Genomic DNA, 70,092 nt, shown 5'->3' on the forward strand with positions numbered 1-70,092 from the left:
CATCCGCACACACCACGTTTCCGGCTGTATGTTAGTTTGCATGATTTAATTGATCTTTATTTGCCTAATTACATTTGTTGAGATGTCGTAAGTTGGTTGGTTTGGTCGTAGTAAGGGGGATCGCTGCATTTCATATAGATTGCATTCATGCATGTTTTTATTTGTTTTTGAGTCTGTGACGCTTGAGGACAAGCATCGATTTAAGTTTGGGGGTGTGATAAGTGGCATTTTATACCACTTAGAACGTCTTATAATAGCTTAAATTGGTGTCTTGAAATCAAGTATTTTGTGTATTTGATGCGTTTTTCTAGTGTTTGTGCATTTCAGGGTATTACTTGCATTTGTGGAGAGATTTCAACAAGAATAAGCCTTGGCATGTGTTTGGCATTGCACATGGAAAGATAGGAGCAGAATGCAACAAAGAACGGGAGCAGAAACAGAACATTTTCCAGAAGGGGTCTGAGCGCCCGCTCAGGAAGCTGAGCGCCCACTCAGGAATGCTAAGCGGCCGCTCAGGGACGGAAAATTAAAATAATTATTTTAGACTCCTAATTATGTTGAGCTTCCAACTTCTGAGCTGGGTTTTGTGGGACTCCTATATAAGTAGTTTTCAGAGACGTTTCACGTGTGTTGAATCGTAGTACTAATCGAGGAGCAAGGAGATAAGGAAGAAGACCGTTTTAGCACATCGCAACGAAGAGGAAGCATATTTTCTTGTGATTCTTTATTTCGTTGTTACGTTGGATGGTTTTCTTTGCTTTGAACCTATTTACTCTTGTGACGTACTCTGGTTTAATATAAGTAGTTTTAGTTATTATTCTCGTGTGTTATTATCATGTTTTCATATGAACCCATGGTGACGATGAGTTCAATCATGGGCTAATCGTGATCATGGGGTCGTAACGGATTTGCTATGGAATTCTTTAGTTAGTTGTTTAATACCTTAGTATGTGATGATTGTATGACATCTAGTATTGGTTGTGCTTATTCGTCTTATGTGCGTCGCGAACATATAAGATAGGGTGTTAATCTCTTGTGAAGCGACGGTGGATCTTGAGGTTTAGAACTTGCCATGCTAGCATAGGTTCGTGTATGTGTATGCATGATTAGTGGGTATCTCTAACCGTTTTACTTACCCTGTGTAATCATAAGGAATAACTTGTGCTTAAATCGTTATGTTGTCAAATTTCGTAGACATATAGGGTCTCAACATAATTGATGCCTATTCAACTTCTGTCTTAATTGTGGATGCTTGGTAGAATGGTATTAGTACAATGAAAGTTGGCTTTTATCAGTTTTGTGTTCGATTAATATCATCATTGTAACATGCTAAGGGTAATAACAATAACTATTGAAGGAAGTAGTAATGAAGTTGTGATCTCATGTGTGTTTAATATTGTTAATTCAAGTGTCTATTAAGTGCTTAATTCTCGTAGTTAATTGTAGTTAATAATTAGTTAATCAAATCTAAGTGTAATTGTCTTAACATTGAGAAGTAATTATACATTGGTGAGTGAGTGTTAATTGAACATAATTAGTCTGAGTCTCTGTGGGAATGAACTAGAAAGTATTCTATATTACTTGCGAACGCGTATACTTGCGTGTGTTATTAGCGCGTGTTTTTGCCCTAACAAATAGGCCTGTCAATTAAGCAAAAATCCAATCCGACTCGATCCGATCCGAAGTCATTTTACCGGATATGGATCGACCTATTAAAAATCCGATTCGTAATTCGATCTGATAAGAAATATCCGATTATAAATGGAGCGGATATGGATTTAGGCCGATCTGATCCGTTAATAACCCAATCCGGTTATATATATATAATAATATTTTTTAATAATTCTAATTTTTAACGTATTATCCTCGAGTCAAGTTCCATTATCTATAATTTGTTCGTTCGGTCTCAAGCGGACGATCCATTTCTATAACCTCATTTGTATAACCCTAATTATTTTATCTTTCAGAGCCACATAACCCAAAGTCTCAATTCCTATAACACTTCCATTTCGCAACATCAATTTTTTCATAGTTAGCATTAAAACATTGTACAACTCGGTATGTTTATTTCAAAAAGCGAATTTTAGCTTGTAATTTATCTTTGAATTTTGTTATATTCAACTTGTATTTTAATATTATTCGAAATTATAAATTATAAATAAATTTTGTAATAAGTTAAGTTAATATATATATATATATAAATGGAGCGGATATCCGATCCGAAATCCGTGATCCGAACGGATCCAGATATTTATCGGCCTATAAAAAAATCTGAAGCCGATCCGATCCGAATTCAAAAAATAAATTGATATGAATATGGATTTAAGCCGATCTGATTCAAACCCGATCCATTAACATGCCTACAAGAGAAGCGTGTATCATTCCCTTCAATATTTTTCACTAAACCATGCCACGATTGATAGCTCTTTGCATACTTAACATATACTCTATATTTTAAGACTCTCCAAATTAATGCAATAATTGATCACTTTCTCTAATTTGCTTATGTTTTGAGTTTCACCATTTTAAATCTATCAAATTATAATACAGTGAATGAATTTGTAGTTTCACTGAATCATCCTCTTTAAAATTGTCTCAGTCACCTCTCTCTTTTCATAATATACAATATGTAATACGGAAGTTTGTTTCATGATTCGACTTCATTAACATTCAGCTCTTTATTAATTTAACGAACTAAACAATGATAATTAAAGATCACAAGTAGTAATAATAAATGTTTAAGAGAGAAAGTTTAATACAATAACGCATTTGATATTCCGATATATTTAAATATTACATTTTATCTTTTGTATGAATAAAAATTACATACTATATTTAATACCCTTTTTATATATTATTTTTTTAAAAAAAATCGTACTTCACATTTGTATCCTTGTTTGGATCATTTTTAATTTACTAATTCATAAATACATAAAGAACAACACCTAAATGTTGATTAATTGGACGACACGACCTGCTTAAGTTGATATGTACTTATAATCAGTGCACCCAATATACGATAAAAATAAATTTGGCAACTTGGCTAAACGTTATATTTTTCTACTTTATTGATAAATGTATGCTTATATTTTACATAAATATTTTAAAACATTTTTGTGATAGGTGTAACTTGTTATCAATCTTGTACGATAAAGACATTATTATATATATATTGAATATATAACTACTTCACAAGAACATTGCTAATTCTTAAATCACATAAATATATGAGAATTAACAATTAAATTAGGAGAAGGGTTTGAGAAAACAAACAGAGATTGGATTTAATCTCAAGTCCATAAAACTGTCTACTTAAAGCAGTTTTGCCCCGCACCATCCGTGTTTAGCGACCTGCTTCCCAGGATAAAACGAGATACTAGTATAATCGATAGATCGAATATACTCTCAGCGAACTTGAACTGAGCCCGAGAACTATCACCGGAATATTGGAAAAATTTAAGACTAAAGAGACCTTGAATGAAAGAGATGACTCTTATTTCCTCGACTTGATAAAACTGATGCCCTAAGACTCTATTTATAAAGAGAGGCTTGAAAGGACTTGTTTTTCTTTTCGATGTGGTACATGGTATTTATAAGAAAAACTAAGGAATAGGTTTGTGCTACTCTCGATGTGGTACAAAACCACTTTTCATATTAAAAGGTAAAACTTTGGAACATCAGTTCTCATTCACCTTTTACTCATTTTGAGCGTGTAAATATGCGTTAGAATCCTCTCGAAGAGGAGAATACGTTCCAATAAATACACACCACTAACACATAATGTGTGTCACTCATATAGAGTCTCAAAATGATTCACAACTTAGTCTAAAATACTAAGTTTGTCCAACAATCCCCCACAAATGAGATTGATGGTCCAGTAGCACGCACCACATAGACAGACAGATGCGGAGCTTGACTTGGTGATAGTTCCGGCGGTCAGATATAGCATACGATAGGTAGAAAATGCTCCTTGAACCTTCGCTCGAATAAGTATATTGACTTTACTGGTAGATAGTATGACGCGATGTCCTTGAACTGTTCGACCGTTTGTGTAAACGATGACATACTCATCACTATATCTTTCCTGACTCATTCAGTTCTCATGATTATGCCCATTTTGGCCCTGGAACATCATCCTGGTTCTGCAAGAGTTTCTAAAGAATTGTGCCTCACAATTCTCCTTTGAAGCAGCCATACTTCTCTCTTACATAGGTGATCTTTATCTTATAGAGTAACCCGCGTTTACTCAACCGAATATTATGTATTCAAACTTGAAATCCTTGTATTCGGCAAAGATCATTAAAAGCATAAAACTTAACCTCGTACCTTACGGGTCTCACTGTTTCATCATCATAGAAATAGGCCAGGGGTTACCCCCACAGTGATTTGATCATCATGATTTAGTTGTCCCATTAAACCAAGTTCTTGGGATCTCCAGTCAGCAAGGTTGGGTGTCCACCATGACGCCGTTAAGCAATGGGCAAGGCTCATTCCTCTCGATGATTTGACAACTATCTCTCGGTCTAACTAGATTCCCTTGGCTTAAACAGATTCGCTCAGTTTAACCATCTGGTTAGTGGATCCAAACATTATCATTTGACTTTACATAGTCAATCATGATAATTCTCGTTGAGAATAGTTGTTTAATGGTATTATGTCCTCATCATAGATGTGAGACATACCATTTCATACACAATAATGTGATCTCCCAATTTGCATATTGTTTACACGATATATGCATATTGAAGACACATTTTCCTTGTCATTTAGGAATATCCTTACAAAATGGCTATTCAGCCTTTTAACTGCATTTATTTTATGCACCAGACTCGTATTCCATCATGAATCGAGCTAAGTTTAGGATTTCCATGACACGGCTGCTAAGTGTGAAATGTATTCTCGAATGACTTTTAAGGTCTTAAAGTCAAATATCTAATTTACATACTATATTCACATAGTACAATTAGATATCTTTCGTATTGTAGTCCAAACTCACGAGCACATATCATACACCTTAAATCTCATTGCAATCACTTCCAAGTGACCAATTTCCATTGTACTCGTGCATCTACACAATTTACCAACTGTGTAGCCTATTTCTAATTTTGTACAATTTTAAAAAGTACAACAGACTTGCAATCCTTCTTGAGAGATCCTTGTTCATCTACGCTTGGATAAATATAAATCCATTCTAGCTATGACAACTTTAGCTTCGTTGATCTCTTCAAAATTCACATCACCAACATGTGACATGTATCATTTAAAAATTTTAAAAGTCATGAAGATTGTAATCTTCAAATCAAAACTTTTCAATCTCATCAAGATTTTCAGAGATGATCCTCTTGTCATTACTTCTCGTAATGATCAGATCACTCACATGCAATCAATTATGACTTGCATATCATGTGTAAATAACACATGCACACTTGTTAATTCTCTGATTTTAAATCAGTTTGACATCTCATATTACATATTTCACATTTATGAAATAACTTTACTAGTTATTACTTAAGGCTTCACTTGTTATTGATATTACCAACTTTTAGCGTCCCAAAAACCAGCAATTTCAGTTTGCATCATTACCGAGTTTAAGCGTCCTTAAACTGGAAATCCTTATTCACATAGCAACCAATTTTGAGCGTCCTCAAAATGGCAACCATGTCATTTATTTGAAGCCATTGCTTATCATAGCAATATCAAATTTAATATGCCATTATTTCGTGTCAATGTTGTTTCACTCAACATGATCACCGAAAATACAGATTTTCTACTCTTGTTTTATCTAGAGCAACCCTCGGGTTCACGTAAATAGATATTTCTCCAAATATCTATTTAGAAAGACCATCTCAATGTTCATTGATGCACTTTTAAATTTCACAATACGATAATTTTAGTATCATCTTAATGAACCTTATTCTCAAAACTCGAGAATATTTCATAAATTATATAAGGTCATCACTTTTGACTGTAATATTTTATTATCAGTCTGACCTTATACTTCCTTCAGACCCAGATATATTTTCCCAATTTGAAAATTCATTTGGGTCCTAATGCTTCTATCTCGTAAGAAGATCTATATATTTTTTAAACAAGATTCTATCAAACAGAACCACTCTCTCTATTTCTTAACATCCTTTCCCCCACAAAGGACATAGAGAGAACATGCACAATCCATTTTCTAGTACACGTGCTAGAAAATCTTGATTTATTGACTCTCAGTAATAGTCAAATTTTCTCTTGATATATTCACTTATCAAGGAATTATACGAGAAGTGCATTGCTTCTATTAAATTTACGAGTTCACCTTCAAGCAAATTATCAAGACATTCGGGACTAGCAATTATCCAAGTCTTTTGCTCTCTACAGGTCCATCCTCACACATTCATCCAATAACTCGTAAGTTCATTTACTTTTAATTACAGATCTACTAGGATCTACTAGCTTATCGCATAAGCATTCCTAAACTCTGTAATAGTATTCTTACGAATCTCAAAAATTAGATTCATATATCGAATATTATTAGACTCAACCATTGTCTATGTATCCATCCAAAATATCTCAATTGATTTTGGATCTCATGCTACCAACAAAGGTATTGGTATCAATTTTCGAGATACCCCCACATTTCAATTATTTTCAAGAATGTTTCATTACATTTCACTATTCATAGAAAATTCAATAATTTTCTATTTTAGATACCCCCACAATTTTAATATTTTACAGAATGTCAGAATACATTCCAAAACTAATAGAAAATTTAATTATTTCCTTCTGTGGTATCATGTTTAAGGAACGATTAGCCCTTCATAACTAATATCCTCAAATTCTGTGATAGTCTGAGCTGATCACAATCGTTTTGCATCTCTCTCAGAGCGCAACTCAAGACTGCATCTACTCCATTTATTTAATGCGAGTAAGGTGCAACGACCTCATGAATATTAACGTTGTAAACAGAATTTGCCCAGTGATTATTCATCATCAAATTTATTCACTACCATCTTAATTATCTGTATTAAGTTGGATTTACCCTTGAATTTATAGAGCACACATCTCTCTATTTAGCTTCAATATTGACTCGACTGCGAGTACGAATGACAAATGTTTTACTATCAAACCAGACAATAAACGCGTATCGTGTCACTACCTCTCATCCGAGCAGCTTTTACATCATTGTTAGGTCCCAATTTGTTTGTAGAAGGGGGGTTGAATGCAAACAATACCGTTTAATCGAATAAAATGCGGAATAAAATTGTGAAACAAAATTCAAGTTAAATAAAACTTTTATTAAACTTGAAAGGTGTTACAACTACGGTATCGGTTACAAGGGATTAATCTCAAATCAATTATTACAAATCTAGAATAAATTCGACATGAACTTTTTCTATTTTTGTAATTAAAAGATCAAATGCTAAATGCGATTTGAGATTAAGTTCTAGGGATTTTAATCCGCTAGATTGATACACAAGAACAAGATAAATATTTCTAGTTGATTGGATTTAACTTTACAATCTAGAAATTTAATCTTGAAGAAAAGCAGATGAAAAATAAAATGTTATGCTTTTGTTTTCTGCTCCTTTTTCTCTTGTGTGTTCTGTTTGATTGGATTCTGTAAGTGTTTTTCAATGAAGGTCTTCTGTTGCTTTTATCAAACACCGAACTGAAAAATGTACTAGCATGACAATCTCTTTGGCCAGCAAGACTTTCGGTATGACAATATTTACAACTAGCAAGACAATCAAAATGAACTAGCAAGACTTTCGGTATGACTATTGATTGTCATACCGATTGTCATATTAGTTCAAATAAATTGTCTTGCTGAATTAATAACAGATTTTAATCTAAACAGAAATTCTAATAAGACAATTAAATGTATTGACATGACTTTCGGTATGACTATCAATTGGCATACCGATTGTCATACTAGTTCAAATGAATTGTCTTGTTTTGAATTTAAGCAGATTTTAAACCAATTAAAATCTTGTAAATCCTCAATATTAATTCTAAATTAATTAATCAATTTAATTCAATTAATCAATAAATTAATCTTTGCAGATATAATTTATTTTCTTAATTAAATTATATGACTTAATTAATTAATAGAGAATTAATACTAACCCTGAGCAGCATCCATTCTTCTGACAATCTTCTGAAAATCACTGAGACTTATGAATCAATTCCGCCACTTCAATGCTGACACTCGATGTACTGTCTGGTTCATGAGTGACTAACTTCCGTGACGTTTCTTCATGTCTTGACTTTGATACTCTGATTAAATCCTTGTAATAAAATGATACCCTGACGAGATCTCTGTCACTTGATTAAATCCACGATCTTGATTTATATCACTGAGGCATGATCAAATTCTTGAACTTCTTCCAGTGAATCTTCAAGTCTGCAGATGAACAATGTTTCTTTATCCTTTGACAGATGTTACTTTGTGAGATCTCTCTGATGATAGATCCACTATTTACTTATTACATTCTTATTTGAGTTGAGTTAAATCCTCGAATAAACGAATAGGCTATGACATATGCCTTTCAATCTCCCCCTATTTGCTTGTTAGACAATAACAACAAATACCTAGAGGATAACTCAACTAACAAATAAGAAAAAGATATAAACAGTAATGCAAAGTAAATAGCAGAAAAGTTCTGGATTATATTTAACATTTTCCAGATTCCAAATGAAATTTACAAGTGAATACAAGATAGATGTTCCTCTAGCCTGAACATATAACTACATTAGACTATCTTGATTCATAAAGCTCTAATCATATTACATTGAGTTTTGAGCTAATTGACTTCAGTTGTCTTCTCTTCTGACTTCACCTTCTTCTAAATCTTGAAGCAATTCCTTGTCAAAGACACGATCCTTTTCTAAAGTGAAGCTTGCTGGTCTGACTGGTTGAACTCCAACTGACTTCAGCTTATTCTTGATCTGATTGTACCTTTTAATATTCTTTTCACAATAAGCTTGAATCAAATCAGCAGCTTGAGTCTTCAACATGGATGAATATCCAGCAGTTCTTAAATGATGTTCCATCCAGACCAGATGCTTAGCTGAGTAGTCTTTAAGAGATTGTACATCTAGCTGACAGATTTGAAGACAATCAGACTTAAAGAATCTCACCTGATGAGGATTGTTGACCACTTGAGGACTAGCCCTGCTGGCAAACTCTTTAAGCCTTTCTCGAAGAACTTCATTCAATTCTGAGCTTCTTTTAACCTTGTTGAGAAGAACCCAATTCTCTGACAAAGAACGATTCTCGAACAGATGAAGTGACACCTTGAAAGATCCTTCACTCTGACAATATACAAAAATGCTCATCTCATTTAGGGATCTATCAAAAGCAGCTGTGATCCTTGAGACTTCAGTCTTGATAGCATTCATGTACATGTCATTGTTAGGATTTGAGATTTCCAGCTTGTCAAGAAGATGTAGGAACTGCCTATCATTGTTAGTGCTCAGCTGAGGCATATCAAGTACTCTCCTAGCTTCATCCCATTTTTCACCAATCTTCAGTCTGACATCTCTTCTCCTTTCTTGAGCCTTAATGTCATGAAGACGTTGCTTTTGAAGAGTTTCTGTTCTTTGAATGTTTTTCCTCATGTCAATGATCTGAGAGACCTTCTTGAGTTCAGCTTCTTTTCTTTTCATCTCTGACTGCTCCTTCTGAAATTCTTTCTCAAACAGAGGATCCACTTGAGCTTCTTCTTCCCATTCTCCAAAATCACTTTCCTCTTCAGCTTTAAATAAACCATCTTTATCTTCCTGAACTGGTTCAGTGGGAATGTCAAAAATATCAAAGTCATCCTGTTCTCCACTGTAGTAGACATCATCAGCCTTTCCTTTGTCTCCAGCAGAGGTATCTTTTTCCTTCCCTTTGGCACTACTCCCTTTCTTCTCCCCCTTAGTTGAGGGATCCTCTTCTGACCTTCCTTTGGAACCTCCATCACCTCCAGAGCCTGATCCTCCACCAGACGGTCCTTCAAAATAAGCTCTTTGTTCTTCATTAGGGCAATGAGAATTCTTGATCATGAAATATAGGTGCTTCATCCCTTCATTGAGATGTTCCATGCCCGTCTCTATCTTTAGAAATCTTGAGGAGTCCAGTGAATGATTCATCTCAACGAGGTCTTCAAGAGAAGTCATTCTTGTGTGTAGAGAGCAGAAGTTGGATATGTCATCAGCTGATAAAGTTGGAGTGTCCTGAATGGAATTGAGCTTTGGTATTACAGTGGTCTTGAGATCTGAGATGTCATTCCTGATGATTGCCAGCTGATTGTTGACAGAGGTGGAAGAAGAAGACCGTTCAACCACTTGTGCTTTGAATGCTTGAGCTTCAGCTTGGCTTTTAGCAAGTTCTTCTTTTAGAGCAGCAATTTGAGCTAACAGGTTTTGAGTATCTGTGTCTGTGTGTGCTCTCACCTGAATTTCACTCGTGTTTGGTTCACTCACTTCACGTGCTTGTGTTTCTCTCAATATAATTGCTCGTGAGGAGTCTTCCTGTTGCTGTTCTTCTGTACCTGCAGTAAAAATCACCCTAGCCTCTTCAAGAGAGGTCAGTGGTGGTGCAATGGGAATTCGGGAGTCCCGATCCTCAGTCAAACCTATCATTTCATGTGAAATAGATGTCTGAATTGCTTCAGGGATAGATTGACCGAGTTGCCCTCCACTTTCTCCAGATAAATCTGCGAGTGGAGAATCCCGTGAGGGAGCCAGAGGTGTTTGATCTGGGAGGGGAGAAAATGACTCTATTAAGGATGGCGGAGAGTCAGATTTTCCCTCTGAAGCATGTGACTGCTCTTCTGCCGTAACTATGGCAGGCACTGTAACCGACTCTACGTGCACTCCTCGCTCTGTGTCCTGAGTATGATCTGGGGAAGTGTATAGTTCCATTGTGAGTAATGGAATTGTGCTTGACTCAGTACAAGATGCCATGGCCCTATGGCGAATTTCAATAGATGCATCCTGTTGAGAGAATGCCTCTAGTAACTGTTCATTGGCCATTTCAAAGTCCATGTCCTGTTGGGAGGACAAGGATGGGCTTTCAGATGCCTCGGAATATGTTCTTCTTTTCTTAGGAGGAGGCAGAGCTGAGGGTTCACTCATATTTAACAATGTACTACTTCCTAGTAATCTTCTGGGTAACATTTTAGACAGTGGGGGAGAGGTTGAGATAGAATGTGACTCTGTGTTTGGCTCTATGACCTGGGATTGAAGCTGTGGTTCTACAACTTCATGGTCAGCCCTATCAACCACCGGGGGGGCGAGTGTAAATCTTTTTGCTAACTGGAGGGGGTTCAGTTACTGCAGAGTTAGCAAAAAGGGCTTTGTGTTCAGGTGAGAGAAGATGATCTGCTATAAGCATGAGAAAACGAGCATAGTAACATGATACCCTACGATTTGCAGAATGATCACGTAAAGCAGAAGTTAGACGTCTCAAGAGAATGGGAAAAAGTAGTTTGCCAAAATTGATCCTTTGATTGAAAACAACCGCAAGACCAATATACTGCAGAGTGGAAGTGATGTTATGAAAATTGGATTTTGTGCAGTTGGCAAACACTTTGGAAAGTGTATCGAAGAAAATATCCCATTCAGACACCAAATTGGATTTAGAAAGTTTGGTTAAATTGATCACCCCCTGATAGTGAATAGCATGGAAAAAATTTGTGATATCATTTTCAGAGGGTAAATTACAGAAATTGTCTAGTGGAAAATTTAACGCACGATTGACGACTGTTTCATCAACTACATACTGTGTGTTTGCGACGGTGAATGAAAAAGATTTTGAATCATCGGCCACAGTAGAGGTTGTGCAAATCAGTCTAAGTAGATCGACATTTAAAATCACATTTGATTTAATAGCAGAGCTAACAATCGAATGGTCATTTAAAAATCTAATCCATGGCTTAAATTTTTCCACATCACATTTTTCTGGATTAAAATAACCAACCTGATTATGCGCGACAATTTGGAAATTGAGAGCCATTTAAAATAATAATAAGACACACACTTTCAGAATTTTAAGAATAATATTAAGAAAATTCGAATTAATTAAATTAATTTAATAATTCGAATTAAATTAATTATAATCGAAAAATTTAGACAGAAATGTATCTCGTTAAAATTCTTAACTCACAAACGCAGTTTTGAAAAGCCAAAAGACACAAAACAGAAATTGAAATTAAAATTAAAAATAACCAAAATAAATAAATAAAATAAAAAAACAGAAACTGATTTTGATTTGTTTTTGTTTTTTTTAACAAAAATCCAACAGCACCTCTGTATATATATACTTGTATGTATATATCACAAAGTGATGAATTTGTATGCTGAGTAAAAACTCGAGCAATTAAGATCAACAATGGCAGTTGGGGTTTGATTAAGATCGAGTAGAGAGAGAGGAGAGAAAACTGTTCGAATTTTTGAAAGAAAAGAAAACTGTTGTGATTTGAAGGAAAACTGAACTGTACGCCTTTATATTACAGCTGGTATGACAATCCTGGATTGTCATACCGATTGTCATACCAAGCAAAAGAAAGGAAAGGAAAAAAAATAGAAATAAAAGAAATAACAAAATAAACACTGAGTATATATAACTGGTATGACAATCTGATAGTCATACCGATTGTCATACCAGTATAAAATAAAAGAAAATATATATATATATATTGTTTATAACTGGCAAGACAATTGATAGTCATACCGATTGTCTTGCCAGTATAAACTATACTGAAAAACACTAATATGACAATTATATATCGAAATGACTTTCAGCAAGACAATTTCAATTGTCTTGCCGATTGTCATTCTGGAAATAAACCGATTTCATGAAAATAAGTATATATATATATATAAGTACTGAAATGACTTTCAGCAAGACAATTTCAATTGTCTTGCCGATTGTCATTTTAGTAGAAATACAATCAAATATGTACAGACTTATATAAATATATATATCTATGTACTGAAATTATATAACAAATTAGTAAAACTGAAATACAGACTTATAATATTTACAGAAACAAAGACAATATATCAGAATTTATTATTTTTATTCTAAAAATAGATTTCTATTGAATTTTAGCAAATAAAATTCATAGAAAAATATTTTTAGAGAAAATAAAATATTCTGAGATATTTTAAATTAACAAGTAGGGAAAATAAAAACAGATAAGATAATATAAATTACATAGAAATAAGCAAGAAATATGATAAAATGATAAAATAAATTTGCAAATGAATTTTTCATTTATGAAAAATTCATTTGTAAATTCATTCAAGAACAGATCCCAGATATTAACTAAATTAATCACTAAAACTATTCAACATGCCCAATTTACCAACTAATCTGATAAATGTGGATTCGTCAAGTGGTTTAGTGAAAATATCTGCTATTTGTTCTTCTGTTGGAACAAAAAATAGTTCAACAGTACCATTCATGACGTGCTCTCTAATAAAATGATACCTGATGTCAATGTGCTTTGTCCTCGAGTGCTGCACAGGGTTGTTGGTGATGGCTATTGCACTTGTATTGTCACATAAAATAGGAATTTTGTTCAATACAGAGCCATAGTCTCGTAGTTGGTTCCTAATCCACAAGATCTGAGCACAGCAGCTTCCAGCAGTAATATATTCAGCCTCGGCCGTTGAGTTGGAAACTGTTTGTTGTTTCTTGCTGTACCATGAGACTAGTCTGCTACCTAGGAATTGACAACTCCCTGAGGTGCTTTTCCTATCAATAACACTTCCTGCATAATCTGAATCTGTATATCCGACAAGGTTAAAACCAGATTTTTTAGGGTACCAAATACCTAGATTTGGTGTTCCCTTAAGATATCTTAAGATTCGTTTAACAGCAACGAGATGAATATCTCTAGGATCCGCTTGGAACCTTGCACATAAACATGTAGCATACATAATATCTGGTCTACTTGCAGTAAGATAGAGTAACGAGCCAATCATACCTCTGTAGCTTGTGACATCTACCTTAATGGAGTTTTCACATGGTCCAAGCTTGACAGCTGTAGTTGATGGAGTCCTTGCTGATGCAGAATCCTCTAGATTGTACTTTTTGAGGAGTTCCTTGAGATACTTGGATTGACAAATAAATATTCCATCTAACCTTTGATTTACTTGTAATCCAAGAAAGAACTTTAGCTCTCCCATCATGCTCATTTCAAACTTGCTGTGCATTAACTTAGCAAATCTCTTACAGAGATTATCATTAGTAGACCCAAATATTATATCATCCACATAGACTTGGACTAATATAGTATCATTCTTATGTTTTTTAGAAAAGAGAGTTTTGTCTATGACACCTCTAATAAAGCTATTTTCAATAAGAAATTCAGAGAGTGTGTCATACCATTTTCTTGGAGACTGTTTTAGCCCATAAATAGCCTTGAAAAGAAAGAAGACAAAATCCAAATGATCTGGATCTTCAAAACCAGGAGGTTGCTCTACATATACCTCTTCATCCAGCTTTCCATTCAGAAAGGCGCTCTTGACATCCATTTGATAAACTTTAAAGTTTGAGAATGCTGCGAATGCCAGAAATATCCTGATGGCCTCAAGTCTAGCCACTGGAGCATAGGTTTCATCATAATCAATGCCTTCAGCTTGAGAATACCCTTTTGCTACCAGTCTTGCCTTGTTTCTCGTAACCATACCATCTTCATCTAGTTTATTCCTGAATACCCACCTAGTACCAACAGCTTTCTTGTGTGTAGGTCTAGGTACTAGTTTCCAGACTTGTTGACTTTCAAACTGATTGAGCTCATCTTGCATAGCAATCACCCAATCTGGATCAGTTAGTGCTTCTTCAATCTTCTTAGGTTCCATCTCAGAAAGAAATCCTGAGAACAGACACTCATTTTGAGTAGCACGTCTAGTTCTGATTCCAACATCTGGATCACCAATAATCAACTCAAAAGGGTGAGCTTTATTCCAGACAGTCTGTCTTGGAAGATTTGATCTTGATGATTCGCCTTGAAATTCATTGTGATGTTGTGTCCTACTAGATGATCCTTCAGTATCTCCCCCTGAGTTGTTGCCATGTTGACTTGAAGATTCTCCGTCAGTAGCAGTGGTATCTTCATTGTTGCCAAAGTTTCCATCACTATTACCTTGAGTATCATCATGATTAACAGGTTCTTCACCAGCAACAACCTCAGGTTCTTGACCATGTTCTGATTCTGAATCTGACGTATCATCAAACTTCAGTTTCTCAGAAGGATCTTCAGTTTGGATACTAGGGAGTTTAGTGTCATCAAATGTAACATTGACACTTTCAGTTACTTTGTGTTGATCAATGATATACACTCTATATGATCTTCTTCCATATCCAACAAAAATACCCTCATATGCCTTTGCCTCGAACTTACCACGACGATCATCTCCATCCTTGAGCACGAAGCATCTGGCACCAAATACATGAAAGTATTTGATAGAAGGTTTCTGTTCATTCAAAATCTCATAAGGAGTTTTCATGAAGTCTTTGTTGATTAGAGTTCGATTCTGAGTATAACATGCAGTATTGACAGCTTCAGCCCAAAAGTACATTGGAAGACCTGATTCACTTAACATCGTTCTTGCAGCTTCAATCAATGTACGATTCTTCCTTTCTACCACTCCATTTTGCTGAGGGGTTCTAGGAGCTGAAAATTGTCTGGTAATCCCTTTGTCTGTACAGAATCCATTGAGAAGTGCATTCTTGAATTCTGTCCCATTATCTGACCTTATTGCTCTAACAGGGACGTTAGAATCTAACTCAATCATCTTGATATGATCAATCACAACTTGTGGTGTTTCATCCTTAGAGTGAAGAAATAAAACCCACGTATACTTGGAATAGTCATCAATTATCACAAGACAGTAACACTTCTTTGACATAGAAAGGATATTAACTGGACCAAATAAATCCATGTGCAATAATTGCAGAACACCAGTTATGGAAGATGTGTCAGTGCCTTTGTGACTTGCTTTCTTTGACTTTCCTTTCTGGCAAGCCTCACATAGTCCTTCTGGAGAGAATTCCAGCTGAGGCAGACCTCTTACCAATTCTCTTTTGACAAGAGAATTCATTGTTTTGAAATTGAGATGAGAAAGTCTCTTGTGCCATAGCCAACTCTCATCTGACGATGCCTTTGCATAGAAACAATTGACTTCAAGATTGCTTCCAGAGTTCATGTCAGCTACGAACAGATTTCCTTTCCGGATTTCCATTAAGGAGGGTTTTTCACTTTTCTTGTGCAGAATCTGACACTTCAGCTTGTCGAATAAAACATTGTAGCCGTTGTCACAGAACTGACTAATGCTAAGCAGATTGTGTTCAAGTCCTTGCACAACATATACATTTTTAATGATAACATTTCCAGCTAGCAAACAGCCATATCCCTCCGTTAAACCTTTGCTGTTATCTCCAAAGGTAACCACTGGGCCAGCTTTCTCAACCACATTTGATAGCAGGGCTCTATCTCCGGTCATATGTCTTGACGATCCGCTGTCAAGAATCCACACTACCGGTTGTACCTGTTTAATGCCCTGCAATACAAATGGATTAGACCTTCTTCGGAACCCAAGCTTGGCTGGGTCCGGCATACTTGTAAAATTGGCCTTTATCAGGCAAAACAACATTCTTAATTTTAATATTCTCAACGTTCTCAATGACTGAACATTTGACCTTGTGAACAGCCTTGACAAATTTCTGTTTAGGCTTAGGCACAAATGTCTCCTTTCTAGCTTTAGGAGGACTAGCAGTCTTACCCCTATCATGCTTTCTATTATTCACATGCTGACGAAAAGTAGTCTTATCATTAGAAACATGCTTACCATTAAAATAAGCAAACATCAGATTAAAAGCACAAGACATACAATCAGGAACACCACATGCTTTATGAGAAGGATTAACAATAGGCAACTTATGCATGGTAGACATGGCATTTGTGTTATCCAACTCATGTGTGTCTGAGTTAGTCTCAGTTGCTTTCACAACCTTGACTGGAACTTTTGACACACTTGACTTGGAGACAGCTTTCCCATTAGCATTATCTTCAGCACGGATTTCTTCTTGAATAATAAAAGAGGTCTCATCAAATGGTTCAGCAATTGATTCTTTATAGAGGGGTTCATCAACACCCTTAAGCACATGTGGTACTTCCCTGCCTTTAGCACAGACATGAGGAGGGGAGTTTATGCCTAATTTTCCAATAGCAGCATTGTAATCATAACCTATACCAGATGTTTGATTAACAGCTTGCTTATTGTAAAACTCTTTGGACTTCGAACAAGAATTAAAGTAAGCTTTAACCTTAGCCTCAAGACCAGTGATCTTGTCTTTAAGAATAGTTTCAAGTTTTCTATAACAGTCAACTCTATTCTCTAGAAAAGACACTTGATCTTTTAATTTATCTTGATTAATGTGTACAAGTCTTAATTCATTGACCTCTTTCTCAAGGTCTTTGATTTGTTGATTTAACAATTCATTATCACGACGAGCACAATCTAAGGAACCTCCTAGATGATAAACTAATTCAGCATCAGTAAATTTTACCTCTTTTCTTGACGATGAGGTGCTTGCATCACTAGCCATGAGAGCAAGATTCCCAACTTCTTCATCTTCACTGTCAGTATCATCCCAGCTTCTTCCCTTTGCCAGGTAAGCCCTTTCAGATTTACTCTTCTGATTAGAATCGTAAGAGTTCTTCCTAGCTTGTTTTGGCTTCCTGCATTCTGTGGCAAAGTGTCCCAACTCATTACAGTTGAAGCATCGAATGGTGCTTCGATCAACCATCCCTGTTTTATACCCACCACTGCTGGTGTTAGAGGATGAAGATCCACATTTCTGGAATCTGTTGTAGTTGGACTTGTACTTGAACTTGGGATTCCTTTTGAATCTGACATTTGAGAATCTCTTGACAATCAGGGCCATTGACTCATCCTCCAATTGCTCCAGTTCTTCCAAGGAATAATAATCATCTCCTGATTGATTTGTAGTAGGAGAATCAAATTCTGCTACTATCACATTATCTTCAATCTTGGACGACTGTACCATTCTTTCTGACTGTTGAGATTGTTGTTGATATTGTGGTTGTTGTTGTTGTTCATCAGCTACTAGAGCAGTAGACGTGCTGACCACTCTTCCTTTCCCGTAAACTTCCTTCTGCTGAATCTGCTCCAACTCATAAGTCTTTAACACACCATAGAGCCTTTCCAAAGAAATCTCACTCAGATCTCTTGCTTCTCTTATGGCAGTGATTCTATGTTCGAGATGAGTTGGCAGTGTTAAAAGGAACTTTTTGTTGACCTCCCTGATGGAATAGTATTTACCATTAATGTTCAGGTTGTTGATCAATGCATTGTACCTCTCAAACACTTCAGTGATTCCTTCCCCTGGATTGGATTTAAAGTATTCATACTCAGAGGTTAGGATTTCTAGTTTGTTCTCCCTAACTTCCTCTGTACCTTCATTAATAATCTCAATAGTTTCCCAGATATGTTTGGAATCTTTACAATTCATCACATGTCTATTCATCAGGGGATTAAGGGAATCTACTAAGATTAATTGAAGGCTAGCATCCAGGGAATCTTCTTCTATTTCAGCAGGAGAGAAGTCCTCAGGATCCTTCACATAAGTTCTCGCTTTGGTGATCACCACATCATTTTCTATTACCTCTGATTCAATAACCATAGGAATTTTTGGACCCTTCTTCAACACTTGCAAATATTTGGGATTAGCAACCTGTAAAAACAGTAGCATCTTCTTCTTCCACATAACATAATTTTCTTTATCGAAAAGTGGAATTTTAACGGTTCCAACTTTTTGTGTAGTTATTATGAATTATTTTTGAGTGAATAAAAAATTCAAGAAGTGAAAGAAACACAAAAGTCTAGGATCTAGATTTGTACGTTAATCAGAAGGCTCTGATACCAATTGTTAGGTCCCAATTTGTTTGTAGAAGGGGGGTTGAATGCAAACAATACCGTTTAATCGAATAAAATACGGAATAAAATTGTGAAACAAAATTCAAGTTAAATAAAACTTTTATTAAACTTGAAAGGTGTTACAACTACGGTATCGGTTACAAGGGATTAATCTCAAATCAATTATTACAAATCTAGAATAAATTCGACATGAACTTTTTCTATTTTTGTAATTAAAAGATCAAATGCTAAATGCGATTTGAGATTAAGTTCTAGGGATTTTAATCCGCTAGATTGATACACAAGAACAAGATAAATATTTCTAGTTGATTGGATTTAACTTTACAATCTAGAAATTTAATCTTGAAGAAAAGCAGATGAAAAATAAAATGTTATGCTTTTGTTTTCTGCTCCTTTTTCTCTTGTGTGTTCTGTTTGATTGGATTCTGTAAGTGTTTTTCAATAAAGGTCTTATGTTGCTTTTATCAAACACCGAACTGAAAAATGTACTGGCATGACAATCTCTTTGGCCAGCAAGACTTTCGGTATGACAATATTTACAACTAGCAAGACAATCAAAATGAACTAGCAAGACTTTCGGTATGACTATTGATTGTCATACCGATTGTCATATTAGTTCAAATAAATTGTCTTGCTGAATTAATAACAGATTTTAATCTAAACAGAAATTCTAATAAGACAATTAAATGTATTGGCATGACTTTCGGTATGACTATCAATTGTCATACCGATTGTCATACTAGTTCAAATGAATTGTCTTGTTTTGAATTTAAGCAGATTTTAAACCAATTAAAATCTTGTAAATCCTCAATATTAATTCTAAATTAATTAATCAATTTAATTCAATTAATCAATAAATTAATCTTTGCAGATATAATTTATTTTCTTAATTAAATTATATGACTTAATTAATTAATAGAGAATTAATACTAACCCTGAGCAGCATCCATTCTTCTGACAATCTTCTGAAAATCACTGAGACTTATGAATCAATTCCGCCACTTCAATGCTGACACTCGATGTACTGTCTGGTTCATGAGTGACTAACTTCCGTGACGTTTCTTCATGTCTTGACTTTGATACTCTGATTAAATCCTTGTAATAAAATGATACCCTGACGAGATCTCTATCACTTGATTAAATCCACGATCTTGATTTATATCACTGAGGCATGATCAAATTCTTGAACTTCTTCCAGTGAATCTTCAAGTCTGCAGATGAACAATGTTTCTTTATCCTTTGACAGATGTTACTTTGTGAGATCTCTCTGATGATAGATCCACTATTTACTTATTACATTCTTATTTGAGTTGAGTTAAATCCTCGAATAAACGAATAGGCTATGACATATGCCTTTCAATCATTCATTAAAACCTATAAGATTTTAATATCATGTTTAAAGAACTTCCCGTGGTTCTTATCATTAAAAATTCAATTACCGAAATTCTCTAAAATATTTACATGGTTCACACGAACCTACATTTCTGGCTCACCTATGGTACAACCAGAAAAAGCCAAAGGAAGAACATAAATCTTCAATAAACCCACATTCAGTGATCCTTGATCAACTGATGCGTTAGGGTTAACAACTTTTCGGTTTATCTCCGAAGTTCAGCATAAATACTGATATCAATATTCGCCGTATTAAGTGTCACATGGATATCTATAATAGGCTCGTGTGTCACTGCCGCAGCAGACCTACACCAACACGTGAAATTACTATTTAACTGGAGGAAAAAACCCAACCAGAAAAATATAATTTATGTGCCGACCCATAACCTGTACTCTAGGCCCATTAGGTTTTTAATGTGGAGAATCCTGAGCAATTGTAAATCTGATTCAATTCAACTGCACAACTCATCACATTGTTTAACAACAAACATATTACTACATTATATCCAGTGCAACACAAGTAAAAATACTAGAACAAATTTTTCAAGTCAAACTAATGTTAACTAACGAGACACGTTACATAATAAAGCAACCTATGCCTCCTTTAATGGATTTCCAAAGCCTCCATATAGACTATTAGCATTTTGTTAACAAATAAATCTATTAAAATAAGATGTTTAGAACTACATAGTTTGCATCACGTTTATTGTCACCAACCTATGTTTGTAATCTATTTTCTCCAATTAAATAGATGCGCGGTAAGGCCTCTATTTATCCAGTATTACAAGTTTGTGATATAACTTCATTATTAAAGATTAAACAATAATAATTGATGCCTTATCATCACTCAACAATGATTAAAAATTAATCACCAAATAATCAAGTTCCATCATGAAGGGTCACATTTATGTAGCCATATCATTTAATTGCATAGCAATATCATGTCATGAACTTGCAAACACGCATGTAAACTATAGCATATACGATTCTTGTATCAGTATAATAATAATTCCGAAATCAATTCAGAATTAAGAAACTCTAGCTCATAAATATTATCAATCTCCATGTTAATTAAACAAAATATAATAAGCTATCCATTAATAGCGAAAACATGGACAAATTATAAATTTGGGTTTAATCTACCAATTTATAATGATCAACCCGAGAGAGATGTCACCAAATATGTCCACTTGAATATGAGTTGATCATAAATCAATAACCATTAAAGCATCAATAGCCTTATAAGAAACCAATTATTTAACAACTTTGTGTTTATTTTTGCCTCGTACCTGTTATGCTCAAACAAAGCACCATTTAAAATCAAATTTATATTAATTTCAAGCACATGGCAACAAGTGATTAAAGAAATTAACGCACTAAATTTAATTTAATTAATGAGGCAAATAATGGCCACTCCTATACCCACAAATAAATCCAATTTAAACAATCAAATTGACTTTTGCGTCTACTCACAAGAAAGTATGAAAATTGAAGTAAACTGCTTTAAGATTGTTATCAATCTTGTACGATAAAGACATTATTATATATATATATATATTGCATATATAACTACTTCACAAGAACATTGCTAATTCTTAAATCACATAAGCATATGAGAATTAACAATTAAATTAGGAGAAGGGTTTGAGAAAACAAACAGAGATTGAATTTAATCTCGAGTCCAGAAAACTGTCTCCTTAAAGCAGTTTCGCCCCGCACCATCCGTGTTTGGAGACCTGCTTCCCAGGATAAAACGAGATACTAGTATAATCGATAGATCGAATATACTCTCAGCGAACTTGAACTGAGCCCGAGAACTATCACCGGAATATTGGAAAAATTTAAGACTAAAGAGACCGAGAATGAAAAAGATGACTCTTATTTCCTCGACTTGATAAAATTGATGCCCTAAGACTCTATTTATAAAGAGAGGCTTGAAAGGACTTATTTTTCTTTTCGATGTGGTACATGGTATTTATAAGAAAAACTAAGGAATAGGTTTGTGCTACTCTCGATGTGGTACAAAACCACTTTTCATATTAAAGGGTAAAACTTTGGAACATCAGTTCTCATTCACCTTTTACTCATTTTGAGCGTGTAAATATGCGTTGGAATCCCCTCGAAGAGGAGAATACGTTCCAATAAATACACACCACTAACACATAATGTGTCTCACTCATATAGAGTCTCAAAATGATTCACAACTTAGTCTAAAATACTAAGTTTGTCCAACATAACTTGTAGTATATTTCTTTTGGTATATTTATAAGATAATAAATATTATATATTATAAATACTTGTATATAACCCGGGTGATGCATTGTTATTTTTATTATTATATATTATAAATTTTAGTTTTTATATATTATCGGTGAAATTCAGTTTTCTTATCAATTTAATCTGACGGTTTTTAATTGAGTGACCGGATAATTAACAATCAAATTTTCAATGTTTAATATTTGATATAATAGCAGAGATAGTTAGATTGATAGATTATACACACATATTTTTAACTGTATTTTTTAATTATATTTATACGGGAGTATTTGTAATTTTATGCATATTCACATTCTTTTTGACATATTCTATAAGGCAAGTCAATAAAATTTTAAGATTAATTTATTGAGCTAAATTATCTTACTAAAATATATAATAATTAAAATATTGCAATGTTAAAAATATGTGTGTATAATATTTTAATTATTATATATTTTAGTAAGATAATTTAGCTCAATAAATTAATCTTAAAATTTTATTGACTTGCCTTATAGAATCTGTCAAAAAGTAGGGGTATTCACGGATTAGTTTGGTCCGAATTCTTATATTTTTCGAACTGAACCAGTAAAAACGGTTTTTTGAAAATCGAAACCAAACCAGACCAATTAAACGCCGAGAACAAACCAAACCAGACCATAAAATAATGGATTGGTTCGGTTTTGAACCACAGTTTGAACTTTATCATTTACTTTTGTTTCGTTTTTGTTAAACTTACATAGAAACGGTTATTTAAGTTAATATAATATAAAATTTATCATATATTAGTATTATATATTACATAGAAGTACTATGATATATATTTATAAATATTTAGTTTACATATGACCTTCATATACTTTAATTTAATTTAAATAATACTAAATTAATAAATTAGAGTATAAATCTCACATATTAACAGAAGTTTTTATTTAAAAGTAATTTGATATTTTTAATATAATATACACCCACACATAAACAAATTCATAATTTATAATATTAACTTGTAGGTATATAAGAAATTTTATAGATTATTATATAACGGTTTGGTTTGGTCTAAACGGTTTTAATTTATTGAAAAATATAACCAAACCATTTATGCGTGTGAACGGTCCGGTTAACCAAACCTTTGAAAACGGTTTTAGCTGTTTCGGTTTTTCTTTGTTCGGATTACCGTAGTCCGGTCCTATTCACGGTTTGATGGATTTTTTGAATATCCCCGTCAAAAAGAACGTGAATATGCATAAAATTACAAATACTCCTGTATAAATATGATTTAGAAAATACAAAAAGTTTAGAAATTATAAAAATATCTTTTGCGATCTTTGCATTTGATTTAATTAGTCGGGCTCAGATCTCGTATTCCATATGGCCTTCTAGATTTTGTATTCTTGGTCTAGCAGTAAAGACCAAATTCTGAAAGAAGTTTTCTGGTAGCTCCTCCGTAAATTACAAGATTTTCAAACAAAGACTATCTATAATTTTAATTCTATTAAATATCTAATCAAATCTTTAAATCTAATTTCTTTCTCTCTCTAGAAAAAGTCATCTTCTTACTTTTGTTACCCTTCTCTCTCTCTCCTCTGAACACTAGACATGAATTACTAAATTCTTCTCACAAGAATCAATAAACCCACCATTAAAAACCCTTTAATTTGATCAATCTCAATAGTTATAGTTTAATAAAAAAAGGGTTTATTTATATTGTAATAAAGATCAAATTTTTAATCTTCTTGGGTTAATTTTATATCAGATTATGTACAGATCTGGAGCTGTAATGGCTTGGAATGTATTTAAATTCTGTACAGCTTTAAGGGGTCTTGGCTCAATTATGATCTTGTTGGTTCTTGGAGTTGTGGGTGTTTCTTATTATGCTGTGGTTTTGTCTAATTATTTCCCAGCTTTGACAAATGGTGGCCTTGATTCTCTTGTTGCACTTGTTGTTTTGCTCTTGTTTCATGCTCTGGTAAGTCTTTTTCTTGTAAAGTTTCAATCTTTATGTTTCTTTAGTGAAAATAATTTGTGGGTTTATGACCTTTTAGGTTTTTATTCTTTTACTTGATCTTTACTGATTAATCAATTTTATGAATGCTGGTTTTCGAATGTAATTAAGTTAGATTATGGTCGGTTGCTATCTAGTGTAAGGTAAATTATGAATTTTTAGTTGCTGCTTCTTTGATCTTTCACCGGTGTGTGTATACTTTAGGAATATATATCGGCTTATGCTCGTATTGTTGTTAATATGAAAATCACAAACTCGTCGTAGTCCTCCGTTATTGATGATGCAATGGTTTTGTTGAATTGCAGTTGAATGACTAGTGGTTTGTAGAGTAGTGTTTTGCTGTACGTAGTGGTCATTTGGGTAGTTTTCATATTTTATCGGAATACTTACCTGTATGCACACATGCTTGTGACTTCTATGAATATATTGGACCAGGATGGCTTTTTGGTGTTGGTTTCGACTTTATTAGACATTTGTGTAGCTGGATTTGTTTGCTAGTTTTGTTTTTTTTTTTTTTAAAAAAAATAGACAGTTAGTTTGCCATTACAAGTTTTCAGTTAACCTTCGATATATATAATTTTTCAGTACCTATAAAGAAGCACAAATTTTTCCAACTTTCACAGTGTGAATAATAGACAGATGTATCAAAAAAAATTGGTGCTATTTGGGTGTAAGCTTGTATCTAAAATCTAATATTATGAGTTGATGAATAACTTCAAGCTAGATTTTATTAATACGGCTTTTTTTCAGTTGGTGATGCTATTATGGAGTTACTTTTCTGTTGTTTTTACGGATCCGGGTGGTGTGCCTCCGAATTGGAAGCCGGTTGTGGATGAGGAGAATGGTGATGCCGACTTATTGGCAGGGTCTGAATTTAATCAGTTAGCAGGTGAGCCGGCAAATTTGAGGATTCGATATTGTCGAAAGTGCAACCAATTAAAACCGCCTCGCTGCCATCACTGTTCTGTTTGTAAGTTTGGTTTGTTTGTTAAAATATTACTCGCTACGGAGCTATAGCTTCTTCCATTGTCTTTTAGGGGACTGATTTTCTTATTTTTTACAGGTGGTAGGTGTGTACTGAAGATGGATCACCATTGTGTTTGGGTTGTTAATTGTGTTGGAGCATTGAACTACAAGTATTTTCTTCTTTTCCTGGTATGCTTCTAAATCTGAATTATTTTTTTGTTGTAGGGGTAATGTATGTGGATTGCTAGTGTGTGTCCTTTTAAATTTCGCACAATTATGTAGTGGTCAACTTGAATTAATTCTGCAGCTTCTGTATACACCTTTTGGTTTATAATGTTATTTGTTTTACCGAGTTTTTCTTACACTCATGACACTAATCATTTAATCATTCCCCTATATTGAGGAGTAATCAATGGCTTACTTTCCAAAAGTTATCCCTAATTAAGTTACTCCCTCTTGTTTGATAGGAAATTTGGACCTGACCAAAAAAAAGGAAAATTGGAATTATATGCTATGATTATTGATTATCATAATGTATTTGTAATAGAAATAATAATTTTATATTAATTGTGTTGAGTTAATTATTATTGAACGGCATTATTGATCCGAAAGAGCAATGCAATTAAAACAGGGAATGCACTCACTAGAAAGAATACTATATAAGGCTGCAGATTTATGTCTCACTACAGTTGCTATATTGTTTATGCTTAACGAATTTCTGCTCCTAAATGCTTCCTGGTTTGTTGTAAAAGCTGTATATGCTGTGTGTGTATAGATATGCTTTTGCAATGCATAAGCACTAGTGTAGTGATAGTAACTAGGTATTTTTCTAGGGATAATATTCTGTAACTTTGTGCATCTTCCTCTCTCTGCTTTTCAGTCATTATCTTTAGCTGCTCCTACCTAGGGCCCAGTGTTAATAAATTTAAAGTGGAGCATAAGCGCAATGCGCATTCGCGAAGCGTAGAATATCGAAGACAAGTAAATATAATATATGCATGGTATATAATTTTAGAAAATATTAATTTATAGATTGTTAGACATTTATAACAAGACTCAGTTGTCATAAATGATAATACAACCGAATTCAGCACATAGATTTAAAGTCTAGAATAATTTAAAGTCAAAGTAACAAACAAATGCATAGCTAATCCACTATTCTTCATCAAGATTTACATTATCATCTTCTTCACTATCGTTATCAAATTCAGTGTGCCCCATTCCAATTCAATTGACATATTATTAGATAACTAGGAATTTACATAATATGTTTAATCAAATTCACATTGTCTATGTGCATTATGTTTAAACCGCTCCTAGTCCCATTTCTGTCAACGCTTCCCCCATTCCAAATCTTCATCTCTCGAAAAAATATTCCCTTTCCATTCTCTATCCATACCCCCAAAATTCTCTCACAATTAGAAATTTTAATTTGCATTTTACTAACCAATCTTAAATCTCTCATCCCGTCAATTTAAATCATGCTTAATTTTAGGAAGAAGAAAAACCCTCCATTCTTGAGCCAAAGAAGTCAACGAAAAGATTGTGTCTCATGTTATGTTGAATCGTCGCTGCAGATTCAAGAGGGTCTTAAGAAATTTCAAGTCTTTAGTCACCACTCTTCGAACTCCGAATCTGTGAAAAGTTCCAAATTTTTGGTGTTATTTATCAAGAACCCAAATCTGTTAATTTTTTCTACTCTACTTCAACTCCATGATCAGGTTTTTATTCAAACTTCAACAGATTTGGGTTCTTGAGAATTAACACCAAACATTTGGAACTTTTCACAAATTTGGAAGTCAAAGAGCGGTGACTAAATACTTGAAATTTCTTGAGACCTTCTTGAATCTGCAGCGAGGCTTTAACATTTTTTCGTTGACTTCTTGGCTCAGGAATGAAAGGTTTTTCTCCTTCCTATAATTAAGCATGATTTAAATTGATTGGTGGGGAGGGAGAATTGAGATTGGTTGTTTGAAATTATGATGAGCGAATTGCAAATTAAAATTTCTGACTGTAAGAGGATTTTGGGGATATGGAGAGGGAATGAAATTGGCGAAAGATGAAGATTTGAAATGAGTGATGCATTGATTGAAACTCTGAATGGTTTAAACATAATGCAGATATGTCATGTGAATTTAATTAAGCATAGCTAATTCTATGCCTTGGACTTCTGAGGCACGCCACGTATCATTATAAATAATATCAAATAAAGTGTTAAAGTGGGAGTGAAATTTTTAATGCGACCGGTTCCTTTCATGTTGACGCATCTGCACATGGTAAATGATTAAAGAATAGTTATCCGAAATATCTGCTTACAACTACATAACTTAGGACAGAATTTGGATGATCTGCTATATGGACACTTTACAAACAGTTGATGTTAGGATTTCTTCTTGTCACCATATCATAATCTTAGAGTTAAGATTTTTGTTATTTACCTTCGTAATTGTATGTTATTAACTTGGTAAAAATAGATCATACTAAACCAATAAATGGTAAAAGTAAATTCACGGTTTCGCTATGTACCTAATAATTTGACAAGTCCACTTGTGATAATTGTGTTCACAAAGATTATATTTTAGTTAATAGATTTATCATATGTAACATCATGTATATGTTTCGGTAAAATTTTTGTTGTATGCTGCTTGCCTGAACCCCTCCCAACCTTGTCGAACCGTTGTATCCTCATTCCTCGAATTCACACCCGCATCCCGTACTTCTTAGAAGGTAAAATTCCAGTCTCCATTTAGGGTAATTCTAGTGTATTCTTTAGACACTGGAACTCTTTGTGGGAACAACTAACGTCTTCATGTGGTATGAAAGAAAGTGATATGCTTTTTTTGAAATCTGTGTGTGTCTCTCCCCTCCTGGTCTAGGGCTATAATTTTCTGTAGTGCAAAGAAATTACTGGGATTGGCTCCCTCGGTAGACATAGACAATATGTATTTTCTGTAAGCCTGTAAATAATGACAGCCCTAGTTTCTTAGGGAAATTTGAGCATCTATTTGGATCTTTATTTACCGATAAGTGAACCTGGTCGCAGATAAGTCTGAACAGGTAGAGTGAGGTGATGAGGAATGGATGTGGTCGTTCATGATACCTACTAAGTTAAACAAATAGTTTGCTCGTAGTCATTATTCGTGAATGTCTTTGACATTTGTTCACCAGCAAGGAGCATATGGGTGCTTCCGAACCAAGGTGTCAAATATACTGCACTAAAATATATTGCTCTGTTGTCAGCTGCAGTTATTTTAATATTGTCTGAGAATCTTACTGGAGTTTGTGAGACAGGTTAGTTAAGTGCTTGACAGTCGTATAATTCACTTTATGGTGCTACCTTGAAGTGTACATTTTATCATTTCTTACATTGTATGCTCTGTACTTTAAACCTGCCTGATATCCTTATGATTTGCTACCTTTCTTTTAGGAGCATGCCATCATTCTCATGAATCCCCTTATATGCAACTATGTGTTTGGCATCCACAGTTATGACTTTTGAGCTTATTAAATCTAGTATAACTCTTCTGCTTGTTATTAGAGCCTTGAACTTAACAAACCACTGTTAAGAATAATATCAAATAGTGAAGCTGATCAATCTCTTTTGTTGTAATACAGTTCTACACATTTCTCGAGACCACTCTGGTGACCTTGTCATTGCTGCCACATTTTATTACATTCTTCAGTGATGGGGAGATACCTGGATCTCCAAGCACCCTAGCAACCACTTTTCTTGCATTTGGTAAATCTTCCACCTTTGTGTGTTGATGACTTGTATTGCTATTGCATTTTTTTGAATGTTGTCAGTGCCATTTCACCTTCAATAACACGCTTCTTTTAATTTGCTTGCAGTACTAAACTTAGCTTTTGCACTGAGTGTTATGGGATTCCTTATAATGCACATATCGTTGGTGGCTGGTAATACTACAACTATTGAGGTATAAATTTCATTTATCTTGTTACACCCATTAAGTCGAATTTTGTACATGGCCTTCTATTTCTGCATATCTTTAATTTTATCGTCTCAACATGTCATTTGTTTTTAATCATGCATGAGAGGGTTATCACTTAAGAAACAGTTAATGATGCATAAAGATACAAACCTTGTTAGTTACTAGTTAGGGTTTCCTGCTGCGGACTCACCAAGCTTGTTCTACTTACCAACTGAAATGTGGTACATGGCCTTCTATTTCCACATTTGTATATTTTTTATTGTCTCAGTGTGTCCTTTGTCTTTAAGCATGTATGATAGTATGAGAGGGTTAATATCAGTCTGGAAACAATTAATAATGGACAAAGATACGAACCTTTGTTGGTTACTACTAGTTAGGGTTTGCTGCTGCTTGCTCACCGAGTCCCCCCCCCTTTTCTTAAAGCTTCCCTTCACTTTTTCCTCCCTGTCTCCTTTTTCTAATTCAGTGAATGTGATTATATTGTCTAATGACTTTGTTCATCTTTGCTCAGGCATATGAGAAGAAGACCTCTCCAAAATGGCGCTATGACCTTGGTCGGAAGAGGAATTTCGAACAGGTGGGTTTATTTTACTATCTTATAGCAATTGTATATTGGCGCCAAGTAACCTTTTTATAGCAATTGCATGTATATGTCGGGCCACTTCTAAGGAATACTTTTTGTGATTGCTTGTCAGGTGTTTGGAACAGACAAATATTACTGGTTCATCCCAACTTACTCCGAAGAAGATATAAGAAGGATGCCCGCCCTTCAGGGTCTTGAATATCCGTCAAAACCTGAATTAGACGGCCAAGAGTTTTAGATATCTCTGATAGCCATCCTTATACCCGTAGCAGTTCAGGAGACTAGAGTTTTTATCAAGCATCAAGTGATCCAGAAAAGATAGTTAACCCCATTCTAAACCATCAAATCCAAGATAACATTTAGCTAACAATGGTTTATCAAATTTAATGAAGCAACTATAGAACTGATAAAATCATAGCAAGGTTTGGATGGTTTAACTTGATGTGCTCCTATTGATTTCTGTGTTTCTCTAAGTTGTTTGGCCGCTGTAAGATATGTTATGCAGCTGTGTGCCAATAATCTTATATTCTGAAGAAATGTAAATTAATATGGCAGAGTGATTACGTTAGATTGTATACAATTGTGATATTTCTCATTACATCAATCTAACTAAGGATATAGATGCTTTCTAAATTCTGGCTAGTGTTTTTGTTTCTTGAATATGGTTTACTAAACAAGTTAATTTAAAGATTAACCAAATTCATTATTTCCTGGCTTAAGTAGCATTCGTTTTGTTCAATAATACATGATATTACTACTGGAACGTTTGCAACTTTGCAAGGTAAGGTCTTGTGTGTTTTGAGGTAAATCACAAGACTTCACATAAATTTACATAGTTCAAATTTTAGGTCCTAACTACCACCCCATAGCGAATAATATATATATATATATATAAACACATATCTTTTAGTTCAAACTTTATGACCTAAATACCAGCCAATGTATATACATTTGGGAAGCATCTTTAACAACCATTCCTTCGAAAAATAATCATAAAAAACAAGCATCTCTTAAATGCGTGTATTCGAATCATACAATTCAAATATTTAAATTCAATATATGTGAGAGATGCGCAGTTTATTGGATGTAAGATGTTTTGTCCTTTAGGAATGATTGTGGACTCTAATGATATGGGGAAAAAGAGAAATGTTTTGGCATATCTATACATAACACACACCTACTTCATTTTTCAACCATATAGGATTCTAGCAACTATGCATGCCTACACCCTTGGAGGCCAAACTACAATTATTTTTCCATTTATTTTTAAAGATACCCCACCACCACTAGGCCCTTGAAACAAATAGAGAATATTAAAGAAACACCAAGATACAATGAGGAGGATCCAAGGGAAATAAAGGAAGGGCAGGGCACAAACTAGGTATCATATAATGTGAGTATTGGAATGAGACAAGGAGAACTCACAAGCAAAACAGTTGATTCTGTCTTCTTTTATAAACCATAGATGCTGCCACAGCTGTGTGATTAGTTTTCCAATACAGAGATTCCTATTTTTTACTGAACAAACCAACAAATTGCTACCGAATTATATGTTTTCTGTGAATCCTTTTGCATTACTATGTAGTTGGGCAAATCATAGATGCAGTCATGCAGAGTTTAATACAAAGTGCCAAAAATGAGGGGAAGCTACAATGTGATGAGATTTATTGGTTCAAGATAGACGGTATCTTCTGCAAACAGAACTTGCAATCCATGTTTTCTACAATGGAAAGTCATGAAATTAATCTCCTTCTAAACCTAATTAGGATCGACACTTGTACCTGAGAAACTAAAATTAGGGGCGTCGACCACACGGTCGTTCAACCTACTATCGACATTCATAAGCAAATTCTGAAAACGAGACCCTGACTGGTTAAAACGAATATGACCAATAATGACTCGTGTATTAGTTTTGTATTCTATTAAGCTTATGTGAACCTATACATGAAGTCCTAAAATGCAACCCCCACCTGCTTTTTCAGTGACCATTTCTTGTTTGTAAAAAATGTTTGATGCATCATACGAGGACATTGTTTTATTTTGTTTGTCAGAGGCTCAGAGCGCTAAATAAGTAGTTGCATATTACTGCTGGTTGCAATAGTTGGGATTAAGCTATCTTCTACTTAGGCCTGCAAATCATTCATAGGATACAAAGTTACAACAGTTATGTGAGTTGAACTGGAACATGTTAAATCTAAAATACAACAAGAATTAGAACAGCTTCCCTCAATCTGATCTGGATTGTGGGAAGTGAACATTATTCATCAGATTACTTCCAGAACAGAAGGCTAATGTCACGTCTAAATGCTGTCATTTCAGAACATTTGCTTTTTAGAGAAAACTTGGCCAACTAGAAGCATTTGTGAAATTTTAGCAGCCAAATGAACCAGCAAAGCAAGAGTTTTTGCAGATCAGGAGGCAACACATGTCAAATTATGCAATACTGTTTCGATGTCTGGCCTCTGGTTGGGAGACTCGTGAGTGCATAGCAAAGCAAGTTTTCCCAGCTTAATTACCTCTGATTCTACATACTTTCCCTCAAGGTTTACATCCATAAAATCTTCTAGTCTGCCCAACTCTGCACCTTGACGAATTGACTGGCTTATAATATGTTTTCCAGAGAGAATCTGAAGTATAATCATGCCATATGCATATACGTCGCTCTTGTCTGTGAATCGGCCAGTGGTTGTGTACTCAGGGGCCAGATATCCCTTTGCAGCACTAGCTTTTAGTGTGGAAAAGAAGATATCATCTGCAAGCAGTTTCTGGATACCAGAATCTGAGAGTAACGGATTGTATTGTAGGTCAATCAGCACCTTTTCAGCTGATAGATTTTGGTGAATTATTGCAGGTTTGCTGCCTTTGCCTGCATGCAGATATCCAATACCTGAACAAAAAAACTTGGAACTTCTAGTCATTTGAAGACTCGTGTAGAGAGCAATAAAGATTACATTAAACAATGAGACAGTGATTTTACCTTTGGCGATGCCTTTAATAATTGAAATTCGTGTAGACCATTCAAGAACCTTTTGTTTGTTATCCTTAACATCAAGGTACTGAGATAGATCACCATTTGGAGCAAAATCATAGACGAGAAAGCACTCTCCTCTTCCTTTTGAACAGCATATGCCTCTTAAGCCAAGGAGACACTCGTGTTTCAGTAAAGTCAGAATTTTCAAACCCTTCAGAAATTCAGCTTCGTCTGATTTGCAGCTTGTCTTGGCAATGCATTTAATAGCAACGATCGACCCATCTCTCATAATTCCTTTATATATGGTTGAGAAATTGCTCTTTCCCAACAAATTTACTTCAGAGAAGTACTGAGTTGCAGACTCGATTTCATCAACATTGACCATAAAACTGTCAAACATTTCCTGCGAAAAACCACTTCCGCTTGGACCTTTAGCCAAAGGATCCCATCCATTGGAGTACTCCAGGCTAATGAGGGGAGAGGCACTCCTCCTGTAAACCTCTTTGATCTGGTCAGTACTAAGTCGACTATCAGAAGCTTCGAACGTACTTCCAATTTTCTGTTTTCGTCGACGATACCATGTGAATGTAAAGAGGCCAGCAACTATAAATGACACAAATAGAATCACTCCACATAAAGCAGCAACACGGGAGTGTTTAGAGTAATTTGAGCAATGGTTCTGGCTGCAATCTGGTTTGAAATCAGCGGACTCAGGAAGGTCTTTGGAAGCAAGGCCCTTTGCAGCAGCCCCAAATGGTTCAGGCTTCTTTGGGTTGAGGGAGTCGGAATGTTTGCATACATTTAAGGAAGAAAACTCAACTCCACATAAACCCAAGTTGTTTGCATACTGGAATCCTTCATTGAGTCTCTTCAAAGCTTCACGTATACAAAAAGAACTTTAGAGAAGTGAAGAAACTAAAGTAATGATAAACGATGAAAAATGCTACTGTAGTAATGGTACAAATTTTGTGTTTACCTAAAGGCACTCTACCAGAGAGAGTATTGTTTCGAATGTCTAGCACTTCTAAAACCGGCATATCAGCTACTTTTGCAGGAATTGAACCAAACATGGTATTAAAGCTCAAATCCAGCCTTCTTAACAGCATCAAATCACCCAAACTTGCAGGGATGGCGCCAGTCAATTGATTGTATTGCAAAGCAAGAACCGTGAGCTTCCTCAGATATCGAAGCTGAATAGGTATGCTTCCGGTAAACTTGTTGTAGCAGAGTTGCAGAACTGCAAGGTAATTAAATAACCAGATTAGAGCTAATATCCGCCTTAATACGCAACGTTGAAGTTGAAAAAAAATTATGCTTAAAAAGACCGCTTAATTTAAAGAAACAGATTATTACAATTTGCATAAAGGCTAGAACTGTTATTGCTGCATTATCAGCTCAAATCAAACTGTAGTACTACTATAATTTGAGGAAAGGAAATTAAGAAAATTGACATATAGGATGTTTCCAGAATCTATACAGCAAAAAAGGATGTTTTTATGTTTTTACTTCTGTTGAACATGTGAATCAGACTTCATTACAGTAATCCTGAGACCAACAAGTTTATACTTTTCCTTAAAACAAACATTTGATTATATTATGATTAAGCCATCTAACAATCCTCATTCACCTTAAAAATCACATATTTAGCTCTTTTACTATTAATCTGCAGCTGTGTCAGAAAATTCAAACTAAACATCTAGTAACACACAAACACACAACTGTAGATCCAGTGTAAAGATTGCATCTTTATTTTTCAACCGATAAATTGTACTTAAAAATTAACAAAACACAAATAAAATGTCAAGATTGCATCTTTCCAAGAAACAACAAATTACACAGGAAGTGACCAACTTGAACTAACCTTGAAGATTGGGCATGTTTCCAAGCTCAGGAGGTATCTCCCCAGAAAGATTATTAACATTGAGATACAAATCAGAAAGCTGAGTCAAATTAGCTATCTCTTTTGGAACAACCCCATTAAGCTCATTAAAATGCAAGAATAGCCCAGATAAGCTCTTGAGCAAGCCAATCTCAGGTGGTATTTGACCATTAAGTCCTTTACCCTGTAAAGAAATGTTAACAACTTGACCATTTGGGTTACAAGCAATGCCTTCAAAAGAACCATTGCATGGATCAGTGGCATTCACTGACCAGGAAAACAAGATTTTATCAGTTGGGTCTAAAGATGATTTTATGGTCATGAGGACAGAAAGTTCAGTTGAGTGAGAAAAAGATAAACATGGGGTTGAAGCATAAAAGACAATAAAAAGAATGGTGTGAAGAAAACTGGAAGCCATGGAAAGATTAATAAGTTTCTTGATTTTTTTTGTTCTTGTAGAGTAGAAATGTTTATTTGTTCTTCATTCAAAATGTGTATGTGTGTTGTGTGTGTTCCAAAGGTACTTGGGGGAAAGTGCAGTAGTACTGGGGAGTGAGGAAAGTGTGTGACTAGTAACTGGTAAAATGTGACCTGAGAGAAAATTTTTGAAATCTTAGTGACTGTTACTTAATCTTGTACACAGCTTTATTAAAATATTCTTGTATTGGTAGGGTGGGGCTAGTAGCATGTGTTCAAGAATCAAGACAAAAGGAGTGTCTTTAAACATTTTGGTAGCATTTTTAGTACAGTCATTTACTGACAAGTTTGTATTTTTAGAAATTTAAAACTATAAAAAAAGGTAAAGAAATCAGGGAAGAAAGTAGGTTTGTACAAACAAACCGCTCAACCGCATCCAACCGCTCAACCGCTCGCAACCGAACCACATTTGCGGATAATCGCGAAACGCGGGTTGGTTGTGGATTTAAATTTTAAAAACCGCTCATTCACGGTTTGGATGCGGTTTTAAATTCTTGAAAATCGCAACCGCAACCGCAACTCGCAAAATATATTTATAATAAAATATATTTCCAAAAATGTAGTTGATATCATATAAATTAATAAGTATACACATTTATCAACTAATCTTATGTTAATGTTAAGACTTCATTCATAAAATTTACAATCATTATAAGATATATAACCAAACAAATGAAAAATATAATCAACGAATAATTTTTTTTATCGTTTTCTTTTTTCTTTTCTCTCGCCTCCACATTTTTGTATGTTTTTAACATTCTTACTCCACACGGAACATTAGTTTATATTTTATTTTTTAATATAATTTATCACGTAACTTAAACTTCAATTTATTAATATTCTGAATTTATTTTTTTGCAAATTATTAATTATTTTAAAATAAGTGGTTGAACCGCAAACCGATCCGCAATAACCGCAAATTCGCAACCGCAAATGACGCGGTTAACCGCAACCGCACAATTTTTAAAACCGCTCTTCGCGATTTGGTTCGACTTTTACCCCAAAACCGATCCGATCCGAACCGCGTACACTCCTAGAAGAAAGTATGTATTTGTTGGAGAGAAGAAAAGTGAAAAATGGAAGGGGTGAGTAGGAGCAGTCATAAAGACACAATGAATGCATATTCAAAATCTGGATAATTTAATGTGTCTGCAAGAATTCAATAAATTTGGACAGCAGGGGAAACATTAGTACCAGACTACCAGTTCATAAATTCCTCATTCATTCTTGGAACATGAGTACCATTCTTTGTAGCCAAGCTGCATTTTTTTTTGAAAGTTCAATTTCAAGAAGCATGTTACAGTAGTAGTTTACTTTTGTTACTGGTATTTACTACTACCAATCATACTTTTTAACTCAAGTATATATTAATTTTACATTTTTCTTGAAGAAATTTTTACCAAGTTCGGGATTTTGGATGCACCCAACTTTTTAAGAGGACTCCAGTGTAGTGTTAACCCAACTTTTTAAGAGGACTCCAGTGTAGTGTTATATATGAATCATTGGAGATATGATGGGGTTACCAACCAACTTGCTATAAGTAAAAATTGGTAAAAATAACAATAGGCTATGAATTTTAGTGCAGAAATTACTAGTAAAAATTGTTAGTATAAGATGAAAGTAGAAACAAAAAGGTTTGGGAGGTCTTGTGAGTCAGTTTCACATGGAACACAGGAGCACTTTCTTACAAAGCGACCATGAGCTGGAGTGCTGGACTAGAAATGATGAAAAGCAACCCACTGACCTCATATTTTTGTGTGTTTAATCTTCTGTAGCTTTGTTTTGGGGTAAAGTTTTAAGCACTTGTTAACTTAGAAACTGTGTATATGAATATATTTTTTCTTCTGTGTTTGAATGGTAGTTCAATTTGTTGTTGTGTTGCATCATGCTTGCAAAAATTTGAATTGTGATGTACAGTAATTTTCTGTTTCTTTAGAACAATATAAAGTTATACTCCAGTAGTTTATAACATCAGCTTTGAAATTCAAGGGAATTAAGTACACCAAATAAACCAAATCTCATAAATGCAAGTTCTGTCTCGACGGTCATCCCCGTCCTAGTTAATACTTACTTCACCCTTATGAGTTGGGGTCTTATAAGCAGGGGTATACATACCAACCAACCTCTCATCAGCTCGTAACCAAACTATATTTTGCTGATAATCACGAAATGCGGGTTGGTTGTGAATTTAAATTTTAAAAACCGCTCATTCATGGTTTGGATGCGGTTTTAAATTCTTAAAAATCGCAAAATCGTAACCGCAACCGCAACTCGTAACATATATTTATAATAAAATATATTTTCAAAAAGAATATGGTTGATATCATATTAATTAAGAAGTATACGAATTTATTAACTAATCTTAAGTTAATGTTAAGACTTCGTTCATAAGATTCACAATCATTATAAGATATATAACTAAAATAAATGAAAATATAATCAACATGTAATTTTATTTTTATCCTTTTTTTTTCTTTTCTCTCACCTCTATATTTTTGTATATTTTTAATATTCTTGCTTCACGCAGAATATTAGTTTGTATTTTATTTTTGAATGTAAATTTATCTCTTAACTTAAACTTGAATTTATTAATATTCTGAATTTTTTTTATAAACTATTAATTATTTTAAAATAAGTGGTTAAACTGCAAACCAATCTGTAATAACCGTAAATTCGCAACCGTAATTGACGCGATTAACCGCAATCGCAAATGTGATTGTGGATAACAATTTTCTAAAACTGTTTTTCACTACTTTTATTTCACTTTTGGGGCCATCCTCGCAATCTCATTTGTAAGTTTTTCTAATTAAACGCGTTAACATACTCACCTTGTCAAAGACAATATTTAATTCATAACCGCTCGCTTTTGTTCGTTTTTACATTCATTACACAAATTCACACTTTCATCGGTCAAACACAAGATTTAATCCCACACACGTCCTCACTGAGAATGTGCAACTTATTCGATCGAATTGGGGCTCTAAAATTTTTAAGGCCACATTTTTTAGATATTAGATATGTATATATTATATATTTTACAATTTTGTTTTAATGAAAAAAATGTACAAATAAAAGGCAAGCTATGATGAATTGTTAAAATGAATATAAATAATTATCTTGAGCTAAACTAAAAATGTTATATTAATGTTAACAATTTAATTAAGTTATCAAATCGTAGAAAAAAAGTTACTAAGTAAAATATTTAATAAAAATATTGATTATCTTCATAACTACTTTAGACTACTATCCTAAATTATAAAATACTGTGAATATTAGTTTTCTTTTTAACAACTTGTGCAGTATATTATTTTTTAATAATTCAACTAATAGGTTATTAATTTTTTTAAAATTATATCTATATTTAATATTTACAGGTATAATGAAAAAAGATATTTAAGATTTTATTTATTAATATTTATATATAAATTTAAATAGGTTTACATATAAAATAGGTTTTATGTGTTGTGACTGGGTTTTATGTGTTGTGAACTGTGAGTCATGTTCATCAATATCGATTCGTCATGTTAACAAGTACGAGGCAAACGATTCCTGGATCTTGCCCATATCTACAACGTCTTGGAACTGAGAAACTACACCATGCTTTGCTATCAACGGTTTTGAAGTGCTTGGAATTCATGATTTAATTTCAATTTTCAAAACAGTTATCTTTTTCACCATGTCAGTTACTTCCGGGTATTTGAGATATGTTTATTATATTTGGTATTAGGTAAGCCCTATGTGAATAATATCATACGTTCAGGTTTGTCTCGAACTATTTTTTTTTAATTTATGTCATCAAATTTTATTATTTTTATTTTTAGTTAAAATTTTTACACTTTTTATATATTATGCAGATACACACACAAATTAAGATCTTTCGGGAAACCGCATCTTCATTTTTATGAATGAAGGGGAAGACTGCGTAAATCTTACCCTCCCCAAATACGAGGTATGTTTGGTTTGGTTTATATCTTTTTGTTTATAATAATTATATCTTATTCCCTCTGTCTCCACAGGTTTTATTCGTTTACTATTTGCACGTATTTCGATACTTTTATAAAATATAGTTTCATAATATTTTTTTTAATTTTTTTTCTGAATAAAAGTTTAAATATAAAACTTTTATTCAGAAAAAAAATTTAAAAAATATTATGCAGTCATGCTTAAAAGGAGTATTGAAAAGCGTGTCAAAAAATAATGTATAGAATTAAATGTGACAGAGAGAGTACTATTTATGTACCTGCAAGTTTTTTTTTAACTTTAATTTACTATAATACTTTATTAATATAAATTATTATTATCAATTATTATTATTTATTAATATACTTAATACTTTTCTTGGTTTTGGGACACAATTTTTTGATCTGGTATCTCAGGCACGGCTCTGCCCACACAGCTTATATTATAATGACGTGATGGGAATTGCAGGGCCCGTTTGAAAAACTGAATTTTATTTGAAATTATATATTTAATTAAAAAAGTTGTTTGAGAATTTTGATTTGGATTTCATTTGAAATCATAGACATTTAAATAGTTATAAACATGAGAATTTGAAATGACAACTCAAATTATGTCATTTGAAATTAAATGCAAATTTTTAAACGCCGTCTAATACAAATCTAAATTCATGAAAGTGAATTTCATAAACTGGGATTTCCTGACCCACGCTGATGATGAAAAATTAAAAAAGAAAATAGAAAATAGAAAAAGAGTTTGGAAAAGCCATGACCTATAAAAGATGTGATAGCATCTTTAGGCCTTGGAAAGGAAATGGGTAAAAAAGCAGGAGGTTAAAGGGGGAATTCAATGTAGCCTTTTTCAGTTTGCACCATCCCCCTTTCTTCTATTTGCCATTTACTTGCAAGCATCGCCATTTCCGTTGTTCCTACTGTGTTCACTTATTTTTTTATTGGACAATCTAATTACAATAATTTTGTGCTGATGCAAAGTTCACGTCAAAATATAAAAAATTGACCAACACACAATTAGGGGGACAAAAGAAGGGAGGATCACGGCAAAATATAAAAAATCGATTAACAGAAAAATAAAGGAAAAAAAAGAGACAAAGGATGCGGACACGTCTTTTTTACTTTGCCCTTGCAAAATTTTGATGATATAAAGTATTAAAGAAAGAGTAGGTCTGTGTTCCTAAATTTATTCCTCAAATTTTATACCAAATGATATGAAATATATGTAGCAAATTTTAATTCGGGGCGCATATTTATGTACGCGTGATCCATATTATTATTATGAAATTTATAAGTTAGAAATTTGACACATCAGTATTTAAGAAAAAAATTGGGAAAAATATCTGGGATATCTAGTATCATCCTTAAAGAAAAGTTTTAAGTGGAACGAAATTCCAAATCTGGAAAGACTTCCAATTAACCAGCTCCGATCAGAAAAGTAAGTGCACTTGGAAATTAAGGGTTTATTTGGAAAATTTTAAAATAAGCAATTTATAATTTAATATAAAATTATAAGTGATGAGTAAAAAAATATTTATAGATTAAATAAGTATTGAATAATTTTACTTATAAGTCGCATTAATTATGCACATATTGGGTCAACAATAAAACCCATTAGAAAGGGCCCAAAACCCTGGATAATAATTATTTTCATAATTAATAAAGATGGGGAAGATCAGCTATTGATAAAAGTCCTAGAAATAATATAAGTCCTTATGGATCAGCCTCTAAGAGGCCTCATAGGATAAATAATCAATTTCCTACTTCTTATGACTCCAAAGTTTATTCTAAATCTGAGACTTGCCAAATCGAGCCTCGAAACTTATGAACTCTAGCAATAAATATGACCTACTTTTTTACCCATAAAATTTGGCGCCTTCTGTGGAAAAGCATAACAAAAACCATGGTGAACACACGGAGCAAGAACAACTCCCCTGAAGGAACACCAGCTAGGACAACCCAACCAATTTCGTCGGTGGTGGAGATACCCCCACACTCAACCTACGCCTCCACCCAAGGAGGAACCCTAACAGGAGCAACTAAGCCTCAACCACAAGGAACGAATCCCCCGGCTTCTCAAGGTACGAATTTCCAATTTCAGCAGCTACATGCCCCTGTGAATCCTCGACCTATTAGGTTGGAGGAAATGGACATGCTAATCGGAGTAAAGCTCAAGGGCAGGCACCCCCTATATACGCGGTTTGGATCCTATTCCGGAGGACCAAGAGTTCTCTGGGCCGTACACTGAAAGAGACTCCGAATTTTCAGATGACGATGTGGTTCCGAGAAGGAGGTCTGCTGGTAAAGAACCAATGCCTGATGCTAACCCGCACCCTAGAAGCACCCGAGGGGCAAACCCCCAAGAAGTACAAGAGAGGATCATGGCTCACGAAGTTGAGATCCAAAGGATGAAGCGCGATCTAGAGGCGCACCTGACCCTAAGACCCCCAATTCCTCCAAGGAGGAGAGATCTTCCTCCAATCATAGACCTGGATGGTCCAATACCAAGAAGACTTGTTGTCTCAAGGGCCGATCCAAGTGATCTTATGCCCCTAGGAGATCCCGATGATCCAACTCCACCATTCACTGAAGAAATAATGAATGCCCACATCTCGAGAAAGTTTAAGATACCCACCATCAAGGCGTATGATGGTACTGGAGATCCCGCTAATCATGTCAGAACATTATGTAATGCAGTGTTGTTGCAGCCTGTGAATGATGTTATTAAGTGTCAGACCTTTTCGCAAACTCTGTCGAGAATGGCTCAAAGATGGTATAGTCGTTTGCCGCCGAATTCTATTGGGTCCTTTAGAGATCTAAGTCACGTTTTTATCAAGCAATTCATCAGTGGAAGAGTACATGAGAAAAGTTCGGCATCTCTCATGAGCATAGTGCAAGGAGAAAAGGAGTCCTTGAGAGATTATCTGAACCGTTTCACAAAGGAGGCCTTGAAGGTCACAGACCTCGATGACAAGGTAGTTATGATAGTACTACAGCAGGGAACAAGGGGTGAATTTTTCAAAATGTCCCTAGCTAAGTGACCCCCTGAGAGCATGTTACAGCTTCAAGATAGGGCCGGGAAGTATATCAAGGTGGAAGAGAGTATGAGGAAGACGGTGGTGAACAATGAGTCCGCTGGTGGCAAAAAGCGAAAAACTGATCTGGAATATAATGCTAAGGACAAGTATCCTAGATCGAGAAAGACAGTGATTCGACCCCAAAGAAGGGAAGACTTGGACAAAAGTTCATTGAATATGCTAAGTTGAATGCCCCTAGAAGCCAGATCTTAATGGAAATCGAGAGAGATAGGGATGTTCGTTGGCCCAGACCCTTGAAGGTTGATCCTTCTAAGCTAGATAAGAGCAAATATTGTAGATTTCATAAGGACACTGGACATGATACCGATGAGTGTAGACAACTGAAAGATGAAATTGAATTCCTCATTCGAAAGGAAGACTAAGCAAGTATACCGGAGATGATGGAGATAGGAATAAAAGTGGAAGGAGGAACTTTGATGATCGTAGCAAGGATCAGGATGATCAGGGGCAAAACCCCTAACCCCGAGGGCCGGTGATAAACACCATCTTTGGGGGACCTCAGCCTCAAGGGCCAGTAATAAACACAGTTTTTGGAGGACCAACTACTGCAAGTTCATCTAAAAACTCGAGGAAATCTTATACTAGAGAAGTCATGCATATTATTGGAGAAGCCCCGAAGAGGGCCAGGACAGGAGTAACAATGACATTCGATGATTTTGACTTAGAAGGTGTTAAATTTCCTCATGACGATCCCCTGGTTATAACGCCGATAATAGGGAACAACCCGGTGAAGAGAGTCCTTGTAGACAATGGAGCTTCGATGGACATCTTACTTCATGATACCTTTATAAGGATGGGTTACAATGAATCTCAATTAACCCCAACTGACATGCCAATATATGGTTTCGCTGGAGTTGAGTGCCCCGTGGAAGGGATAATTAAGTTGCCTATGACCATAGGTCAGGAACCAAGACAAGTAACACAGATATTGGACTTTGTGGTGGTAAAGGCTGGATCAACTTATAATGCAATCATGGGAAGAACGGGAATACATGCTTTCAAAGAAGTCCCCTCTTCTTACCATTCAATGATGAATTTTCCCATCCGGAATGGGATTGGAGAAGAGATAGGAGATCAAAAGAAGGCAAGGAGTTGTTATGTGGCCTCCCTTAGGGCTGATGCAGTTGGGGGAAGGTTTTACCGATCGAAGATCTGGATATTCGCGATAATGACGAGAAGAGAGGGAAGCCAGCATAAGACTTAATTCTGATCCCTTTAGTTCCTGAAGATCCTGAGAAAATGACTTTCATTGGAGCGTCACTAGAGGAGCCTCTTAGAGGGAAAATGGTGAAGTTTTTATAAGAAAATAATGATGTGTTTGCATGGTAAGCAGCTGATATTCCTAGCATAGACCCGGAGCTGATCACTCACAAATTTAACGTAGATCTGAATCGAAAGACCGTGAAGCAAAAGAAAAGGAGTTTTTCCCTGAGAGGCAAGAGGCAATCAAGCAAGAAGTAGAGAAGCTATTAGAGGATGGTTTCATTGAAGAGACACAATTTCCGGAATGGTTAGCGAGCCCTATAATGGTAAAGATGGCTAATGGAAAATAGAGGATGTGCGTGGATTTCACCGACCTGAATGATGCATGCCCAAAGGATTGTTTTCTATTTCCAAGGATATATGCATTAATACATGCTACTGCTGGTCATGAAATGCTAAGCTTTATGGATAGATTCAGTGGATACAATCAGATCAAGATGCATAAGGATGATATCCCCAAGGTATCATTCATCACTGACTTTGGTATTTTTTGTTATCTTGTTATGCCGTTTGGTCTCAAGAATGCAGGAGCTACCTATTAAAGGTTAGTGAATAAGATTTTTAATGATCTTATTGGGAAAATAATGGAAGTATATGTAGATGACATGTTAGTCAAGAGTCTTGTTAAGACTAACCACATAACCCATTTGAGGGAAGCCTTTGAGGTCCTGAGGTACCACAAAATGATGTTAAATCCCGCAAAGTGTGCTTTCAGAGTGGGATCTGGGAATTTTTTGGGGTTGATGGTCTCCGAGAGGGGAATTGAAGTAAATACTGATAAGATAAAGGCCATTTTGGACATGGAGTCTCCGCGATCTGTCAAAGATGTTCAAAAACTCACTGGAAGGATTGCTGCTTTGGGAAGGTTTATCTCCAAATCGGGGGACAAGTGCTTGCAATTTTTCAAAGCCTTAAAGAAAGTAAAAGATTTCATATGGACCGAGGAAAGTCAAGAGGCTTTTGAGGGATTACAAAAGTACATGGTTCAAGCCCCGTTGTTGGCCAAAGCAGTCCTGAATTAAACTTTATACTTGTATCTAGCCGTCTCAGAAAACGCTTTGAGCGTCATTTTGGTTAAGGAGGAACTTAAAATCCAGAATCCAATATACTATGTCAGTAAGATTCTGCATGGAGCTGAGTTGAATTATTCGACTATTGAAAAGTTTGCTCTATCCCTAGTGATGGACTCAATGAAGTTACGTCCTTACTTCCAAGCTCATAAAATTGAAGTGCCAACGAATCAACCTTTAAGAAACATCATTCACAGTCCTAAACCTAGTGGAAGGCTAATTAAATGGGCTATTGAGTTGGGAGAATTCGACATAAATTATAAGCCAAGAACGGCGATAAAAGCCCAAGCCTTGACTGACTTCATGATTGAATGTACCATCCCCAACCAAGAAGTCGGGGGGCAGGAAGATACTGAACCTTAGGGTATAGAGGATAGTGAAAGAGGGCAGAACAAAGACAAGGAATTTTGGGTCCTCTAATTTGATGGAGCATCAAAAACAAATTCGAGTGGAGCAGGGCTAGTTTTATAAATCCCAGATGGATTTTTGATTGAATATGCCATGAAATTAGATTTCCCAACCACAAATAATGAAGCTGAGTATGAAGCTCTAATAGTTGGTCTAGGTCTAGCAGGAATGTTGAGAGTCAAAAACTTGAAAGTCTGCGGGGACTCGAAACTGGTGGTATCCCAGGTTAAGGGAGAGTTTGATGCAAGAGATGAAACCATGGCAAAATTTGTGCGCCTAGTAAGAGCTGCGATGACTTAGTTTGATGAATGTCATGTTGAGCACATTCCAAAGGAGGAAAATACTAAGATCGATGCATTGTCCAAATTTGCCTCATCAGAAATAGAAGAAAGCTCTAGGAGCGTGTACTTTCGCATTTTGAAAATAAGAAGCATTGATGTTAAGCTTGTTGCCCCTATAGGGCTGCAGACATCATGGATAGATCCAATTAAGGCTCATCTGCAAATCGGATGGCTTTCTAGTGATGCTATGGAAGCAAGAAAGTTGTTTGTACGAGCCTTAAAGTATTCTCTGATTGATGGGATTCTTTATAAAAGGTCTTTTATAGTTCCTTATTTAAGGTATCTCAGGCCGGATGAGGCTCGACTTGCTTTAGAGGAAGTACATGAGGGTATATGTGGCCAACACCAGGGGGTGTTAGTCGCTAAACACGCGCTAATATTACACGTAAGTATACGAGTTCGCAAGTAGTATAGAATCTTTTCTAGTTCATTCCCACAGAGACTGTATTGGTTAACTAATTAATTCACACACTTAAGCAACAATGTATGGTTATTATTCAATGCTAAGATGATAACAAATTGAGGTTGTTTATAACTAAGAATTACGCTAACAATTATAACTACGAGTTTAAGATTGATTAAATTAATATATATGACAAACATGGGATTCTAACTTCATTAAATACTTCATTCAATAGCCTTATTGTTCTCAATCTTAGCATGCAATGCTGATGACACTAATCAGACAACACGAAACTGATAAACGCCAACTTTCGTTGTACGAGTACCATACTACCAGACATCCACAAAAGAGATAGAAGCTGAATAGACACCAATTATATTGAGACCCTATATGTCTATAGAATTTGACTACATAACGGTTTAAGCACAAGTTATCTATCTTGATTATACTGGGCAAGTAAGATGGTTAAAATTACCTACAAATCATGCATAACAATACATGAACCTATGCTAGCTTGGCAAGTTCTAAATCCTTAAATTCACTGTCGATTCATTAAGAATTAACACACTATCTTATAAGTTCGCGACACTCATAAAATGAATAAGCACAACCAATACTAGGATATCATACAATCACCACATACTAAGGTATCAAAATAATTTAACTAAAGAAATCCATAAATAAATCCGCTAGAACCCCACGATAACGATTAGCCCATAATCGGACTCATCATCAATGTGGGTTCCGATGAAAGTATGGTATAATAAACATAGTCTTTATAACGAATAAATAACAGATCATAACACAAGAGTATATGTTCAACAAGAAACGAGCATCCAAAACTACAACTCAAAACAAAGATTCACAAGAATAAACTAGATCGTCTTCGCCTTTATTGATTCGTGCTATAGGTCTCTTGCCATCTTCTCCTTAGCTCTCAAGTGTCTCTCGCTTAATTTTTTTTTATTAAAAATGACCTTATTTGAATATATATAGCATCCCTTTGGAATATGAAAGTCTCCCCACTTAGAATCGAGTTGGAATCAGGATTCTTTAATTTCGCACCGGCACGGGTGCGCGCTATCACAGTTTTCTGGAATCCTGGCGCGGCCGCGCGCTATCACAGCGCGGGCACTCCGTCCTTCTGGGAAAAACTCAGATTTTATCTTTTTCCTTGCTGCTTCGAGCCGACTTTCCACGAGCTTTTATTCCAACACCACCTTGACACCAAATTAGCACCAAAATAATGCTAATTCACCCGATTTATAGATTAATGCCTGAAATGCAAAAACACTAGAAAACACGTTAAAACATTTAACAACTTGAGTACAAATGCATCAATTCAAAGCTTATTAGAGCATTATAAAGTGTCATAAATGCCACTCAACATACCCCCAAACTTGAATCGATGTTTGTCCTCAAGCATAAGCAGACTCAAAGAACAAGAAACAAAAATGCATGGATGCAACTAATATGAATGCAACGATCCTAAATAGAATAACTCAACCATTCAACAAGCAATATATCAAAAAATACAGCTACTCGCATAAAGATCAACTAAATCATACAAATCAACTTACAAACTAGAGACGTGCGTGTGTGCAAATGCTTACATATATACTATCACAACTAGATCGATATTCATGACTCACTACTTATCAAGACAATCGCAAGTTTATAAACAGAATAAAAGCTAGACTCAAAATAACTTATAACACTTCAATTCTAAATCGGAGATTAACATGGATTCATGCTTTTATTCAAAACAAAACACACACATATGCTTATTTGATCGTGCAATGCGTGAGGTCCACAAAAGACTTATACAATAGTACCCATGTAGCGAGCGTTAGGTTACTGGATCCCAGACTATAAAAGCCTTATATCACTAGGTACAAAGTTCCCTAAGAACTTAATAACTCGAGTACTAAAGAGCCCACTCGTGATCAATTATACATAACACTTACTCTTTTTTTTCTTTTTTTCTACGAATTTCTGAATGAGTGTGTTTCGCTCCATCTCATCCAACCCTAGACTACTCATATAAATATGAGCCGGCTACTAGCCATTTGACACCTAGCCACACAACTAGCAATGAACTCCAATTTCCTCCAATTTTTTAAATATCCATGTCTTTTATTATTAGGAGAATATCCTAAATTCTAAATATAAACAAGCGATTAAATCTCGACAAAACAACAAACCATGACTATGATCTAGCACTCTAACAACCTATAAGACTTAGTAAAATACAAGTGTTTCTAGTATGCAAATTAACTTAATACAACTTAACATCTCTAAACACGACATCACTACACTAGCATCAATATCACAAGTAAACTGGAAAAATTATCTAAAGGATCATGTTATAATGCAAATGCATGAAACTACATGAACAAAATATCATAAAACTATCAAAAATAAAATAAAAAAATAAAACTATCAAAAATAAAATAAAAAAACTATATGGCAAAATATGCAAACTATATGAACTAAACTATCATGAACATGCAACTATATGATACTCACACAAAAATATATTCCTTCAACTACTACCCCCAAACTTAAAATATTCACTGTCCTCAATGAAGGTAATAGTAAGGAATCAGGCATACCTAATTAGAATCAGAATCCTCACCCTTAGCGGGTGGAGTGTCAGGTGTGTCCGGAGGTGGATACACGGAATCCTCACAAAAAACTGGACACTGGATATCAACTCCGGTGGCTCTAAAAGTTGTCCCCAGTGCCTGGGTGAGATCACGTGCGAACCTGCTATAGATGTCAGGCATCACATCTATCCTCCGTGCCAGACGCCTGTACTGTGTCATGCTCATGCCCGCTCTCAAATCAATTCCTTCCTCCTCCTCATGCGCCTGCTGTGACGGCCCTGCCTCATCTCCTAGCTGAGATCTCCATGCAGTCCTGCTCGCCTGAGTGGCCCCGGCAGTTGGCCTCCCACCAGGTAGGTGGTCAAAAGTATAACAAAGTCCCTTCAGATCGGGCTTGCCTCCATCTCATTCTTGTATCATAGCCAATGTAGTGCTGTCAATAGGAGCACTTAGGATCTGCAACTGCTCGTGCGTGGGCCAATGAACACCAACTGCCCCACACAGCTTCATCACCACGGACGCATATGGAATAGACCCCATAATACTCCCCCTCAAGAACTTCAGAATCCCCTGATAAATCACCATCCCCAAATCTATATAATCGCTCTGAAGAATGCCCCATAACAACCGTGCACGCTCCATAGTAATCTCATGCACATGCGAAGATGGCATGATGTTAGCACATATAAAAACGTTCCATGCATGGGCAAACCTGTTCATTCTGGAAGCCGGGAACGTAGAATACTCGGTAGTGCCCCTCTTGATCTTTCAGTGAGTATCGGGCTAGCACAGAGTAGCAAAAATAAGATCCAGATCAAAGTCCTCTGGAGTCTTATCGTTCCAGGTGTCCTGCCCCACCTTCCTCACGGGCTGCTCAATTACAGTCCTGATAGCCTCTGCACTATACTCCACCGTTCTCCCTCGAACCACCGTGAAGCCATTCTTCTCGGCCTTGGCGTTATCATAGAACTCCAGCACAATACTCATGGGCACAATAGCGGGTGCCTCACAAAAAGAAACCTAGACCATCTCGAGAATCATCTCTAACAGCTAGTATACTCCGCTTCAGCCTCGGGAGTAGAGAACCTTGGCCTTACACCACCCACACTCGATGAATCGGTGGTGCTGCTATTGACTTGTGTTCTTTGTCTCTTGGGTGCCATTGGAAGTGAGAAGAGAGAATAAGAGTTGCGTTTGAGAGAGAATTTATGTTTGAGAATTTGTTAATTGGTGATAAAGTTTATGTAGGAGGTGTATGTATATATAGGTGGTGAAAAGAAAATTATATATGGAATATAAGTGGAACTTGATTATGGAAATAATGGGAGTAATGGGTTTGATTTGGAGAGGGAATTATGGGATGTGGGGGAGTAAAATTCGGCTGGGAATTGATTTTGGAACAAAATTCCCGTTTTTCCCCTTCAATTGTGTTTTATTTTTTTCAGAGTCGGGACCTGGCGCGGCCGCGCGCTGAGGTAGCCATATTTCTGTGAAATTAGCGTGGTCGCGTGCTAGGACAACGCGGGCGCGCCAAACTTCTGAAGTGAGCCCTGAAATTTTTTCTTTTTCAGATTTTTTTGTGTTTTTCTCCTTTCTTCTTACTTCCTCTACTTACTACTGTACAACAAACTTGGGTTGCCTCCCAAGAAGCGCTTGTTTTACGTCGCTAGCTCGACGTAAAATCTTGAGATCAAACAGACAATATAACGGCACTAACCACCTCGCGGTTTGCCGTGTCACCATAGTAACGCTTCAACCTCTGACCATATACCTTGAATGCCTGGCCTGGATCATTCTCAAAAATTTCCACCGCTCCATGTGGAAACACGGGTTTGACAATAAACGGCCCTGACCATCTTGACTTCAACTTTCCAGGAAAAAGACGGAGACGAGAGTTGAAAAATATAACTTGTTGCCCCGACATAAATGATTTGAGCACTAGACCCCTATCATGCCACCTCTTGACTTTCTTCTTATACATTTTGTTTTTCTCATAAGCTTGAAGTCAAAACTCGTCGAGTTCATTCAATTGAAGCATCCTCTTCTTTCCAGCCGCATCCAAATCCAGATTCAACTTCTTTAAATCCCAATATGCCTTATGCTCGAGCTCCACAGGCAAATGACACCCCTTACCATAAACCAACTGGAACGATGACATTCCCAAAGGAGTTTTGTAAGCTGTTCAATAACCCCAAACAGCTTCATCAAGCTTCAAAGACCAATCTTTCCTCGATGGACACATAACCTTCTCTAATATGTGCTTGATCTCTTTGTTAGACACCTCAGCTTGACCATTTGTCTGAGGACGATAAGCCATAACAATGCGATGATTCATATTATACCTTTTCATCATAGCAGTGAACTTGCGATTGCAAAAATGTGATCCCTCATCACTCATTATGACTCTTGGAGTTCCAAACCTTATGAATATCTGCTTGTGAAGAAAATTAAGTACCACTTTCGCATTGTTCGTTGGCAACGCCTTAACTTCAACCCATTTCGACACATAATCAACCGCCAACAAGATATACTGATTGTTACAAGATGAGATAAATGGCCCCATGAAGTCAATTCCCCAAACATCGAGACTTCATCCTCGAGAAGCACATTAAGAGGTATCTCATCCCTCTTAGACATATTACCCACACGTTGACATCGATCACATTTCAAAATAAACTGGTGAGCATCTTTAAATAATGTCAGCCAAAAGAAACCTGCTTGAAGAACACGAGCTGCTGTCTTTTCTCCACCATAATGTCATCCATAAGCCGTTGAGTGGCAATCTCTCAAGATTCCCCCCGTTTCGCTGTAAGGAATACATCTCCTGATGATTTGGTCAGCTCCTTGTCAAAAAAGAAACGGCTCATCCCACATATACCACTTCACTTCATGTTGAAACTCCTTCCTTTGAGCATAAGATAAGTCGGGAGGCATGATATTACTCACAAGGTAGTTCACAATTTATGCAAACCGCAGTTCTTCTTCTTGTACTCTAAACAATTGCTCATCGGAAAAAGATTCATTTATCAATGTCTTATCCAATAAAGTAGCATTAGAATTTTCTAAACGCAAGAGATGATCAGTGACTTGATTTTCAGTCCCCTTTCTGTCCTTGATCTCTAGTTCAAATTCTTGAAGCAAAAGAAACCATCTAATACATCTAGGCTTCGAGTCCTTCTTTGTGACTAGATATCGAATTGCAGCGTGATCAGTGAAAACTGTCATCTTAGTCCCAAGTAAATAAGATCGAAATTTCTCTAAACCATAGAAAATAGCCAAAAGCTCTTTCTCCGTAGTAGTATAATTCAGTTGAGCACCATTTAGGGTCTTACTAGCATTTAGGGTCTCAACATACCTCTTGAGAACGTGCCCAAGATTTTTCAAGCACTCGTCAAACGAATCGCCAAAGACTGAGAAGTCGTCCATTAACATTTCAACATTATGGCCAATCATGTCAGAAAAGATGGCCATAATACATCTCTGAAATGTGGTTAGCGCACCACACAGACCAAAAAAAACTCGTCTAAAGGCGAAAGTACCAAATGGACAAGTGAAGGTAGTTTTCTCCTGATCTTCTAGAGCGATACAAATTTGATTATAACCCGAATAACCATCCAGAAGACAATAGTACTCTTGACCAACCAACCTGTCGAGCATCTCTCCACCCCGTGACTTTCCTTTCTAGTGGCTTTGTTCAGCTTCCTGTAGTCCATGCAAACTCTCCACCCCGTGACTTTCTTCGTAGGAATAAGCTTATTCTTCTCATTTGCTACCACAGTAATACCACCTTTCTTTGGTACACATTGAACCGTGCTTACCCATGAACTGTCAGAAATAGGGTAGATGATCCTTGTATCTAGCCACTTAAGAATTTCCTTCTTCACTACCTTATTCATGATTGGATTGAGTCTTCTTTGCTGCTCGACCGTAGGCTTGCTACCTTCCTCTAGCAGAATTTTATGCAGTAAGAAGGGATGATTCCCTTGATATCTGTTATAGTCTATCCAATTGCCGATTTGAACTCTCTCAGAATCCTCAAAATCTTTTCCTCATCACTACCTTAAAGGTCAGATGCAATAATAACAGGCAGAGTGGCTACATCACCTAAAAACGCATACCTCAAATGCTCAGGTAAAGGCTTAAGCTTAAGAGTGGGAGCTTCCTCAATAGATGGCTTGAGGCGTTTAGGAGCTTCGTTCAATTCTTTCATTCCAAGAGATTCAAAAGGCATACCTATCTTCCTCTTCCAGGGAGAAGCATTCAAATATTGCAATTGTTCTTCACCTTTGTCATCGTCACTATCTGAATTCCCCAACAAGGCTTTTTCTAAGGCATCAGACCTTAGCAATCGGTCAAGTTCCGATGTGACCACCGAATCGACCAACTCCACTTTTAAGCACTCCTCATTATCAGTAGGAAATTTCATAGCGTTGAACATATTAAAAGTAACATCCTGATCCAGAACTCGTATTGTGAGCTCACCCTTCTGCACATCTATCAAGGTCCGGCCAGTCGCCAAGAAAGGTCTTCCAAGATTATGGGAATCTTCTTATCCTCCTCGAAATTAAGAATTACGAAATCAACAGGGAAGATGAGTTTATCGACCTTGACCAAGACATCCAACACAATACCTCACAGATATGTAATAGAACGGTCGGCCAACTGCAAGGTCATATAAGTCGGTTTCAGATCAGGCAAGTCCAACTGCTTGTAGATTGATAAAGGCATCAGATTGATGCTAGCTCCCAAGTCACATAAGCATCTATCAAAAGACATGTTTCCAATAGTACATGGAATAGTGAAGCTTCTTGGATCCTTAAGCTTCAGAGGTAATTTTAGTTGTAGCACAACACCGCACTCCTCTGTGAGAGCAACAGTCTCTAAATCATCTAGCTTCACTTTCCGAGGGAGAATACCTTTCATAAAATTTGCATAACTAGGCATCTGCTCAAGAGCCTCAGCGAAAGGTATGTTGATATGAAGTTTCTTAAACACCTCCAGAAACTTTTCAAATTGCTTTTCCAGTTTTTTCTTCTGTAACTTCTTAGGAAAATGCGGTGGAGGATAGATCTGTTTCCCCCCTGTATTACCCTCAGGAGGAGTGTGCTCAATAGTAGTCTTCCTTTGTTCCACTTCTACTTCCTTCTGCTCTACTTCTTTCCCAGCCTCAGCTTCTTCAGTCAACACTTGAGTTTGTTCGGGATTTGCAACCTTTCCAGACCTCAAAGTGATTGCCTTTACCTGCTCCTTAGCTTCCCTCTTTACTAGTACTTCAGTGTCACTGGGTAATGTACCAAGCTGACGATTTAGCAAGGCATTAACAATTTTCCCAATTTGATTTTCCAAGGTCTTGATAGAAACGGCTTGACTCTTGCACATAAGCTTCAACTCCTCTAATTCAGATTTCTCATTAGCTTGTTGCAGATGGAGTTGTTGTCTTGGTGTATACTGCGGTTGCTGAAAACCTGGGGGGTTGTACTGCTTAGCTGGATACTGCTGATAAGGCTGTTTAACAACATTCTGAGCGTTGCTCCAGCTGAAATTTGGATGGTTGCGGTTGTTAGGATAATAGGTGGCTGGCACAGGTTGCTGCGATCGCTGAAAATTGCTCACGAACTGCGTTGATTTACTAGAAATAGCACACTGATCAGTCTCATGGGTACCAACACAAAGCTCACAGACACTAGCGATTTGATTAACTCCATAATTAGCCAAAGAGTCCACCTTCATCGTCAAAGCCTTAAGTTGGGAAGCTATAGCAGTTGCTGCATCCAACTCCAGAATTCCTGCTACTTTTCCCTGAGTCAATCTCTGGGAAGGATTCTGGTACTCATTAGCAGCCATCAGTTCAATAAGTTCATAAGCTTCATCGTAGCTCTTTGCCCACAAGGCTCCTCCTGATGCTGCATCAAGCACGAGTCTAGAAGTAGCACCCAATCCATTGTAGAAATAGTTTATAATCATCCAATCAGGAATGCCGTGGTGTGGGCACTTCCTTAGCATCTCCTTATATCGACCCCAAGCCTCACACAGAGATTCTCCTGTTTGCTGAGCAAACTGAGTAAGAGCTTTCCTGATTGCAACAGTTTTCGCCATAGGGAAGAATTCAGTGAGAAAATTTTGAGCAAGATCTTCCCATTTAGTGATAGACCCCGGTGGTAGAGAATGTAACCAGCACTTAGCCTTGTTCCTAAGAGAGAATGGGAAGAATCGCGGCTTGATAGCATTGTTAGATATATTTGTGATGTCATATCTAATATGATTTGTGTTTAAGTTTTCAGATCTTACTTAACAGGATAAATCAGTACTTAACTGAAAATCAGTACTTATACTGAAGTCAGGACTTAATATATCAGAACTTAAGTTATCATAAATTAAGTTATCAGAAGATATTTATCAGGAGATAATATCAGGACTTAAGGAGACTTTCAAATAAGGCAGGCGGCTGATTAAAAGGAAGGAAGATCGAGACTAAGACAAGAAGAAATATGCATGAAGAAAGAATTCTATGAAGAATAGAATACTTGGAAGAAAAGATAACTAGTTGATATATTTTAGGAAGCAGAATTATATTCCATATCAATTAGAACATTATCTTGTAATTGTGTAGTATATAAACACAGGCATAGGGTTTACACTATATGTGTTATCATAATCGAAGTTATTATTCAATATAACCCTAACAGCTCTCGTGATAATTTGTTCATCACTGAGAGAGGACAGTTCCATATTGTAACAGAGTTTATTGTGTTGAATAAAATCTATTTTCTGTTACTTGAGTTCTTATATTCGATTTGATTGTAGTAAACACTGTATTCAACCCCCTTCTACAGTGTGTGTGACCTAACAAGTGGTATCAGAGCAGATCTGTTAACACACATACAGTTTAAGATCCAAAAACAATCATGTTTGAAGAAAAAACTCCAACCAAGCCCACCAAAACTGAAGAACCTCCAAAAACCATAACCCATAGTCGATATGAGACTATAAGAGTTCCCATGTTGAAACCTTCTGAGTATTCCATATGGAAAGTGAAGATGGCTATGTTTCTGGAAGCTATAGATCCAAAATATCTCGACATGATTAATGAAGGACCACATATGCCAACCAAACTCTCTGTGGAAGTTGCAGGTCAGCCAGCAAAGTCTGTACCAAAGGAGAAAAGTGATTACACTGCTGAAGATATCTCATCGATTGCAAAGGATGCAAAGGTAAGACACTTGCTGCATAGTGCCATTCATAATGTCATGTCAAACAGGGTAATTCAATGCAAGACTGCAAAAGAGATACGGGATGCTTTGGAAACAAGGTGTCAGGGAACTGATTCAATCAAGAAAAACAGGAAGACTATACTCACTCAAGAGTATGAGCACTTTGACTCAAAGCCTGATGAGTCATTAACTGATTTATATGACAGATTTTTCAAACTCTTGAATGATTTGTCACTAGTTGACAAAGAGTATGATATTGAAGATTCAAATCTTAAATTCCTGTTAGCTCTTCCTGAAAGATGGGATTTGAAGGCCACGATAATAAGAGACAACTATAATCTTGATGAAACAACTCTTGATGAAATTTATGAGATGCTCAAGACTCATGAACTTGAGATGGAACAAAGAAGCAAGATGAATGGAAGAAAGTCAAGGATAGTTGCCTTTGTGGCTGAGGAGGAAAGTCCCAAAGTTCCTGCCTCAAAGAAAGGCAAGGGAAAAGCTCTCATCACAAAGTCTGATACTGAGTCATCAAGTTCTGATAGTGATGATGACTCAGAAATGGAAAGTATACCTGAGATGGACCCTGATGAAGAGATGATGAAGCTGTGTGCTCTTATGGTGAAAGGAATCACAAAGATTGCATACAGGAAATTCAGGAGAGGAAAGAAGTTTTCCAGGAAAGGTGCAAGTTCTGATAAGAAAGGTTTCAGAAAATCTGAAGGCAAAGGAGGAAAGTCTGACAGAGGAGATTACTCAAATGTTAAATGCTACAACTATGGCGAGAAAGGCCACATATCTCCTGATTGTAGAAAAGGGAAGAGTGACAAAGGCAAGGCTCTTGTCATAAGGAAGAAAAGCTGGTCAGATGCTTCAGATTCTGAGGATGAGGAAAACTATGCCTTGATGGCAAATGCTGATAACAGTTCTGATACTGCTGACTTAAAGGTACCTCAAACTACTTATGCCTTTCATACTGATGATATTACTGAGTTGAGAAGATATCTTAAAACCATGTTCATTAGTTATAAAGATCAAACTTTAACATGTGAAAGATTAACTTCTGAAAATCTTGCTTATAAAAAGAGGAATGATTATTTAGAAAAAGAGTTAGTCATGTTCCATCAAACTCAGAAAGATAGAGATGATGCCTTTTATGTTAGGGATGAAGTGCTAAAAATGAATGAATCTCTAAAAACTGATTTAGAAAAGGAAAGAGAGATTATCAGGACTTGGACTAACTCTGGTAAAGCAACTCAGGATATTCTTAGTAGTAGAAACTAGAAAGAGGGCTTAGGTTATGGAGATGATAAGAACAGTAAGGGAACTGTAGAAACTGAGCCTATAGTTGTTAAACAAAAACCAAAGGTAAATCCTGTTAAGTTTGTAACTGCAAAGACTGATATTAAGAAATTTGAAGTTAAGGAGAAATTAACTTCTGACAAATCTAAACAGGATAGGCCAACTGAAGTTAACATAGGCTTAATGACTAAGAAGCAGCTTAAGCATAAGCTGAAACAGGGTAAAAATGTAAACAAGGTAAAGCCACCTAGGAAAAATAGGAATGGAAAGGAAGGTGTGAACAAAAGTAACTATTATAAGCCTGTTCCTAATGCTCCTAGAAAAACATGTCATAACTGTGGAAATTCTAACCATCTGGCTTCTTTTTGCAGGAAGAATAAGAACATAAACTCCTTACCCTCAAAGTCAGGAGTTAAGAGTCGGTCTGTTAGATATAAGCCACAAAATCCTTATTTTCATTGTGGTAGTTTATGGCATTCCATTTATACTTATAAGGAATATCATAGTTTGTACTATGATTATTATCAAATAAAACCTACTGTAAAGAAAGTTAGCATTATTCCTTCTAGTGTAAATTCTGATGCAAAGTCTGATATTGTAAATTCTGATAAGAAAACTGTTAACATAAACTATGATGCTAAATCCGCTGCAAATGTTAACAAACTTAATAAGGCCAAAGGATCCAAGCAAGTGTGGGTCCTTAAAACTAATCATTAGTGGTCTTTGTGATTGCAGGGCAACAGGAAGAACATCATAGTTCTGGACAGTGGATGTTCAGGACATATGACTGGAAATAAAGCCCTACTATCAGACTTTGTGGAGAAAGCAGGCCCAGGTGTTTCTTATGGAGATGGAAATATGGAAAAAACTCTGGGATATGGCAATATCAATCTTGGGAATGTCATCATTGAAAAAGTAGCTCTGGTCTCAGGACTTAAACACAATCTGCTGAGTGTTAGTCAAATTTGTGACAGAGGTTATCATGTGAATTTCTTTGAAGAACACTGTGAAGTTGTAAGCAAATTTACAAGAAAAGTTGTTCTGAAGGGATACAGGCATGGTAACATTTATGAAGCCAAGCTTTCAACAAGTACTGATGGTTCTGCAATCTGTCTGTTGAGTAGAGCATCAATTGAAGAAAGCTGGGATTGGCACAAAAAACTCTCTCATTTAAATTTTAACAGTATAAATGAACTAGTCAAGAAAGATCTTGTGAGAGGACTACCAAAATCAGTATTTGCTCCTGATGGCCTTTGTGATTCTTGTCAAAAGGCAAAACAAAGAAAATCTTCATTCAAGAGCAACACTAAATCATCAATTCTTGAGCCTTATCACCTACTACATGTTGATCTATTTGGTCCAGTGAATGTCATATCTATTGCAAAGAAGAAATATGTTATGGTCATAGTGGATGAGTTCACCAGATACACATGGGTGTATTTCTTGCACACAAAAAGTGAAACTGCATCTATCTTGATTAATCATGTCAAGCAACTGGATGAATTGGTCAAAGATTTTGTGAAGATCATAAGAAGTGTTAATGGCACTGAGTTCAAGAATTTGATCATGGAAGAGTTCTGCAAAGACCATGAAATAAAGCAGAAATTTTATGCTCCTGGAACTCAACAACAAAATGGAGTTGTTGAAAGAAAGAATGGAACTCTTATTGAAACTGCACGAACTATGCTTGATGAAGCAAAGTTGCCAACCTACTTTTGGGCTGAAGCTGTGCAGACTGCTTGTGTAACACCCCCAAATCCGGGGTCGGGGATTCGGGTTGTCATGAGTTCCATTTCCCTTAATAATACTTAACCTTAACAATCAACCAACTACTGCGTACTGTGACCCCACAATATACACACACACACACCACAAGTTATAGTCTCAAAGATGAATACCAAAAATAACACAAGTCATTTTACTCCACAATTATAAACCATTTCACCTCAAAAGGGTTTCTGAATAATTTACATATTCTTTGCCATTATTACAATTCATAATATACATAAGTCTGATTCATCAATAGTTGAAAGCCTAGCCTATTGGTAGTTCCTACCTCAGCTACGGCGACATCAACGCTTCCAGAAAACTGCGGAACGTTTCCTAACCGCTTGCGAATTGGAAGCTTGGTCCTGTTCATCTTTTCTATCTGTTGTTGTGTGATGAAAGAAGAAAGCAAGGGTGAGCAACAAGCCCACCGAAATAATATGTATAATAATTAACAATATATGAGCATTCTCATAGTACTCATGAAAGTCTTGGTCAAGAAGAATTGAACCAAGTTGATATCTTAACGCGACCAAGTCGCAAAATATTCAGTATATATATACATATACACTTTTCACAATCTTTGAAATCCTCTAACATGTATAATATACACAGAGTTCCAGTTTATAACTGTATAAAAATATCGTTGCAAGGTGATCTCATATATCTAACCTTGTCTCAACATTTTTTTGAAAACTTTTGTCATTCATAAGATAATCATTAACTAGATATAAGTTGAAAAGATGAAGTTACAAGATACTCCAATATACTTATACCTTTTTCCGAATACTACTTGAACTACCACCGTTCAAGGTATAAATAGTTCATCCCATAGATGAAGCTACAAGACAAAACTTGTATAGAATCAATCTTTGAAATATCATCAAAATGAAATGAAGTTACGAGATACTTCATTTGATGAAAACATCATTTTGAAAACTCGACCCTGCCAACACTCAACAATCGCCCAGCCGTAGCCTTTCTATCGAAGTGCTCTGGGTAGTGTTGCAGAAATATCTAATTGGATGATGAGCTCATTACGGGAGTTTGCCGCGCCAGGAAGACCACTTACGATGATCAGTCGCAGTAGTGCAACCCCACCATTTTCTACATGTAGAGGAGAACAGTCGGATTTACTTGTCAACCGAACCCTGGACTCCTAAGGAATGGACCGTCTTAGCGGAACTTTCGGGCCATTTAGGCCAATAGATAAGGCTGGGCCGGCGTCACTCGATCATTTACGCCACTCCTAGTTCAGATGAAATCCATGACTCTGAAACGTAAAGCTCGTCTCCCCTTTCCCCAAGTAGGAACTTGTTGATACGACTCCACCAAGAAGTCGCATCTAGTTGGAAAGAAAAACTCACCGATATTTCCCAGGCGATGCCTGTTAATGGATTAACTTATTCCAAGAATTTTACTTCCCGAGTGTTGGGTAAGTAATCAAAAACTCTTTTATCAAAACAGCAACCTTGTTGCGAATATAAGAATACATCACGGAGCCGGATCCCTCAGATTTTTGAGCGAGTATTTAAATCCCCTTCGAAAGGAAGATCTTAAATTTGAAAACGAGTTTTGGGATCCGCTCTAACTTTTAAAATCATTTTGAAGACTCGAAAACATTTTTAAGAATGTTTGGAGTAATGCTGATTTAATAAAATAAATCAGTCCCGATATATTAGAAAATATCTGAATATTATTATTTAAATAATATTCCCACAAGGATAATCCTTATAAAAATAATTGAACTAGAAGTTTTAAAACTTATACTTGAAATGAATAATAAATAACCAAAGATATACTTATACGAAAGTACGATCTTTATTTGAATAATCGAAAATAAGTTTGATTATTGAAACATTATTCTTTAATAAAATAAAGAATATTATTTAATAAAAGAAGCGGAGTCATAAGTCCTCGAATGAATATTCAAAATAATATTCATTTAATAAAATAAGGGGAGTCATAAGTCCTCGAATGAATATTCAAAATAATATTTATTAAATAAAATAAAGTTATCGAATAAACCTTATTCGATTAATAGTTTTGAAAACTATATCTATATATATATAAATATATATATATATTATACTCGGGAACATCGACTCCCGGTTTAGAAAATGTTCACCTTTTGGTCCCCTATACTAAGGGTATACGCAACTGCTGCTTATCTCTAGCATAGGTATTATGCAACTTATAAGCATTTGAATCAACAATTAGATATCAAGATTACGAAATAGACATGCATATATACCATATCAGCATGCTCCAATATATCGCAAAATTTGCTAATAACAATCATGCACTTATCACAAGATAATGCATATACATATATTTACATCACAACAACAGTATACCGGGTAGAAAACTTGCCTGAGTGCTCCCGGATAGACTTAAGCTTAGAGTGGGTCCGATAACCTATGAACAATAACATAAGTCAGAATTAAACCCCGGTCGCTTAAGAAACTAGACTTTAACTAATTGAACCCTAACGTTCGCTTTTGCGCTTAACGATTCACTTAAGTCGCTCGAGTACCCTCGGCTCCACCATTTTTAATAAATTAACCATTGAGAATTTTAAGGCAATTCTTTCGTGAGTACCCTACCAACTGCCTAATCCACTTTACATAATTGATTCATATTCCAATTAGTCATTTAAGGGCCTTAACCAAGGTTTCAAAGTAAGGCGAGGGGTAATGGTTCGTTCGCGAAACGCCGTTACTTAAAACGGTCGTTTCTCCTAAACCGTACATCGGATTCAAGCGAACCACATATCAAAACGAAGCTTACGACATAATCTAACTAAACATGGAAAAGTCACAGATTCAATAGTTAGCTCTCTGTCCCGAACATTAAGAACAAGCAGTTGTATGAAATTGGACATTACGACGGCTATGTTTACGCGATTACCAAGTTTTAAACCACTCCAAACAACCACCATTCAACTCACAACCAACAATACAACCAACCCTCATCCAAACCTTACTACATCAGTCCCCAAACCTCAAGATTTTCCAATTTATACAACCCCACACATGAACTACTAGCTATACTTAAGTTTCATTAACTATAAACAAGATTTCAACATCCAAATCACTACAAATCCAATCCAAACTCTAAACACACAAGCATCATGCTTCTCATTTACTATAACCATCAAAACCATCTTAATACTCAAAGTAAAGTTAGGGTTTGGAGGTGTTATACCTTCCTTGGAGTGATTAGAGTAGCTAGGAAGTCTTAGGGAGCCTTCTACAAGCTTGATCTTTCCAAAGAAATCAAGAACACAAAGTTAGGTTTTGAAGTTTCTAAAAGTCAGATTGAAATAACTGTCAAAACGAGGGTCTTACCATACTTATTTGGACGATACTTGTGAACAAGAGTTGTAGGCCATCTCAATACCTTTCCAAAGAGCTATAGAATATACTATTTAAGTGAGTATTGAAGGAGATATGGTAGTTTGAAGTTGCTGCTGTGGTTTTGGCCGAGAGCTTCTTGTGGAAAAACAAAGTCAACTTCTCAATTTTTGTTTTATGATTTCTTTTGGCTTGGTTGCTTCTCTTGTTTGCTAATTAAATTTAATATGATAAAAATTATATGGCTCACAATCAACCAACTAACCTTTCTATTTGTCATGCTTATGTCACCATGCATATGTCGTCTTTCTTATGTCATCTTCTTACACTTGTTTTCTTCTTATTTGTATGATGACATCATCACCCACTAACCTCTTTGATTAACCCCTAATTACTTGGCTAATGACCGCTTATCTGTTATACGGTTCGCTTAACTTTCGTTCTCGTTTATCGTTTGAGGGATCATACCAGGGATCTCATTACTTAGGTTCCCTTAAACCTTTCTCAATATTTTATATTTCTTTTATGATCCTCTCTAAAAATCCTTGAATTTAAATTATTTTTATCATGTTACCTTATACTCAATTCTTTCGGTATCTGGTAGATTTTCGGGAAAAATCAAAGTGTTCGAATTTGGATTCTGACGATCTTTACATCCACTTATTTACTTTATGGAATATTAATACGATCTTAGAATTTCCATAACAGTACTCCTATATAGTGTGGTCTGATAATTTTCCTTAATCAGCATCATCAGCAAAAGTTACTATTCATCAGGGTTTCAAAAATTCCAAAAATTGGGGTTATTACAGCTTGTTTTACTCAGAATGCAACACTCATTAACAAGCATGGAAAGACACCATATGAGATGGTGAAGAAAAAGAAGCCAAATCTGAAGTATTTTCATGTATTTGGATGCAAGTGTTTTGTTCTTACGACTCATCCCCAACAACTATCCAAATTTGATCTAAAAGCTGATGAAGGAATTTTTGTTGGATATCCACTTTCCACAAAAGCCTTCAGAGTCTACAATTTTAGAACAAGGGTTGTCATGGAATCTATCAATGTCTCTTTTGATGATAAGAAGATTACTGGACTTGAAGATTTCAATGATCATGATCAGCTGAGATTCGAAAATGAAGTTTTAAATTCTGATTCTGTAAATCCTGACAGTCTAAATCCTGATATTGCAAATTCTGATGGATTAAACTCTGATGTTATTTAAACTGTGGTGACTACGCCAAAGGAAAATGCACCTGTGCAGGGGGAGCATACTGAAGATACAACCACATCTCAAGAAGCATCAGAACCTACAACAGGCTCTTCAAGTTTTGATGGGCCAAGTTCTTATAATTCTGGAAACTCATGTTCTGATATTTCTGGAAACTCAAATTCTGAAGGATCCAACTCAGAGAGCATAATTTCAGGGGGAGCATCAGAAAATGTTGATGGAGATAGCATGGATTATGGGGGAGCATCCAGTTCTAGAGATAACCTTCCATCTACAAGGAAGTGGACTAAAGCACATACACCTAACTTAATTATTGGAAATCCTGATGCAGGTGTCAGAACTAGAACAACTACATCAAATGAATGTCTCTATCATTCTTTTCTATCTCAGACTGAACCAAAGAAAGTAGAAGAAGCTCTTCAAGATGCTGATTGGGTGCAAGCAATGCAGGAAGAGTTAAATAAATTTGAAAGAAATAAAGTCTGGACCCTAGTGCCAAGATCAAAGAACAGGTCTGTTATTGGTACAAAGTGGGTGTTCAGAAATAAAAGTAACAGTGATGGCATAATTACAAGGAATAAAGCAAGGCTGGTTGCAAAAGGATACTCTCAACAGGAGGGAATTGATTATGATGAAACATTTGCACAAGTTGCTAGATTGGAAGCCATAAGGATATTTTTGGCTTATGCTGCTCACAAGAAGTTTAAAGTCTTTCAAATGGATGTGAAAAGTGCTTTTCTTAGTGGAGAATCGGAAGAAGAGGTATATGTTGAACAACCTCCAGGCTTTGTAGATCCCAAATTTCTCAATCATGTCTACAGGCTTGATAAAGCACTTTATGGCTTTAAGCAAGCTCCAAGAGCATGGTATGAGACTTTAGCTCAGTTTCTTCTGGAAAGTGGATTTAACAGAGGGACTATTGACAAAACACTGTTCTACCTAACCATGGAAAAGACTTACTTTTGGTGCAAATATATGTTGATGATATCATTTTTGGTTCTACAAATGACAGACTTTGTATGAAGTTTGCCAAGCTGATGCAGTTAAGATATCAAATGAGTATAATGGGAGAACTTAAATATTTTCTGGGCCTTCAAGTCAAGCAGAATGAAGAAGGAACTTTTATTTGTCAATCTAAGTACACCAGAAATTTGTTGAAAAAGTTTGGAATGCAAGATTGTTCAAATGCATCTACTCCTATGGCCACTGCAACAAAGTTGGATAAGGATACTGGTAAATCATTAGATATTACTGATTACAGAGGTATGATTGGTTCACTACTCTATCTAACTGCAAGTAGACCTGATATCATGTATGATACATGTCTTTGTGCAAGATTTTAAGCAGATCCAAGAGAACCTCACTTACCAGTTGTGAAAAGAATTTTCAAGTACCTTATGGGTACAGCTGACCTGGGATTGTGGTATCCTAGAGAATCAGACTTTAAGCTAATAGGTTACTCAGATACATATTTTGCAGGATGCAAAATTGACAGGAAAAGCACAAATGGAAGCTGCCAATTTCTTGGAGGCGGATTGGTTTCTTGGTTTAGCAAGAAACAGAAGTCAATTTCTACATCAACTGCAGAAGTAGAATACATTGCTGCAGGAAGCTGTTGTGCACAGATTCTTTGGATGAAAAATCAGTTACTGGATTATGGGTTAGAATTTTCTAAAATCCCTATTTACTGTGATAATCAAAGTGCTATTGCTATGAGGATAACTGTACTAGATACTGACCTAGTAGTATTTAATATACTAAAGATCCCATGTATGAAGTCATTGTTTATGTGGAAATCTTTTAACACAAGCAAATTCTGATATTGAGCTTAGTTGAAATTTACTTTGTGTATCTTATTACTAAGTCAAAAACTAGAATAGTGCTTCCTATCTGTTAAGCTCTGATGTTAGTAAATCTGATGGATGTACTAAGTGCTAATAAGCCTCACTTATCAAAAGAAAAAGAAATAAAAATCAGTTACTCCTTTGAGATCTACAGTAAAAATGTGGAAGGGAAGACCCAAGTGCATTGCTGGTATTAAGTAATATGCAGGTTCCCATATCAGAACCTGTTGTTGTAGAAGCTGAGAAGGTTTCTTCTCAGAAAGATACTGTAACTGGGAGTTCTTGGCCCCTCAAAAGGCTTAGAAAGTTAACTTCTGATGATAAAGCTCCTACAGTGTCTCCACCTTTGAAGAAATTAAAGAAACAGAGAGCTCATAGGGACATAGTTGAGTCAGATTCAGAGGATGTAGTGGAAGCAGCTAAGGAAGGGGATCAGGAATCTCTGATCTCAACAGAACCAATTGTTATTGAATCACTTCCTTCTGCACAACCAGAAACTGCTCAAGACAGAATACCTACACCTCCTATGTCACCTATAATTGAACAAGTACATACTGCAGACCAAGGTACAAGTGCTGAAATTGATATTCATAACTTGATTGTGCCTGAGGTTTTGTACTTGGAAGCTCCACCAATTCAACTCACTCCACCAATAACATCAATTTTGGATGTTGATCAGAACCTGGCTGCAGATCAGAATTTAGAGGATGATGTTGAAGCCTCTATAGCCTCACATACTGCTATTTTATCAGAGGATGCTGATCCTGCAGGATCTCCAAGTTCTGATGCTGCCAATGAAGAAACTACTGGTGAAGCTGCTGCTAATTTAGATGCTGATGCAACTGGTCCATCAGGGCATGCACCTCAATAAACAGTTAATAAAGCTGATCTAATCAAGAAGTTTGCTAAGGAAACACCAGTACCTTGGAGTGAAACTCCTAGTGGAAAGGAGTGGACTAAGGAATGCAACACAGTTAGTTTTGTTCCTTCTGAAAAGATTATTGCTGAGCATCTGGCAAAAGCTGATGAAATGCTGATAAATGATGATTTCAAGGCACAGCTGAGAGTTACTGTATTGAGTACTAGGCACCTTCAGGGTCAACACTCAACAACTCATGCCAAGGTGAATAAAATTCAAGAAACCTTGATCCAGCAAGATATGAATGTGAAACTTGAAAAGAACTTATTTTTTCAAGCCAGCCTTTGACAGAATTGCTTACATTGAGAAAACTCAAGAGAAGCAACAAACTCAGATTGATGAAATTCTAAAGAATCAAGCTTCTCAGCAAACTAAACTCAATGAGATCCAATCCTCAGTGGAATTTCTTGTCTCTCTTATTTTACCTGCTGATGCCAAAAATGGGGAGAAAGTGATTAAGTCCAAATACAAATCTATTCAGACACTGAAGGGAAAGGATGATGGAAATGATGACCAGGGAAACCCTGACAAGGGTAGAGGTCAAGGTCAAGGCAAAGGATTTTCATCAAGTAAAGCTAGAATTACAAGTCAAGGAACAAGTTCTGATACTGGGAGAAGAATAAGTTCTGATACTGGTAAAAGGATAAGTTCTGGTGAACATCTGGAACTTGATGAAGAAATTTCAAAGCAATTATTTCTTAAAGAAAATCCAGGAATGGAATTTGAGAGTCTAAAGGAAGAAGAAGCTAGACTCAAAGCAGAAGGTATCAAGACAAAATCTAAAGCTTCTGTTGTTGAAAAGAAATTTCCAAAGCCTAGGGGTATTATGATAAAGGAAAGAACAAATTCTGAGGCAACCAAAGCCAAATCACAAGTGGAAATTGATCCAAGGTCCAAGGGCAAAGAAAAAGTTGATGAACCTGTAAAGGTTTATATGCCAGTCATGGATGAAGAAATAACTGATGATGAAGAAGATGCTAGTCTTACTCTGATTTCAAAGAAGATTTTTCAAACAACCTCTGACATGGCTCATGTTGTTCAGAGTCAAGATGTAGTAAGTTCTGATATGACAGTGAAGCAAGCAACCTCTGACATAGCTCAAGTTGGCTTGATATCAGAAGATAAGGAAAAAGAAACCTCTGACATTGCTCATGTTAAACCTTCAAAGATACTCCTACCAGGATTCACCAAAGCTAAACAAACTCAATCTTTGAAGACTGCAACAAGTGGTTTTGAAGCAAGAGTTGTTACAGGAAAGGAAGCAAGAGATAAATCTGGATTGGGTAGTTCTGATGAAGGAAGTGTACATAACACTACCAATGATCCAACTTCCTTAAGTGAACCAGGTGTTGGAGCAACTCCTGAAAGATTGAATCGACTTGAATCTGTACAAATGGTTTACCATACCTTTTTGAAAGAACATATCTTGTTATATTTTATGACAGATGGAAGGGTATACCATATCAGGCAGAATGCTATACCACTGAAGTATTTTGAGGAACTGGAACATGTTCTATTCCTACTTCAAGTAAAAGACAGATTAACAGATAGTGTTGCAGGTTATTTAAAGTCACAAATTCAAAGACAGAAGAAGCTTTATTCTGTAAAGTCTGACAACACATACTGTCCCAAGTACAGAGATCACAAAGGTGATATTGTCGAAATGAAGCCTAACTCTGCTAATATCATAGCTACTTTTCTGCGTTATAAGGCTGTGGAATTCAGTTTAGAGTCTGACAAGGCATATCTGATCAGACTAGATCAGGAGATAAGAAAAGCTAAGATAAATGATCTCAGAGCAGCTAATTTTCAAACTGGTGAAGATACAGCTGAATTGATAAATGCTAAAAGGAGGATGGTTAATGAACTTGAATATGCTGAGAGATGTCTTTTGAAGAACTATCTCAGAACAACTCCTGACATCAAAGAGATCAGAAATTGAAGCCAAGTCGAAGATCTACAACTGCTTAAATTCTGAAGTGTATACAGACTGAAGCTGTTATCAGACCTTAAGATGGTAAAGCTGAAAGGACTGTAAGTTGTAGTAATCTAGTCAAATTTTCATGCATTTATACTTAATGTTTTTGACATCATCAAATATTTGTTAAACTTGTATATTATGCTAATTTACAAGTTGGGGAGATTGTTAGATATATTTGTGATGTCATGTCTAATATGATTTGTGTTTAAGTTTTCAGATCTTACTTAACAGGACAAATCAGTACTTAACTGGAAATCAGTACTTATACTGAAGTCAGGACTTAAGATATCAGAACTTAAGTTATCAGAACTTAAGTTATCAGAAGATATTTTTCAGGAGATAATATCAGGACTTAAGGAGACTTTCAGATAAGGCAGGCGGCTGATTGAAAGGAAAGAAGATCGAGACTAAGACAAGAAGAAATATGCATGAAAAAAGAATTCTATAAAGAATAGAATACTTGGAAGAAAAGAAAACTAGTTGATATATTTTAGGAAGCAGAATTATATTTCATATCAATTAGAACATTATCTTGTAACTGTGTAGTATATAAACATAGGCATAGGGTTTACACTATATGTGTTATCATAATCGAAGTTATTATTCAATATAACCCTAGCAGCTCTCGTGATAATTTGTTCATCACTGAGAGAGGACAGTTCCATATTGTAACAGAGTTTATTGTGTTGAATAAAATATGTTTTCTGTTACTTGAGTTCTTATATTTGATTTGATTGTAGTAAACACTGTATTCAACCCCCTTCTACAGTGTGTGTGACCTAACAAGCATCTTCAGTCACACCATTGAACTTGAAAGTATCGCAGATCTCGATGAAATCCCTGATGTGCATGTTGGGGTCTTCAGTAGGAGAACCCCCAAACTGAACTAAAATCTGTATCATCTGAATCGTGCCTGCTTTGATCTCAAAAGTGTTAGCCGAAATGGCTGGTCTGATGATGCTTGACTGAATGTCATTGATCTTAGGCTAAGAATAGTCCATCAAAGCCTTAAAATTTTCTGCTTGATCTCCTATCCCTACTACCATTGGTTCTTCAACTTTTTCTTTTTCTTCTACCTTCTCTTCTTCTTCAAAGACTTCCCTTTGAACCACTATCGCTTCTTCCTCGGCTTGATCCAGGTTTCTCTTACGAGTCTGAGAATGCGTATGCATACACGCTCGCTAGATCACCTGAAATAAGACAAGGAACAAATAAGTAACAATGTCCAAATTAATGAATTTTAACGAGCACTGACGGAAAGCACATAAACTATAAATTAACACTGCAGACCCCAGCAACGGCGCCAAAAACTTGTTAGTCGCTAAACACACGCTAATATTACATGCAAGTATATGAGTTCGCAAGTAGTATAGATTCTTTTCTAGTTCGTTCCCATATAGACTGTATTGGTTAACTAATTAATTTACGCACTTAAGCAACAATGTATGGTTATTATTCAATGCTAAGACGATAACATATTGAGGTTATTTATAAGTAAGAATTACGCTAACAATTATAACTATGAGATTAAGATTGATTAAATTAATATATATGACAAATATGGGATTCTAACTTCATTAAATACTTCATTCAATAGCCTTATTGTTCTCAACCTTAGCATACAATGGTGATGACACTAATCAGACAACACAAAACTGATAAAAGCCAACTTTCGTTGCACGAGTACCATACTACCAAACATCCACAAAAGAGATAGAAGCTGAATAGACACCAATTATATTGAGATCCTACATGTCTATAGAATTTGACAACATAACGGTTTAAGCACAAGTTATCTATCTTGATTACACAGGGCAAGTAAGATGGTTAAAATTACCTACAAATCATGGATAACAATATATGAACCTATGCTAGCATGGCAAGTTCTAAATCCTTAAAT

General features: G+C 35.7%; 2 protein-coding genes and 1 non-coding gene across 3 annotated transcripts; 2 read left to right on the top strand and 1 right to left on the bottom strand.

The window, feature by feature from the left end:
- Positions 1-24,052: 24,052 nt before the first annotated feature.
- Positions 24,053-30,692, top strand: LOC141667598 (putative protein S-acyltransferase 14). The gene is made up of 7 exons (XM_074474146.1): positions 24,053-24,559; positions 25,346-25,565; positions 25,659-25,750; positions 29,177-29,300; positions 29,411-29,496; positions 30,023-30,088; positions 30,207-30,692. Exons 1-7 carry the CDS (start codon positions 24,350-24,352, stop codon positions 30,330-30,332), a joined length of 924 nt encoding a protein of 307 aa, XP_074330247.1. The 5' UTR covers positions 24,053-24,349; the 3' UTR covers positions 30,333-30,692.
- A 1,503-nt stretch (positions 30,693-32,195) lies between these two features.
- Positions 32,196-35,575, bottom strand: LOC141667230 (proline-rich receptor-like protein kinase PERK9). Its single transcript, XM_074473639.1, has 4 exons — positions 34,927-35,575; positions 34,042-34,302; positions 33,072-33,941; positions 32,196-32,981 (listed from the first exon to the last, which is right to left on the bottom strand). Exons 1-4 carry the CDS (start codon positions 35,360-35,362, stop codon positions 32,506-32,508), a joined length of 2,043 nt encoding a protein of 680 aa, XP_074329740.1. The 5' UTR covers positions 35,363-35,575; the 3' UTR covers positions 32,196-32,505.
- Positions 35,576-54,555: 18,980 nt separating this feature from the next.
- Positions 54,556-54,662, top strand: LOC141669158 (small nucleolar RNA R71). The gene has a single exon (XR_012553449.1). It is a non-coding gene; the product is annotated as a small nucleolar RNA R71 (small nucleolar RNA).
- The last annotated feature ends 15,430 nt before the right edge of the window (positions 54,663-70,092 follow it).

The sequence above is a fragment of the Apium graveolens genome, chromosome 6 (assembly GCF_009905375.1).
Source record: "Apium graveolens cultivar Ventura chromosome 6, ASM990537v1, whole genome shotgun sequence".
NCBI classification, from domain to species: Eukaryota; Viridiplantae; Streptophyta; class Magnoliopsida; order Apiales; family Apiaceae; genus Apium; species Apium graveolens.

What these genes read in the sequence shown, in the direction of transcription:
- LOC141667598 (XM_074474146.1), top strand. Translation starts at nt 24,350, where the DNA reads ATGTACAGATCTGGAGCTGTAATGGCTTGGAATGTATTTAAATTCTGT. An exon ending in TGCTCTTGTTTCATGCTCTG is followed by an intron (nt 24,560 to 25,345) that starts GTAAGTCTTTTT and finishes GCTTTTTTTCAG; the next exon opens with TTGGTGATGCTATTATGGAG. An exon ending in GGAAGAGGAATTTCGAACAG is followed by an intron (nt 30,089 to 30,206) that starts GTGGGTTTATTT and finishes ATTGCTTGTCAG; the next exon opens with GTGTTTGGAACAGACAAATA.
- LOC141667230 (XM_074473639.1), bottom strand. Translation starts at nt 35,362, where the DNA reads ATGGCTTCCAGTTTTCTTCACACCATTCTTTTTATTGTCTTTTATGCT. An exon ending in AAACATGCCCAATCTTCAAG is followed by an intron (nt 34,303 to 34,926) that starts GTTAGTTCAAGT and finishes ATTACCTTGCAG; the next exon opens with TTCTGCAACTCTGCTACAAC. An exon ending in CTCTGGTAGAGTGCCTTTAG is followed by an intron (nt 33,942 to 34,041) that starts GTAAACACAAAA and finishes GTATACGTGAAG; the next exon opens with CTTTGAAGAGACTCAATGAA.